This window comes from Salvelinus namaycush, chromosome 4, assembly GCF_016432855.1.
Source record: "Salvelinus namaycush isolate Seneca chromosome 4, SaNama_1.0, whole genome shotgun sequence".
In the NCBI taxonomy this organism is placed as follows: Eukaryota; Metazoa; Chordata; class Actinopteri; order Salmoniformes; family Salmonidae; genus Salvelinus; species Salvelinus namaycush.
The window spans coordinates 81469156-81541244 of NC_052310.1; the positions used below are offsets into that span (position 1 = coordinate 81469156).

Here is a 72089-nt window from a genome sequence, read left to right on the forward strand (position 1 = left end):
TGAGTTCACTAACCTGTTCTACTAACACACTGAAACCTCAGGACCCTCATCCAGCTGGTCCTGGGGCTGAGTTTACTAACCTGTTCTACTAACACACTGAAACCTCAGGACCCTCATCCAGCTGGTCCTGGGGCTGAGTTCACTAACCTGTTCTACTAACACACTGAAACCTCAGGACCCTCATCCAGCTGGTCCTGGGGCTGAGTTCACTAACCTGTTCTACTAACACACTGAAGCCTCAGGACCCTCATCCAGCTGGTCCTGGGGCTGAGTTCACTAACCTGTTCTACTAACACACTGAAACCTCAGGACCCTCATCCAGCTGGTCCTGAGTTCACTAACCTGTTCTACTAACACACTGAAACCTCAGGACCCTCATCCAGCTGGTCCTGGGGCTGAGTTCACTAACCTGTTCTACTAACACACTGAAGCCTCAGGACCCTCATCCAGCTGGTCCTGGGGCTGAGTTCACTAACCTGTTCTACTAACACACTGAAGCCTCAGGACCCTCATCCAGCTGGTCCTGGGGCTGAGTTCACTAACCTGTTCTACTAACACACTGAAACCTCAGGACCCTCATCCAGCTGGTCCTGGGGCTGAGTTCACTAACCTGTTCTACTAACACACTGAAGCCTCAGGACCCTCATCCAGCTGGTCCTGGGGCTGAGTTCACTAACCTGTTCTACTAACACACTGAAGCCTCAGGACCCTCATCCAGCTGGTCCTGGGGCTGAGTTCACTAACCTGTTCTACTAACACACTGAAGCCTCAGGACCCTCATCCAGCTGGTCCTGAGTTCACTAACCTGTTCTACTAACACACTGAAACCTCAGGACCCTCATCCAGCTGGTCCTGAGTTCACTAACCTGTTCTACTAACACACTGAAGCCTCAGGACCCTCATCCAGCTGGTCCTGGGGCTGAGTTCACTAACCTGTTCTACTAACACACTGAAGCCTCAGGACCCTCATCCAGCTGGTCCTGGGGCTGAGTTCACTAACCTGTTCTACTAACACACTGAAGCCTCAGGACCCTCATCCAGCTGGTCCTGGGGCTGAGTTCACTAACCTGTTCTACTAACACACTGAAGCCTCAGGACCCTCATCCAGCTGGTCCTGAGTTCACTAACCTGTTCTACTAACACACTGAAGCCTCAGGACCCTCATCCAGCTGGTCCTGAGTTCACTAACCTGTTCTACTAACACACTGAAGCCTCAGGACCCTCATCCAGCTGGTCCTGGGGCTGAGTTCACTAACCTGTTCTACTAACACACTGAAGCCTCAGGACCCTCATCCAGCTGGTGCTGGGGCTGAGTTCACTAACCTGTTCTACTAACACACTGAAGCCTCAGGACCCTCATCCAGCTGGTCCTGGGGCTGAGTTCACTAACCTGTTCTACTAACACACTGAAGCCTCAGGACCCTCATTCAGCTGGTCCTGAATTCACTAACCTGTTCTACTAACACACTGAAGCCTCAGCACCAGAACATCCAATCAATCAGAATAAACCAAATTGCAACACAATCAAAACTACATTGTTTATTGGGAAGCACAATGCAGTACTATCTGGCACTAAATCAACAGTACACCGTGGCTAACTATTTAACCATGGTTACTGATCCAAACCTTAGAAAAACCTTGACAAAGTACAGGCTCAGTGAGCACAGCCTTGCCATTGAGAAGGGTAGACACAGGAAAACCTGGCTCCCTGTAGAGGAAAGGCTGTGAAACCACTGTACCACAGCAGAACCTGAGACGGAGCTGCATTTCCTGATAAAATGTCAAAAATATAAAACAATGTGTCATTTCCCCAAATTTGAAACTTGTATTCAAGGTTTCAAAGACCTCTCTGATGAGGATAGACTGCCCGTCCTGTTGGGGGAGGACGCAGAAGGCTGTGGGCTGGCAGAGCACTACATTGCTGCCTGCCATAAGATGAGGGACCGTGTCTGAGAGACCAACCAACCTGCACATGTCCTCTTTGCTTATTGTTCAATGTATGGTTATTTTGACCCTTGGTTATTGATGTTACTGTTGTACCCGTTGACAATTTTGTATCTTATTATTTTAATATTGTAAATATCCAAAGTAAGCTTTGGCAATATGTGCATTGTTACATCATGCCAATAAAGCAAATTGAATTGAAAGGAGAGAACAGAGGAGAGAGAAAACAAAGGAGAGAGGAGAAAGAGAGAGGAGAGAAAGAGAGAGAAGAGAGAGGAGAGAGTGCAGAGAGAGAGGAGAAAGAGAGAAGAGAGAGGAGAGGAGAGAGAGTGCAGAGAGAGGAGAGAAGAGAGAAGAGAGGAGAGAGTGCAGAGAGAGAAAGGAGAGAGTGCAGAGAGAGAGGAGAAAGAGAGAAGAGAGGAGAAGAGAGAGAGTGCAGAGAGAGGAGAGAAGAGAGAAGAGAGGAGAAGAGAGAGAGTGCAGAGAGAGAAAGGAGAGAGTGCAGAGAGAGAGGAGAGAGTGCAGAGAGAGGAGAGAGTGCAGAGAGAGAGAGGAGAAAGAGAGAGAAGAGAGATAGAAAGCCCCACTGAAGCATCAGGATCAGCGTCTCATTTCCTGTGTATATAACTTGACCTCCTTTCATAGCCCCCCCCACCCCCACACGCACGTTTAAAGGGGCGGGACAGAGAGAGTGCAAGGAAATAGAGATAGATGGAGAAAGAGAGGGACTGAGAGGCCCTCCAATTCCATGTGGAAGTGCACAGACAGTCACACCGCCAGTCACACCGCCAGTCACACCGCCAGTCACACCGCCAGTCACACCGCCAGTCACACCGCCAGTCACACCGCCAGTCACACAGCCAGTCACACAGCCAGTCACACAGCCAGTCACACAGCCAGTCACACAGCCAGTCATAGCCACAGCGCCAAAACTAAATTCCAGGCCTTCGCAGTGTGCCAAGTTAAATGTGAATGTAAAAAAAGAGAACGACAAGGCTGTTAGAAAGGACAGTGGAATACGAGACAGTGATGTTATAACTCTGTGGGCCCTCCCATTCTCTACAGGGGCCAGCAGGCAGGTTGGAATCCTAGACAGTTGTGTGTGTGTGTGTGTGTGTGTGTGTGCACACAGGCTGTAGTCATAGTAGTGAAAACAAAGACATCGTTCTGGTGCGTTGGATTGAGTTCCAGCCACATCAACTTCCAAGAAAGGAAGGATGGAAAAAATGGTGCTCTGAGAAGAGGGATCGGTGGTTCTCTTGGATAATGAAGCCCAGATCAACAAGGACTAAGCAGCTTCTAAATGGTGCTCTGAGAAGAGGGATCGGTGGTTCTCTTGGATAATGAAGCCCAGATCAACAAGGACTAAGCAGCTTCTGTTTATCTTCTTTGTTTTTGCCTCTCCGACATACTTTATCCATGTTGCTTATTCACTTCTTATCTCCTCTTCTAACTGTTTAGACATTCCAGGGAGAGAAAGAGGAGAGAGCTCTGGGGCTCGTCCATCTGAACCAGGGTGAATTAGCAGTGTCCTCAGAGACGGTCGTCGTGGCAACCACCTCCCTCCTCCCAAAATGTGATGAGGGTGAGGCTGATGACGAGGTGTGTGTGTGTATTTTCTTAAACTACGGTGTATGAAGGACTTGTGTGTGTGTGAGAGTCATTGCCAGGGAAGGTAACTGCAGCTCTACTCTCATAGAACATCACCCTGCTGTTATGTGGTAATGTTACAAGCTGACATCATGGTGCCATCAAAGTGACATAACTAAATGGAACAGGATGAGATGGTATTGCTGTGGTTGTTAGGGACATAACTAGATGGTATTGCTGTGGTTGTTAGGGACATAACTAAATGGTATTGCTGTGGTTGTTAGGGACATAACTAAATGGTATTGCTGTGGTTGTTAGGGACATAACTAAATGGTATTGCTGTGGTTGTTAGGGACATAACTAAATGGTATTGCTGTGGATGTTAGGGACATAACTAAATGGTATTGCTGTGGATGTTAGGGACATAACTAAATGGTATTGCTGTGGTTGTTAGGGACATAACTAAATGGTATTGCTGTGGTTGTTAGGGACATAACTAAATGGTATTGCTGTGGTTGTTAGGGACATAACTAAATGGTATTGCTGTGGTTGTTAGGGACATAACTAAATGGTATTGCTGTGGTTGTTAGGGACATAACTAAATGGTATTGCTGTGGTTGTTAGGGACATAACTAAATGGTATTGCTGTGGTTGTTAGGGACATAACTAAATGGTATTGCTGTGGTTGTTAGGGACATAACTAAATGGTATTGCTGTGGTTGTTAGGGACATAACTAAATGGTATTGCTGTGGTTGTTAGGGACATAACTAAATGGTATTGCTGTGGTTGTTAGGGACATAACTAAATGGTATTGCTGTGGTTGTTAGGGACATAACTAAATGGTATTGCTGTGGTTGTTAGGGACATAACTAAATGGTATTGCTGTGGTTGTTAGGGACATAACTAAATGGTATTGCTGTGGTTGTTAGGGACATAACTAAATGGTATTGCTGTGGTTGTTAGGGACATAACTAAATGGTATTGCTGTGGTTGTTAGGGACATAACTAAATGGTATTGCTGTGGTTGTTAGGGACATAACTAAATGGTATTGCTGTGGTTGTTAGGGACATAACTAAATGGTATTGCTGTGGTTGTTAGGGACATAACTAAATGGTATTGCTGTGGTTGTTAGGGACATAACTAAATGGTATTGCTGTGGTTGTTAGGGACATAACTAAATGGTATTGCTGTGGTTGTTAGGGACATAACTAAATGGTATTGCTGTGGTTGTTAGGGACATAACTAAATGGTATTGCTGTGGTTGTTAGGGACATAACTAAATGGTATTGCTGTGGTTGTTAGGGACATAACTAAATGGTATTGCTGTGGTTGTTAGGGACATAACTAAATGGTATTGCTGTGGTTGTTAGGGACATAACTAAATGGTATTGCTGTGGTTGTTAGGGACATAACTAAATGGTATTGCTGTGGTTGTTAGGGACATAACTAAATGGTATTGCTGTGGTTGTTAGGGACATAACTAAATGGTATTGCTGTGGTTGTTAGGGACATAACTAAATGGTATTGCTGTGGTTGTTAGGGACATAACTAAATGGTATTGCTGTGGTTGTTAGGGACATAACTAAATGGTATTGCTGTGGTTGTTAGGGACATAACTAAATGGTATTGCTGTGGTTGTTAGGGACATAACTAAATGGTATTGCTGTGGTTGTTAGGGACATAACTAAATGGTATTGCTGTGGTTGTTAGGGACATAACTAAATGGTATTGCTGTGGTTGTTAGGGACATAACTAAATGGTATTGCTGTGGTTGTTAGGGACATAACTAAATGGTATTGCTGTGGTTGTTAGGGACATAACTAAATGGTATTGCTGTGGTTGTTAGGGACATAACTAAATGGTATTGCTGTGGTTGTTAGGGACATAACTAAATGGTATTGCTGTGGTTGTTAGGGACATAACTAAATGGTATTGCTGTGGTTGTTAGGGACATAACTAAATGGTATTGCTGTGGTTGTTAGGGACATAACTAAATGGTATTGCTGTGGTTGTTAGGGACATAACTAAATGGTATTGCTGTGGTTGTTAGGGACATAACTAAATGGTATTGCTGTGGTTGTTAGGGACATAACTAAATGGTATTGCTGTGGTTGTTAGGGACATAACTAAATGGTATTGCTGTGGTTGTTAGGGACATAACTAAATGGTATTGCTGTGGTTGTTAGGGACATAACTAAATGGTATTGCTGTGGTTGTTAGGGACATAACTAAATGGTATTGCTGTGGTTGTTAGGGACATAACTAAATGGTATTGCTGTGGTTGTTAGGGACATAACTAAATGGTATTGCTGTGGTTGTTAGGGACATAACTAAATGGTATTGCTGTGGTTGTTAGGGACATAACTAAATGGTATTGCTGTGGTTGTTAGGGACATAACTAAATGGTATTGCTGTGGTTGTTAGGGACATAACTAAATGGTATTGCTGTGGTTGTTAGGGACATAACTAAATGGTATTGCTGTGGTTGTTAGGGACATAACTAAATGGTATTGCTGTGGTTGTTAGGGACATAACTAAATGGTATTGCTGTGGTTGTTAGGGACATAACTAAATGGTATTGCTGTGGTTGTTAGGGACATAACTAAATGGTATTGCTGTGGTTGTTAGGGACATAACTAAATGGTATTGCTGTGGTTGTTAGGGACATAACTAAATGGTATTGCTGTGGTTGTTAGGGACATAACTAAATGGTATTGCTGTGGTTGTTAGGGACATAACTAAATGGTATTGCTGTGGTTGTTAGGGACATAACTAAATGGTATTGCTGTGGTTGTTAGGGACATAACTAAATGGTATTGCTGTGGTTGTTAGGGACATAACTAAATGGTATTGCTGTGGTTGTTAGGGACATAACTAAATGGTATTGCTGTGGTTGTTAGGGACATAACTAAATGGTATTGCTGTGGTTGTTAGGGACATAACTAAATGGTATTGCTGTGGTTGTTAGGGACATAACTAAATGGTATTGCTGTGGTTGTTAGGGACATAACTAAATGGTATTGCTGTGGTTGTTAGGGACATAACTAAATGGTATTGCTGTGGTTGTTAGGGACATAACTAAATGGAACAGGATGAGATGGTATTGCTGTGGTTGTTAGGGACATAACTAAATGGAACAGGATGAGATGGTATTGCTGTGGTTGTTAGGGACATAACTAAATGGAACAGGATGAGATGGTATTGCTGTGGTTGTTAGGGACATAACTAAATGGAACAGGATGAGATGGTATTGCTGTGGTTGTTAGGGACATAACTAAATGGAACAGGATGAGATGGTATTGCTGTGGATGTTAGGGACATAACTAAATGGTATTGCTGTGGTTGTTAGGGACATAACTAAATGGTATTGCTGTGGTTGTTAGGGACATAACTAAATGGTATTGCTGTGGTTGTTAGGGACATAACTAAATGGTATTGCTGTGGTTGTTAGGGACATAACTAAATGGTATTGCTGTGGTTGTTAGGGACATAACTAAATGGAACAGGATGAGGTGGTATTGCTGTGGTTGTTAGGGACATAACTAAATGGAACAGGATGAGATGGTATTGCTGTGGTTGTTAGGGACATAACTAAATGGAACAGGATGAGATGGTATTGCTGTGGTTGTTAGGGACATAACTAAATGGAACAGGATGAGATGGTATTGCTGTGGTTGTTAGGGACATAACTAAATGGAACAGGATGAGATGGTATTGCTGTGGTTGTTAGGGACATAACTAAATGGAACAGGATGAGATGGTATTGCTGTGGTTGTTAGGGACATAACTAAATGGAACAGGATGAGGTGGTATTGCTGTGGTTGTTAGGGACATAACTAAATGGAACAGGATGAGATGGTATTGCTGTGGTTGTTAGGGACATAACTAAATGGAACAGGATGTTAGGGACATAACTAAATGGAACAGGATGAGGTGGTATTGCTGTGGTTGTTAGGGACATAACTAAATGGAACAGGATGAGGTGGTATTGCTGTGGTTGTTAGGGACATAACTAAATGGAACAGGATGAGATGGTATTGCTGTGGATGTTAGGGACATAACTAAATGAAACAGGATGAGATGGTATTGCTGTGGTTGTTAGGGACATAACTAAATGGAACAGGATGAGATGGTATTGCTGTGGTTGTTAGGGACATAACTAAATGGTATTGCTGTGGTTGTTAGGGACATAACTAAATGGTATTGCTGTGGTTGTTAGGGACATAACTAAATGGTATTGCTGTGGTTGTTAGGGACATAACTAAATGTAACAGGATGTTAGGGACATAACTAAATGGAACAGGATGAGGTGGTATTGCTGTGGTTGTTAGGGACATAACTAAATGGAACAGGATGAGATGGTATTGCTGTGGATGTTAGGGACATAACTAAATGGTATTGCTGTGGTTGTTAGGGACATAACTAAATGGAACAGGATGAGATGGTATTGCTGTGGTTGTTAGGGACATAACTAAATGGAACAGGATGAGATGGTATTGCTGTGGTTGTTAGGGACATAACTAAATGGAACAGGATGAGGTGGTATTGCTGTGGTTGTTAGGGACATAACTAAATGGAACAGGATGAGATGGTATTGCTGTGGTTGTTAGGGACATAACTAAATGGAACAGGATGAGATGGTATTGCTGTGGTTGTTAGGGACATAACTAAATGGAACAGGATGAGATGGTATTGCTGTGGTTGTTAGGAACATATCAACTAGCCACCTGTTTTGGGAACATCTGAGAAATCCTTTGGTTGTTGTATGTTCCTCTGTAGTCTTGACGTGAATAACATCCACTTTCATATCACTTCTGCCCCCTGGTGGTGAGAACTGTCCAGTGGAAACAGTTTCCAATATCTTTTGTTTATTTATTTCGTTTTAAGTTGTTTAATATAAAACGCAACATGTAAAGTGTTGGTCCCATGTTTCTTGAGCTGAAATAAAGATTCCAGACAAAACTTATTCCTCAAATGTTGTGCACATCCCTGTTAGATTATCTAAAGAGAAACGCTCACTATCCATCCCTGTTAGATTATCTTGCCAAAAGAGAAATGCTCACTATCCACCTGACAGGTGTGGCATATCACGAAGCTGATTAAACAGCATGATCATTACACAGGTGCAACTTGTGCTGGGGACAGTAAGGCTACACAACCACATCTTTCCTACAGAGGTCACTAAATACACTACCACATCTTCCCTACAGAGGTCACTAAATACACTACCACGTCTTTCCTACAGAAGACTAGATCTACCAACAACCACTGAACCTCAAAATATTTTTACATAACCCTCCATCTCATAAATGAGACAGATGTGAAAAGAAAAAAAATAATGAAAATGTAGTTGATTTTTGTTCTACCTCGGGTAAGGTCATGTCAATGTGTGGGTCTTGCTACCAGCCTTAAAGTAGTTAAACATCACTCAGCTGCTTATCTTCTTCAGTGGTTGAATATAGAATTTAAATAACGAGAAGTAGCTTGACCACCAGCTGTGGTAGTTTAAAAACATTGCCCAGATTTTCTGTTTGTATTAGAAGTTTGTACAAATCTTTTAAAAACAGGGATAGCATTTCTTCTATAATAAACACCATTATCCAACACCATCTACAAAAACAGCAAAATATTCTTTATTGAAAAAAATAAATCTAGGTCATAGCAAAAGAACCACACATGGCATGGTTCTGAGAAATCACAGGTGAAAAACAAATCAAATGAAACAGACTCAAATGGGTAACAAGAAACAAAAGGCATGTATTGGTATATAATATATAGATATATCTACAGTGCAGAATACGTCCAAATCAAGTCTTATAGTGTTGCAGAAAAATAAAATAAACATTTTGGGTAACTTTCCCCATATTCCCGGGTTTTCCAGGAATCCTAGTTGGAGGATGCTAGATTTCTTCCTTGTTCCCTCCAACCTGGATTTCTAGAGAACATGGGGATTTGGGAAAAAGTTACTGAAATTTTACAACACTAAGTGATACACAATTCCACCAGATTACAGGAATGTTATGGTCAGGAGAGGACATGAACAATAATGTGGTTGATGATTTTGTCATGTTTCATAACCAAGGGAAACAAGGGTTTTCGACCATGGAAATAGACGACACTCTGGATATGTAGAGTGTACCAATATGTACACTGAACAGAAATATAAAAACGCAACATGTAAAGTATTGGTCCCATGAGCTGAAATAAAAGATCGCTGAAATGTTCCATACGCACAAAAAGCTTCTCATTTTGTGCACAAATTTGTTTACATCCCTGTTAGTGAGCATTTCCCCTTTGCCAAGATAATCCATCCACCTGACAGGTGTGGCATATCAAGAAGCTGATTAAACAGCATAATCATTACACATGTGCACCTTGTGCTGGGGACAATGAAAGGCCACTCTAAAATGTGCGGTTGTGTCACACTTGGCATGCCGACTGCAGGAATGTCCACCAGAGCTGTTAATGTTAATATCGCTACCATAATGTCATTTAGTGTTTACATGTTGCGTTTATATTTTTGTTCAGTTGTGTCGCAATAGAGGAATATTGCACATTCAAACAGAAATTAGGAGAACGAATTAATGTTAGTCTTTCATCAAGGCCATGGAGAAACAGGACAAGTGATCCAATAGAGAGGCGAGAGGAGAAACAGAAAGGTGGGGTAGAAAAAGAAGCGATATTAACAGGAAGTCACCAATTGCCTGATTTTAAGGCTCAGTCAGATAAATAACAACGTGATCTACTGAAAGCCTTGTCTGTAATGCAGTAGCTGGAATCATACCGGCATAGCAGACTTTAAAATCAGGATTATAAATAACAACGTGATCTACTGACAACCTCGTCTGTAATGCAGTAGCTCGAATCATACCGGCATAGCAGACTTTAAAATCAGGATTATAAATAACAACGTGATCTACTGAAAGCCTCGTCTGTAATGCAGTAGCTGGAATCATACCGGCATAGCAGACTTTAAAATCAGGATTATACATAACATACATTACATGTAAACGTTCTCCACCCTACTCTAACCACCTGACAGGCCACATTTTGGTTTGATACAGCATGCGTGGACGACATCCTGTTACTGGTTTTGGTTCGACTTGTGCTGAGAGCTACAGTAAGTCCCAAGGAACGCCAGGGAAACAGGAATTCACATGACCTCACAGGAAGTAAGTAGTGAGAGCTACAGTAAGTCCCAAGGAACGCCAGGGAAACAGGAATTCACATGACCTCACAGGAAGTAAGTAGTGAGAGCTGCAGTAAGTCCCAAGGAACGCCAGGGAAACAGGAATTCACATGACCTCACAGGAAGTAAGTAGTGAGAGCTACAGTAAGTCCCAATGAACGCCAGGGAAACAGGAATTCACATGACCTCACAGGAAGTAAGTAGTGAGAGCTGCAGTAAGTCCCAATGAACGCCAGGGAAACAGGAATTCACATGACCTCACAGGAAGTAAGTAGTGAGAGCTGCTTGCATATTTGTTTTTCCTGGGAGATTTTTACCGCAGTAACAAAGTCAATTATCTATATCGTAAAAATTCATCAAAACATTTTTTTTATTTTTGGTGTTAATTTAAGGTTAGGCATAAGGTCAGCAGTGTGGTTAAGGTCAGCAGTGGGGTTAAGGTTAGGCATAAGGTCAGAAGTGTGGTTAAGGTCAGCAGTGGGGTTAAGGTTAGGCATAAGGTCAGAAGTGTGGTTAAGGTCAGCAGTGTGGTTAAGGTCAGCAGTGTGGTTAAGGTTAGGCATAAGGTCAGCAGTGTGGTTAAGGTTAGGCATAAGGTCAGCAGTGTGGTTAAGGTTAGGCATAAGGTCAGCAGTGTGGTTAAGGTTAGGCATAAGGTCAACAGTGTGGTTAAGGTTAGGCATAAGGTCAGCAGTGTGGTTAAGGTTAGGATTAAAATAACATTTTACGAAATTGAATTGAAGAAATGGGCAGGGTTTACGACTTCATGGCTGGGGTAACTAGTATCTCGCCCCAAAATCTCATAGGAAAAACTCATTTGCGAGCTTCTTAGCTTACACTTCTGGGGCGTGTTCATTAGGGTACACCATTGAAAATAGCTTTGAAAACTTTTGTAACCTAAATGGTTTGTTATTGGACTAGTACAGATCAGAGAACACTCAGCACCATTAGGCTGTACCAGGTCTTCACGCCTGTTATATTTTCTACAAATGCCTCTATACCCTTCCTTCCTTCCTTCCTTCCTTCCTTCCTTCCTTCCTTCCTTCCTTCCTTGATAATTGTTCTGATTTGACATGGTCTGGTGACAGAGATGTGATGAGAGAAAACAACCACATATAAATCACCAAGAAAGGACTGAAAGAAGAATTCAACAGGATCTCTGTCTTCAGGGTGACTAGAGGAATACGGCCCTGTACACCAACCCAGGCAAACAGGGGAGTCATTTCATTGGTTCCATTTCGCCAGCAGAATCATGAGGCGTGTCTCTACGAGGTTGCAATAAATCAGGGATTGGTTTTGCTGCACGCTGTGCACATAAAACAGCTTAACAGATTCAGTGTTTTCAATAAAACAGCACCAACTCTTTTACTGTACACATTGGACAGTCTAACAGAGGGGTTTTTTGGAGACTGACTTCCGCCCTCTTTGAAGCAGAGGCCCTGCCCTCACTGTTTCCTGCCCACTTCCTGGTTACGTCAATAGAACCCCAGGGACACGTTCAGCAGCCAAAATGTTGCAGATAGAAACACCAGAAATAGAGCCAACATGATTCCTTATCCTACAGGTCAGAGAGGCATGTTTGTTCTACATAGCATATTTCTATCTGAACGTTCCCAAACATTGTGTCTTGCTGAACGCGCACCCCCAGGGGGAATGGATCATTATCACTGTGGCAGATGACTTGTAAACAACAAGGCTGTGTTCAGCAGCGCACACTGTTGTGGAATGTTCAGATATATTTTGTTGTAGAACTAACATGCCTCTCTGACCTGCAGGATAAGGAATCATATAGCTCTCTTCATGATATTTATGTCTGCAACGCTCCACAACGTTTGGTTTGCATACTGAATGAGGCTCAGATGTGTATTTGCATGTTACAAATATTACTATTAAGACGGAGCCAATGACCTGTCTTCCTGGCACGCTACGTACAGCCTGTCTTCCTGGCACGCTGCCACTACGTACAGCCTGTCTTCCTGGCACGCTGCCACTACGTACAGCCTGTCTTCTTGGCACGCAGCCACTACGTACAGCCCGTCTTCCCGGCACGCTGCCACTACGTACAGCCCGTCTTCCCGGCACGCTGCCACTACGTACAGCCCGTCTTCCCGGCACGCTGCCACTACGTACAGCCCGTCTTCCCGGCACGCTGCCACTACGTACAGCCCGTCTTCCCGGCACGCTGCCACTACGTACAGCCCGTCTTCCCGGCACGCTGCCACTACGTACAGCCCGTCTTCCCGGCACGCTGCCACTACGTACAGCCCGTCTTCCCGGCCCGCTGCCACTACGTACACAACGTCTTCCCGGCACGCTGCCACTACGTACAGCCCGTCTTCCCGGCACGCTGCCACTACGTACAGCCCGTCTTCCCGGCACGCTGCCACTACGTACAGCCCGTCTTCCCGGCACGCTGCCACTACGTACAGCCCGTCTTCCCGGCACGCTGCCACTACGTACAGCCCGTCTTCCCGGCACGCTGCCACTACGTACAGCCCGTCTTCCCGGCACGCTGCCACTACGTACAGCCCGTCTTCCCGGCACGCTGCCACTACGTACAGCCCGTCTTCCCGGCACGCTGCCACTACGTACAGCCCGTCTTCCCGGCACGCTGCCACTACGTACAGCCCGTCTTCCCGGCACGCTGCCACTACGTACAGCCCGTCTTCCCGGCACGCTGCCACTACGTACAGCCTGTCTTCCCGGCACGCTGCCACTACGTACAGCCTGTCTTCCCGGCACGCTGCCACTACGTACAGCCTGTCTTCCTGGCACGCTGCCACTACGTACAGCCCGTCTTCCTGGTACAACACCCCTCTACGTACAGCCCGTCTTCCTGGCACGCTGCCTCTACGTACAGCCTGTCTTCCCGGCACAACACCCCTCTACGTACAGCCTGTCTTCCCGGCACAACACCCCTCTACGTACAGCCCGTCTTCCCGGCACGCTGCCACTACGTACAGCCTGTCTTCCTGGCACGCTGCCACTACGTACAGCCTGTCTTCCCGGCACGCTGCCACTACGTAAAGCCTGTCTTCCCGGCACGCTGCCACTACGTACAGCCTGTCTTCCCGGCACGCTGCCACTACGTACAGCCTGTCTTCCCGGCACAACACCCCTCTACGTACAGCCCGTCTTCCCGGCACGCTGCCACTACGTACAGCCTGTCTTCCTGGCACGCTGCCACTACGTACAGCCTGTCTTCCCGGCACGCTGCCACTACGTACAGCCTGTCTTCCTGGCACGCTGCCACTACGTACAGCCTGTCTTCCCGGCACGCTGCCACTACGTACAGCCTGTCTTCCCGGCACAACACCCCTCTACGTACAGCCCGTCTTCCCGGCACGCTGCCACTACGTACAGCCTGTCTTCCTGGCACGCTGCCACTACGTACAGCCTGTCTTCCCGGCACGCTGCCACTACGTACAGCCCGTCTTCCCGGCACAACACCCCTCTATGTACAGCCTGTCTTCCCGGCACAACACCCCTCTACGTACAGCCCGTCTTCCCGGCACAACACCCCTCTACGTACAGCCCGTCTTTCCGGCACAACACCCCTCTACGTACAGCCCGTCTTCCCGGCACAACACCCCTCTACGTACAGCCTGTCTTCCCTGCACAACACCCCTCTACGTACAGCCTGTCTTCCCGGCATAACACCCCTCTACGTACAGCCTGTCTTCCCGGCATAACACCCCTCTACGTACAGCCCGTCTTCCCGGCACAACACCCCTCTACGTACAGCCAGTCTTCCCGGCACAACACCCCTCTACGTACAGCCTGTCTTCCCGGCACAACACCCCTCTACGTACAGCCTGTCTTCCCGGCATAACACCCCTCTACGTACAGCCTGTCTTCCCGGCACAACACCCCTCTACGTACAGCCTGTCTTCCCGGCACAACACCCCTCTACGTACAGCCCGTCTTCCCGGCACAACACCCCTCTACGTACAGCCCGTCTTCCCGGCACAACACCCCTCTACGTACAGCATATAGATATATTAATTGACCAAGTCATTCCTGACCTGGGCAGTGTATATATGGAACTTATTCAACATCCATTTCTTTCAACAGTAAAATACACAAAAACAAAATGTACTATAATTGCCACCCAATAAGAAATTGGGCAGACAGTTGATTAATACATTAGTTGATAAATAAACACTTTATAAAACATACAGCTCTTTAGGTTAGATCGTCCTAGATGCAGATTACTGCGAGGAGATCAAATGTTAGTTACATCAACATTCCCATTTCAATAATGGAAATTCTCTGACATAAATGGAAGGAACTCTGACACCCGTCTTCCTAGAAACCGTTAAGGCAGCGGTGGAATAGAACATTCTGGATTTGACCTTTGACATGTTTTTTTTTTTACCATCTGACAAGAACAGTAATTATTGTGGATAAATAAAACAGTATTTCTCTCCGATCTACTCGCAAACAGGCAGTGAACACAGTTGCAAAACAAAAGCTTAAAAACATGAATGACCCACTAGCCAATCACCTTGGTCACGGTTCAAGCTTTATCTTGGTTATAGGTTGTGGGGGGGGGGGTTGATATGAAGATAAACCTGGTCTTTGTGAAAATATGCTATAACCAGCCATTTCAGCGTGACAGTTTCTTTGTTAATGAAGATGGCTGGTTTATAAGGAGGACCTGAAGCAACGCTGAACAGGGTTGTTAATGAAGATGGCTGGTTTATAAGGAGGACCTGAAGCAACGCTGAACAGAGTTGTTCCACAAACGTTTATTTTGCATCCCTTTGATATTTAAGTAACAACTGTGCACCAATACTGTATTTTAACAGCCTTCTATATTAAATGAAGTGCCCTTTAATATAGACCACAAAATCTGACTTAATATGAAAAGACTTGCTACGGTGCCATAGTCAGTATTTTGGCATTTCCCTTTGACTTCTAGGAAGATTTTTAACCCACTTAAAGCTGCAATCAGCAGTAGAAACAATAAATTACTGAAGAAATGTAACCACTCAAATTCAATAGACAGGGCTATGGATGCAAGGACTGATGTGCTGTGACAGTGGAACTAAGCTCATGGAAGGTATTTATCAGTTATATTCTTCAAGAATCAAAAACGGACGTAGCAACTGCTGACTGCCCCTTTAAACCCCAAAAGTTGTCACCACCATTGTAAAGCCCTAGTCATTCTGTTGCTTTTACAAAGTCATTTCTAGAGATTCATTCATTTAAATGTGATTCGTGATTTATTTTAAGGTAAAATAAAACACACCTGTCCCTGATTTTAAGGTCACCCCGGGTTACATGAACTGAACTCTCGCTTTAATATGGTGAAACTATTCCTTCTTAAATATTATTTTTTCCCCAAAGAAACATTGAACATCGAATAGTGAAATCAGTGTAAAAGCGGGTGAGCCGGTTCTGCTCTTTTTGGACGTGTTCTGATGGGAAACTGAGTGGGTTGAGCAGAACACGTTACATGTTACCCAGAAATATATATTTTTTAAATAAGTTTGCATTTAAATGCCCCTCCCTGTTGCACACAACAAGCTTCCATTCCCCCCGTCACAAAGAGATTCATCTTAAATCAGCCATGAACTCTACAACCCCTGTTTACGGTCAACCCCCGGTCGCGGTCAACCCCCGGTCGCGGTCAACCCCCGGTCGCGGTCAACCCCCGGTCGCGGTCAACCCCCGGTCGCGGTCAACCCCTGTTACTTTATTTGGCACTTACTATAGTCAGTGTTTTACAGCATTTTAAAAGCTCTCTGTGCTGTCAGACACACAGTGTTAAAGTATTATCATAAAGGTCCATCAGATCTCTTCAGACTGGAAGAAGTGTTGTGTTTTTTTATTGGATTTATTTTCCCAAGTGACATCATCCAAGAGGGACTCGTTTTGTGGAACGACCAAACATCTTTGTGGACATTTCTATCTAGTACGACCCAGACCAGCTGAGCACTCATCCATTAGCCTGGTTCCAGATCAGTTTGTGCCAGTCTTGCCAACTCTTTAAGGTCATTTTCACACCAAACAGATCTGGGATCAAGCTGCTCATTCACACAACCTCTGTCTCCAACTCCTCATAATACGGCATGGTACAGGCTCTTTGTGCCGTCAGACACACAGTGGGGAATCATGAAAGGTCCATCAGACTTCACCATCACAACCCCGTCTTGACCCTTCAGAAAGCTCAGAGACACGTTGGTCTGCCGTTGTGCTGCCATCACAATCACGCCCTCTTTATCTCGGGATTCAAAACCTGAACTGTTTATCCAAGATTCAACTTTGAAGATGGTTAACATCAACAACCATGATAATAACAACATTAAAGCTGCCAATGTTCGACTGACCCTCCTAGAGTAATAATCCTACCCTCAAAAAATATATAAATAGAAAAAGTCTCAAATTGTGGCTGACCTTTAGAATGTAACAACCCTACCAAGTGTCACAAGACAGTGGCCACTGACCTCTCACAGAGTTACTATAACAACCAACATAACAAAATGGCCGCCTGTCGTGGTGTCTGGTCCAGGCAGTTTAAGTCACCTGTCTTCCCTGGTTACTGACAGCTCAAATCAAAAATGGCCACAGACACCTGTTGTCCCCGGTTTCTGGTAGCTCAAGTCAAAATGGACACTGGCTATGTAGTTACTGACAGGTCAAGTTGGGGTCATTGAGCCAGGCCCAGATCTGAATCATCTCCTGCGGTGTCCGGCTATGTACCAGCATCAGACCTTTATAGGCACACGGGTTCCTCCTGTACTTCTCCTCAATGTCAAACGTCTTAAAGCCTTTATGTTTCTCCGGCCCCAGCCCCAGTTTCCTCAGACACATCCCTGTGTAGACGTCATCGATGGGGTAGAGCGGTACGTGCTGCGAGGCCCCGTGGAGCCGCTTGGCCAGGTCCCCAGAGTAGAGATACCCTCCTCCACCCGCGTAGGGCGGGTACTTGCCAACCAACAGACTCTCTGGGATGAAGTACTTGACCTTTTTATCCCTGTTTGGCCCCGCGTTGGTGATCACATCCCCTACAAACAGGTCCCTTGCCCGGGGCCCCGAGAGGCCCTTGAGGAAGGCCAGGATCCTCAACGTATTGACAAAGACGTCATCGTCCCCTTTAAAGATGAACTGAGCTCCAGGGCAGCGCGTGGTCATCCAGTCCAGGAAGAGCACCTCCTTGACGGTCAGGTTGAAGAACGAGTCCCGGAAGTCCCACTGGAGGTAGAGTTAAAACATTTTTTTTTACTAAAACACTATATACAGATTTGAGTATTTTGTTCATTACTCCACTTGTTTATCCCATTTTATATGTCATCACACTTAGAGTCTGAGTATCCCTGTGTCCCAGAGTGTCACTCACCAATACTGAAACATTTAACAAGACATACAGTTGAAGTTTACATACACTTAGGTTGGAGTCATTAAAACTCGTTTTTCAACCACTCCACAAATTTCTTGTTAACAAACTATAGTTTTGGCAAGTCGATTAGAACATCTACTTTGTGCATGACACAAGTCATTTTTCCAACAATTGTTTACAGACAGATTATTTCACTTATAATTCACTATCACAATTCCAGTGGGTCAGCAGTTTACATACACTAAGTTGACTGTGCCTTTAAACAGCTTGGAAAATTCCAGAAAATTATGCCATGGCTTTAGAAGCTTCTGATAGGCTAATTGACATCATTTGAGTCAATTGGAGGTGTACCTGTGGATGTATTTCAAGGCCTACTTTCAAACTCAGCGCCTCTTTGCTTGACGTCATGGGAAAATCAAAAGAAATCAGCCAAGACCTCAGAAAAAATTGTAGACCTCCACAAGTCTGGTTCATCCTTGGGAGCAATTTACAAATGCCTGAAGGTACCTCGTTCATCTGTACAAACAATAGTACGCAAGTATAAACACCATGGGACCACGCAGCCGTCATACCGCTCAGGAAAGAGACGCGTTCTGTCTCCTAGAGATGAACGTACTTTGGTGCGAAAAGTGCAAATCAATCCCAGAACAACAGCAAAGGACCTTGTGAAGATGCTGGAGGAAACAGGTACAAAAGTATATATATATCCACAGTAAAACGAGTCCTATATCGACATAACCTGAAAGGCCGCTCAGCAAGGAAGAAGCCACTGCTCCAAAACCGCCATAAAAAAGCCAGACTACGGTTTGCAACTGCACATGGGGACAAAGTTCGTATTTTTTGGAGAAATGTCCTCTGGTCTGTTGAAACAAAAATAGAACTGTTTGTGGGCAGAACTGAAAAAGCGTGTTTGAGCAAGGAGGCCTAGAAATGTGACTCAGTTACACCAGCTCTGTCAGGAGGAATGGGCCAAAATTCACCCAACTTATTGTGGGAAGCTTATGGAAGGCTTCCCGAAGCGTCTGACCCAAGTTAAACCATTTAAAGGCAATTCTACCAAATACTAATTGAGTGTATGTAAACTTCTGACCCACTGGGAATGGGAAGAAATAAAAGCTGAAATAAATCATGGTCTACTATTATTCTGACATTTCACATTCTTAAAATAAAGTGGTGATCCTAACTGACCTAAGACAGGGAATTGTTACTAGGATTAAATGTCAGGAATTGTGGAAAAACAGTTTAAATGTATTTGGCTAAGATGTATGTAAACTTCCGACTTCCAACTGTATTACAGATCAAAACCAACATTGTGGACCACTCAGTGAGTTCAAAAGACAATACATTACCACACAAATCAAATATCTGACATTTCCGGAGCTTTCTTATATGTCCTTGATATAGGACAGACCCTTCAAAACCTTGTTCGTTATGATTTGTCTTTTCTGGCATTTATGAATGTGTTATTCAATGCGTTTCTATGGGATTTGGTAGTAAAAGGACAAATTCAATAGTTTATCAAATCTTTTTATTTTTTATATATACCTAAAGGGGTCCTAATTTTTTAAAATAAAAATAGCGAAATGATCCATGGTATGACCATCTTCTATTTCAGCTTACAACCCCCACCCCCCTCCCTACCTTTTAGGGGGTTTTCGCATAAAGTCCTCTTTAAAGTAACCAATCTCAGTCCTGTTTAAAGTTAAACATATATAAAAAAAAAAAGGGGTTTAGAACAGCGAAAGCCTCCGTTGTCTTATTACTCACACTGCCCTTGTATGAGGATTCCACTGGGAAAGAAAATGCACAAATTACAATTTAACAAGGCACAGCTGTTAATTGAAATGCATTCCAGGTGACTACCTCATGAAACTGGTTGAGAGAATCCCAAGAGTGTGCAAAGCTGTCAAGGCAAAGGGTGGCTACTTTGAAGAATCTCAAATATAAAATATATTTTGAGATGTTTAATACTTTTTGGGTTACTACATGATTCCATATGTTATTTCATAGTTGTGATGTCTTCACTATTATTCTACAATGTAGAAAATAGTAAAAATAAAAACCCTGGAATGAGTAGCTGTATTATTGACACCCGGAGGAGGTTAACGTGTATATTATTGACACCCGGAGGAGGTTAACGTGTATATTATTGACACCCGGAGGAGGTTAACGTGTATATTATTGACACCCGGAGGAGGTTAACGTGTATATTATTGACACCCGGAGGAGGTTAACGTGTATATTATTGACACCCGGAGGAGGTTAACGTGTATATTATTGACACCCGGAGGAGGTTAACGTGTATATTATTGACACCCGGAGGAGGTTAACGTGTATATTATTGACACCCGGAGGAGGTTAACGTGTATATTATTGACACCCGGAGGAGGTTAACGTGTATATTATTGACACCCGGAGGAGGTTAACGTGTATATTATTGACACCCGGAGGAGGTTAACGTGTATATTATTGACACCCGGAGGAGGTTAACGTGTATATTATTGACACCCGGAGGAGGTTAACGTGTATATTATTGACACCCGGAGGAGGTTAACGTGTATATTATTGACACCCGGAGGAGGTTAACGTGTATATTATTGACACCCGGAGGAGGTTAACGTGTATATTATTGACACCCGGAGGAGGTTAACGTGTATATTATTGACACCCGGAGGAGGTTAACGTGTATATTATTGACACCCGGAGGAGGTTAACGTGTATATTATTGACACCCGGAGGAGGTTAACGTGTATATTATTGATACCCGGAGGACGTTAACGTGTATATTATTGACACCCGGAGGACGTTAACGTGTATATTATTGACACCCGGAGGAGGTTAACGTGTATATTATTGACACCCGGAGGACGTTAACGTGTATATTATTGACACCCGGAGGACGTTAACGTGTATATTATTGACACCCGGAGGACGTTAACGTGTATATTATTGACACCTGGAGGACGTTAACGTGTATATTATTGACACCCGGAGGAGGTTAACATGTATATTATTGATACCTGGAGGACGTTAACGTGTACAGTGGGGCAAAAAAGTATTTAGTCAGCCACCAATTGTGCAGGTTCTCCCACTTAAGATGAGAGAGGCCTGTAATTTTCATCATAGGTACACTTCAACTATGACAGACAAAATGAGAAAAAGAAATCCAGAAAATCACATTGTAGGATTTTTTATGAATTTATTTGCAAATTATGGTGGAAAATAAGTATTTGGTCAATAACAAAAGTTTCTCAATACTTTGTTATATACCCTTTGTTGGCAATGACAGAGGTCAAACGTTTTCTGTAAGTCTTCACAAGGTTCACACACTGTTGCTGGTATTTTGGCCCATTCCTCCATGCAGATCTCCTCTAGAGCAGTGATGTTTTGGGGCTGTTGCTGGACAACACGGACTTTCAACTCCCTCCAAAGATTTTTTTATGGGGTTGAGATCTGGAGACTGGCTAGGCCACTCCAGGACCTTGAAATGCTTCTTACGAAGCCACTCCTTCGTTGCCCAGGCGGTGTGTTTGGGATCATTGTCATGCTGAAAGACCCAGCCACGTTTCATCTTCAATGCCCTTGCTGATGGAAGGAGGTTTTCACTCAAAATCTCACGATACATGGCCCCATTCATTCTTTCCTTTACACGGATCAGTCGTCCTGGTCCCTTTGCAGAGAAACAGCCCCAAAGCATGATGTTTCCACCCCCATGCTTCACAGTAGGTATGGTGTTCTTTGGATGCAACTCAGCATTCTTTGTCCTCCAAACACGACGAGTTGAGTTTTTACCAAAAAGTTATATTTTGGTTTCATCTGACCATATGACATTCTCCCAATCTTCTTCTGTATCATCCAAATGCTCTCTAGCAAACTTCAGACGGGCCTGGACATGTACTGGCTTAAGCAGGGGGACACGTCTTGCACTGCAGGATTTGAGTCCCTGGCGGCGTAGTGTGTTACTGATGGTAGGCTTTGTTACTTTGGTCCCAGCTCTCTGCAGGTCATTCACTAGGTCCCCCCGTGTGGTTCTGGGATTTTTGCTCACCGTTCTTGTGATCATTTTGACCCCACGGGGTGAGATCTTGCGTGGAGCCCCAGATCGAGGGAGATTATCAGTGGTCTTGTATGTCTTCCATTTCCTAATAATTGCTCCCACAGTTGATTTCTTCAAACCAAGCTGCTTACCTATTGCAGATTCAGTCTTCCCAGCCTGGTGCAGGTCTACAATTTTGTTTCTGGTGTCCTTTGACAGCTCTTTGGTCTTGGCCATAGTGGAGTTTGGAGTGTGACTGTTTGAGGTTGTGGACAGGTGTCTTTTATACTGATAACAAGTTCAAACAGGTGCCATTAATACAGGTAACGAGTGGAGGACAGAGGAGCCTCTTAAAGAAGAAGTTACAGGTCTGTGAGAGCCAGAAATCTTGCTTGTTTGTAGGTGACCAAATACTTATTTTCCACCATAATTTGCAAATAAATTCATTAAAAATCCTACAATGTGATTTTCTGGATTTTTTTCTCTCATTTTGTCTGTCATAGTTGAAGTGTACCTATGATGAAAATTACAGGCCTCTCTCATCTTTTTAAGTGGGAGAACTTGCACAATTGGTGGCTGACTAAATACTTTTTTGCCCCACTGTATATTATTGACACCTGGAGGACGTTAACATGTATATTATTGACACCTGGAGGACGTTAACGTGTATATTATTGACACCCGGAGGACGTTAACGTGTATATTATTGACACCCGGAGGACGTTAACGTGTATATTATTGATACCCGGAGGACGTTAACGTGTATATTATTGACACCCGGAGGACGTTAACGTGTATATTATTGACACCTGGAGGACGTTAACGTGTATATTATTGATACCTGGAGGACGTTAACGTGTATATTATTGATACCTGGAGGACGTTAACATGTATATTATTGACACCTGGAGGACGTTAACATGTATATTATTGACACCTGGAGGACGTTAACATGTATATTATTGACACCTGGAGGACGTTAACGTGTGTATTATTGACACCTGGAGGAGGTTATCGTGTGTATTATTGACACCTGGAGGAGGTTATCGTGTATATTATTGACACCTGGAGGTTAACGTGTATATTATTGACACCTGGAGGAGGTTAACGTGTATATTATTGACACCTGGAGGAGGTTAACATGTATATTATTGACACCTGGAGGAGGTTAACATGTATATTATTGACACCTGGAGGAGGTTAACATGTATATTATTGACACCTGGAGGACGTTAACGTGTATATTATTGACACCTGGAGGACGTTAACGTGTATATTATTGACACCTGGAGGACGTTAACGTGTATATTATTGATACCTGGAGGACGTTAACATGTATATTATTGATACCTGGAGGACGTTAACATGTATATTATTGACACCTGGAGGACGTTAACATGTATATTATTGACACCTGGAGGACGTTAACGTGTATATTATTGACACCTGGAGGACGTTAACGTGTATATTATTGACACCTGGAGGAGGTTAACGTGTATATTATTGACACCTGGAGGAGGTTATCGTGTATATTATTGACACCTGGAGGACGTTAACATGTATATTATTGACACCTGGAAGACGTTAACATGTATATTATTGATACCCGGAGGACGTTAACGTGTATATTATTGATACCTGGAGGACGTCACTGTGGTGAGCGTTCTCATAGCGCAGCATCGCCGACAGATCTGGGTGGTGGTCCACGGCCGTGGTGTTGCCGAGCAGGAACACCGTGACAACCGTCCGGTTGGCGAGGACGCCGGCTTGACCCCACGACTGGCGGATGGCCTGGCGGCGGTCAAAGTGCGGAGTAAGGGATTTGACGGCCAGTAGGAGGAAGGGCGGCTCCCCTCTCCGGGTCTTTTGGCAGATGTGAGGCTGGTCCACCACTAGAGGGTACGACCGACAGCGCATGTAGAGCAGGAAGTCTTTAAAACGGGGAGGTAGGGAATTGTAGTCTTTAACGTCAGTGGTGACTCTGTAGTCCGGTTGGCAGGGGTCAGGGTTCAGTCCCGTGTCGTTGAGCCAATCAGGGACAGGTCTGACAAACTCATCGCTAGTGTTGTTACTGTTGGAGGAGGCGAGGATGGGGTTGTGTTGGAGGTCCAGTCTCTGTTGCTGGCGGTTCCAGTAGGCCTGACTAGGAGCCAGTTTGGACCAGAAGCGCTTGGAGGGGACAAGGACCTTGAATGGAGGAAGGAAGGACGAAATTAATAAATAAATTAAGTGTCCTAAACCGAGAACAACAATATATACATTAAAAAGAGGATTAAAAAAGACAATTCAACACTGATGATTTAACACAATTCAACAACTAAAGCCCTGTGCAGTCTTATTAATTTCATATATAAAATCACAGTATGTTTAATAAATCACTGTTCATTTCATGAACTCCAAATGTTTTATTATTTATTTCCCCCGAGCCTCCTCTTGCTATGGAAACGCTGAGTCTGATCGTGTGGGCATGTTGACTGTAGAGATCCTACCCCTCTTACCCCTTCAAAGGAGGAGGATACATATGCAAATAAGAGATGACTGGTCATTGGTCAGAATAATCAGATCAGATTGTGATGTCATGCTGAGGGCCAAAAACTCCATCCCACCTGAACATGCAAAAAAAATCCAAGCGTTAATTATTATTATTTTTTAAAGCTTTTACACTAAAAAAGGGCATCATCATCATTTTCAGTCTTATTTCATCCTCCAAGTGAAACATGGTTCGTGTGGAAATATTATTCAAAACACAAAAAAGTCAACAGGCCCCGTCGTATTTGCAAAGCAGCCTCCACTGCATTCCATGTACGCTTGTGTCTAGACTTGATACTTACATGCGACTTCTGCTATCAGAATACAAGGATCACATTGAAAAGACGGGTCTAAACGCACAAGTGGCTTTGTGGTCTGACTGCGTTTCCCATCTGGCTGACCACTTCAGGAGGTTTTGGACGTTGTTACCTACGTTGGAGGAGGGAACGCGACACCCTGCTACATCTCAGCTCCCCGTGGAGTGAAACAGTATGGTGATCGGTGGTGCAGGGAAGGACGACGGAGACAGAGAAAAACACTGTTGACAGGGAATTTATTCTTCCTTCACACGGTGAGGTGGGGAAAAGGGGCTGGACGCAACCAAAGCAAAGAAAGTTAAAGTTAGAGTCCCCACTTCTTACCCGCCTCCCCACTTCTTACCCGCCTCCCCACTTCTTACCCGCCTCCCCACTTCTTACCCGCCTCCCCACTTCTTACCCGCCTCCCCACTTCTTACCTAACCTTAAGCACCACCTGGTGCGCTAACCAAAATACAGGTGGTGATCCACCCAGGTCTTACCTAGTGTGCATAGACAGATTCAACACTACGGGTCATGTATACCCGCGGGCCTCTTGCCTAAACGTTCCCAAGGTGAGTCCCCCCCCGGGAACAAATTAAACAGAAAAATGACTAATACTTTAAGTGAACAATTTCAATAACCAAAAACACTAAGTCCTATTGGGATACACATACCCCGGAAGGAGCGGCTACAAAATAATATCCACAAAACTTTTACTGCCCGTCACAACAATCAACACAGGACATAAAAATAAGCTATTTTCCCCTGACAAAGGAACACTGGCTTTTATCAAGCTGGAGAAGGAGTTGGTAATGAAGAGACAGCTGTATCCCCTGACGAGAGGGAGGGGTCAGAGCTCAATCCACAATGGGGCTGACCAATCAGCTGCTTAGAATCCAGGAAGCCATTTCCTGAAATGAACATACAAACCCACAACAACACAGAAACTGGGGAACGTAACTGACGTAAATCAGGCTACCGAAAGCGCGTACAGTGGGCACTGTTGGTAGAATGCATAGTTGAAATGGAATATAGAGCAGGAAAAGGGGATTGGGACACACTGTGACCCGGTAGACACATTTACACATAGATACATGATGTGTCCAGAACTCTCTGATCAGAATACTAAAGCTGCATGAACTGTCAAATCAGACACCTTCAATCATCAGTTAATCATCAAGCCCTTGATTAGTGTGAATCAGGGGAGATTGTTTTTGTATCACTGAACTTTGTGAAACTTCTGGGGATCACAGAAGAGAGGTTTGAGAAGCAGTTTTACATCACAATGAATATTGTTGTGTCCGCTCTTGTCCTGTCACCACCCCCCCACCCTTTGTTCTCACCTTGTGGTGCCCACGCTGCTCACCTTGTGGTGCCCACGCTGCTCACCTTGTGGTGCCCACGCTGCTCACCTTGTGGTGCCCACGCTGCTCACCTTGTGGTGCCCACACTGCTCACCTTGTGGTGCCCACACTGCTCACCTTGTGGTGCCCACACTGCTCACCTTGTGGTGCCCACACTGCTCACCTTGTGGTGCCCACACTGCTCACCTTGTGGTGCCCACACTGCTCACCTTGTGGTGCCCACACTGCTCACCTTGTGGTGCCCACACTGCTCACCTTGTGGTGCCCACACTCCTCACCTTGTGGTGCCCACACTCCTCACCTTGTGGTGCCCCCTCCTCACCTTGTGGTGCCCCCTCCTCACCTTGTGGTGCCCCCTCCTCACCTTGTGGTGCCCCCTCCTCACCTTGTGGTGCCCCCTCCTCACCTTGTTGTGTCCCTTGTCCTGTCCTCCTCCTCCTCTGTGGAACACTAGGATGAAGATGAAGAGATTGACCGTCATCAACGTCACCAGAAATTTCAGCTTCCTCCTCAGGCCCGCCATGACCTCTAGCTACGACCTCTGATCTCTAGCCACCTAGAGGGAGGGAGAGGGGAGAGAGCGAGAGCGAGATGAGGGACACATTCAAGTTTGTTTATTTGTCATACACAATGCAACAAAATGCTTAAATGCTTTACACACACGAATTAGTGGTCAACTCTTCATTAAAACATTTAATAGGATGGAAATCTCCTCAGTTAATATGGCCAGTTAGTGTAAAAACACATGACTACAAATAGCCCACATTTCATTCTACTTTAAGGCCTCGGGGGAGGATGTAATGTCTTCACTTCAAGAGAACACGGGTTTCTAAGAATCAATGCTCCAGAATAATGCCTTTAAATATTTCCACAGAATGCATGAGCAATTTGAGCCGAATGGTAATCACACTGCAAATCTACTATTTATTCAAAACTACAATTTATTCAAACTCTGCTTGACTCTAAGATGGAGATGTTTGAACATTTGAAATATTTACTTTGAAATGGCCAAAAAGTCATTCAGGACAGTTGGAAAGGTTATTTAGGGAAATTCAATGTTTCTAGGCAGCGAATCACTGATCATGTGCTTTATATTCCAGAGAGTCCTCATGATCCTAATCTGTGGTCCTGGTCTGACTGATGACAACTGCACAACCTAGGAGACATACTGGCTGTGCAGGTTTGGCTTCCAACCCTGCAAGAGCACAGCTGATACAGCCAACCAAGGTGGGATCATAACCACAAGGATGTGGTTGTGGGGGTACACACATACACCCCTCCCCCTAAACACACCCACCTCCCTCCCTAAAACCTCCCCCTCTCCCCTAAACACCCCCTCACTAATCTGGACCTGATCTCAGAGTGACTCAACAGGTTGAATAAGAAAGGATGGGATCCTGTAAATGTTGGCTTTTCAAAACAGAGTCTATAAAACCTTTAGACTCACTTCCTTTTAACTGGTTTACTTCATTTACTAGTTATTATCTCTGTCACCATCACTGGGTTACTTCATTTACTAGTTATTATCTCTACTGACACCATCACTGGGTGACTTCATTTACTAGTTATTATCTCTACTGACACCATCACTGGGTTACTTCATTTACTAGTTATTATCTGACACCATCACTGGGTTACTTCATTTACTAGTTATTATCTCTATTGACACCATCACTGGGTTACTTAATTTACTAGTTATTATCTCTACTGACACCATCACTGGGTGACTTAATTTACTAGTTATTATCTCTACTGACACCATCACTGGGTTACTTCATTTACTAGTTATTATCTCTGACACCATCACTGGGTTACTTCATTTACTAGTTATTATCTCTACTGACACCATCACTGGGTTACTTCATTTACTAGTGATTATCTCTACTGACACCATCACTGGGTTACTTCATTTACTAGTGATTATCTCTACTGACACCATCACTGGGTGACTTCATTTACTAGTGATTATCTCTACTGACACCATCACTGGGTTACTTCATTTACTAGTGATTATCTCTACTGACACCATCACTGGGTGACTTCATTTACTAGTTATTATCTCTACTGACACCATCACTGGGTTACTTCATTTACTAGTTATTATCTCTACTGACACCATCACTGGGTTACTTCATTTACTAGTGATTATCTCTACTGACACCATCACTGGGTTACTTCATTTACTAGTGATTATCTCTACTGACACCATCACTGGGTGACTTCATTTACTAGTTATTATCTGATACCATCACTGGGTGACTTCATTTACTAGTTATTATCTCTGACACCATCACTGGGTTACTTCATTTACTAGTTATTATCTGACACCATCACTGGGTTACTTCATTTACTAGTTATTATCTGACACCATCACTGGGTTACTTCATTTACTAGTTATTATCTGACACCATCACTGGGTGACTTCATTTACTAGTTATTATCTGACACCATCACTGGGTGACTTCATTTACTAGTTATTATCTGACACCATCACTGGGTGACTTCATTTACTAGTGATTATCTCTACTGACACCATCACTGGGTGACTTCATTTACTAGTGATTATCTCTACTGACACCATCACTGGGTGACTTCATTTACTAGTGATTATCTCTACTGACACCATCACTGGGTGACTTCATTTACTAGTTATTATCTCTACTGACACCATCACTGGGTTACTTCATTTACTAGTTATTATCTGACACCATCACTGGGTTACTTCATTTACTAGTTATTATCTCTATTGACACCATCACTGGGTTACTTAATTTACTAGTTATTATCTCTACTGACACCATCACTGGGTGACTTAATTTACTAGTTATTATCTCTACTGACACCATCACTGGGTTACTTCATTTACTAGTTATTATCTCTGACACCATCACTGGGTTACTTCATTTACTAGTTATTATCTCTACTGACACCATCACTGGGTTACTTCATTTACTAGTTATTATCTCTGACACCATCACTGGGTTACTTCATTTACTAGTTATTATCTCTGACACCATCACTGGGTTACTTCATTTACTAGTTATTATCTCTGACACCATCACTGGGTGACTTCATTTACTAGTTATTATCTCTATTGACACCATCACTGGGTTACTTCATTTACTAGTTATTGTCTGCAATGACACCGGGTGAAATGCAAAAATGGGCAAATCATTTGCATTTAAACTGAGGCTAAACGTTTGCTTTGATTTTGTTGACAAGAACATATTGTGTTGTATTGAACTGCTGCTAAGACCTGGTCACCACCTGGTCGGCATCACACAAAAAAGACAGGATTCCTGTTCTGACAAAATCAAATATTTACATTCTTCTCTTGCTATTCGAGTTGGAATGAGCAGAACAACCCACCTGAGCAAGGCTGAAAGCAGGCTCTCTCCCTCCCCCACTAACACTTCTCAGAGTACTTCTCTCATTGAAACACAATGACCTCCTCTTACCCACCATAATCCTCCCCCCTCTATTTGTGATTTCTTCCTCTCACTACTTCCAGGTGTCCTTTATCTTGCTTCCTCATCTCTCCCTCATTCTTCCCTTTTGCTGTCTTGTGTTTCAGTTCCGCTGCCTCCTAGCAACAACTCTGCCCCAGTGCTTTCAGGCCCCCTGTGTCCTCTCATCCTCCCTCTTCATTCTCTCCCCCTCAGCATACCTCCCCTCACATCTATAGTACACAAGCAATCTTTATTGCATTGACTACCTACTGTTCTTTTACCTGTGTAGGTGGAGTGTGTTTCAGGCAGTGTGTGAGTGAGCATAACAGTTGGTTTTACCTGTGCGGTGGGTGGAGTCTGTGTGTGTGTGTGTGTGTGTGTGTGTGTGTGTGTGTGTGTGTGTGTGTTTGTAACGGGAGTTGGTCTTACCTGTGCGGCGGGTGGAGTGTGTTTCAGGCTTCACTGTCCTCACAGCTCTTAACCCATACTGAGTCCCACCACCTGGGCAACAGCAGCCAATGGTACAAAGAGGGGGGAGGGGTCTGGCACTAACCTGTAGGCAAGAAAGACCAACTGTGTCAACACCTCACGATAGAGATGACCAAGAACAGTATGAGACACTGTGTTCAGAACTAAGCTGTTCTCAAACACACAGAGAACGAGAGAGGCAAATATTATTCCCACCCAAGGCCTCAAGACGAGTCTAAATTCTTGCCTTGTGGATTTGTTGCGTCATTTCTTTCATTCTACCACTGCTGAGGGCTTCTGTTATTTACAATCAATCAGACATTCTGTGGACTCTCTCATTTCAGTGCCACCTAGACATGTTGTTGCATGATGGTCCTGGTCTCATGCTCTACAGCAGGGTACAGAGAACTGTGATAATCATTAACTTATTGGCTTTCTGAGCAAACAAGAGGGGTCAGCAACAAGAAAAAGCAGGCAGCCACTCACACACTGTGGGACATGTGAAAAGTGATCCCAGGACCGTCCCGGGATCCTGGTTACCCATGTTAATCCCTACTAGGCTTGGGAGGTATCCAGACTGTCATACCAACCTTGTGCCATAATGGGATATCCGGGAATACCGGCACTGAACACTAGGGGGTGCTACTGTAATCCAAAGGTTAGCAATGCTAACAAGTACATGTAAAATCCAATAGAGAATGCTAACTAAATGCTAAAGAGCGCATTGATTAGCAGAACAGACATTCCAGCTCATAGTTATACAAGGATCTCAAAAATGCTACCTCACAGATTGCTGCACACACACAAAACAAATAGACAGGAAGGATCTTGATCCAGGAGGGAATTATCTGCTGTTACCAAGCGAAACTTGATTTTGGAAGAAGCTAACCACTTAGCTAACTAGCTACTAAATTAGCAATCCAAACTGCACAACTGCAGAGTATTTAGCACATTTTAGACAGTTATCAACTAAGTTACCTAGCTGGCAAACATTTAGTTGTGAATTGCGTAATGTAACTACATCACCTGACTCACAAGGCTCCGGTCTCTCGTTGTGTGCTTGTAAACAAACACCAAATGACGGGGGACTAGCGCTATGCTTCATAATGAAAAATTGTGATCGGTGAAATGAAGGACACAATCTTCTTTATCTCCTAACGTATTTCACAAGCTGACTTCAGGTATTTACTTAAAAAGCATTCACATTTATAAAAATGTAATAAAACTTTAAAATAAATACTTAACATTGTTGACGGTCCAAATAGCCCGTTATACCGCCCAGGCCTAAACCCTACTACATTTTACATTTACATTTTAGTCATTTAGCAGACGCTCTTATCCAGAGCGACTTACAGTAGAGTGCATACATTTTATTACATTTTTACATACTGAGACAAGGATATCCCTACCGGCCAAACCCTCCCTAACCCGGACGACGCTATGCCAATTGTGCGTCGCCCCACGGACCTCCCGGTTGCGGCCGGCTGCGACAGAGCCTGGGCGCGAACCCAGCCCAGCCTGGGCGCGAACCCAGAGACTCTGGTGGCGCAGCTAGCACTGCGATGCAGTGCCCTAGACCACTGCGCCACCCGGGAGGCTACTACTACTATACATGTATATATGTGTAACCCTACATGTGTATCCCTACTATACGTGTGTAACCACAAATGACGAAGGGTGATAGAGAGACGTAGGCCGAGGTCTAGGTTTGTGTCAGCACACCAAAAATGTGTAGAGTGGACCACACTATTCACACACTGTCAGACTGATGGCAGTGAGTCAGACACACTCTCACACCCCGAGACATTTTGTGAATTTAGGCCAAGACCTATTTCCATTCTAGTCCCCACCTAGTTTCCCCCACCCAGATGCCCCCACCTGGTTGTCCCCACCTAGTTGTCCCCACCTAGTTGTCCCCACCTAGTTGCCCCCACCTAGTTGCCCCCACCTAGTTGCCCCCACCTAGGTTAGTTGCCCCCACCTAGGTTAGTTGCCCCCACCTAGTTGCCCCCACCCAGTTGCCCCCACCCAGTTGCCCCCACCCAGTTGCCCCCATCATGTCCATTGATTGTTAGCTAAAGTAAGCTGAAGTTTGTAACGGCTGTTTAAAGAGAACTGAACAATGGATGACAGTTTCTCCTGGTTCATCTACTACCTTCAGGATGAGGAACCATCTAACGTCAAGTTGTAGAATAGTCAACTAGTCCTTTCAGGAGATTCCAGAGACATGACTGTAACGTGAACTTGATCATTTCCTCCGTCTCGACCACTACCTCCGGGGGTTATGGGTGAGCCTTCCTCCAGTCACTCCCCTCAGAGCAGCGGAAACACAGTCTCATGGAGCACAACACTCCCACAGTAAAAATCTAAATAGCAGAGTAAATGTTTTTGAAACAGCTGAAAATGTATAGATATGAGACTTGTTTTTAATCGAGATTTTAACTGAAATTGCAGTAACAGCCTGTTACATTGACATTTTTGCAGTAGCATAAATTTATTTTTTATAAAAATATATATATATATTTTTTAAAGAGTCCTCGGTGCTTTGTCTGGCTGCAGTGAGCCATGTAAAACAGCTGATGTCAACTCACACCGAATTACCCACGTTTTCAGTCGGAGTTTACTTTACCATATGTAATGACTTGCATGATATTGATAAAAATGGAGCCTGGTTTGTTCTAATGTTGTACGGTAGGCCTACTGTACTTTATATTTGTATGAGAGGGGGAGCTAATCACTCATTTTTGATCGGCTAACGTTACTCGAAGACGTTGTTCGCTGTAGTAACTGTGCTCTCGTCTCGAAGCTAAAAAGTAATGAGTGTAACGTTAGCGACAGGAACATAAACCCTTTAATTGTTTGCACATGCTTGTGAATTGTTGCGTTATTCAAGAGTGTAATATGGCTGAGATGAAAAGTTGCTTGCATAGTGGAATAGTTTGTTGTAAGCGTGCTTAGCTACTGGCTAGTTGTCTACGTTACTGGGATATTTACAGTACATTTTAAAACTACAGCGCAAGAACGTCCGTTGCCAAGCCCCCAAACTCTCTCTCGGCAGGCACAGGACAGTCCGTTGCTAATGTAAATTGAAAAGTTTTATGTTAATATTATGTACATTTGAATCTCATCACGGTGCCTCTGCTAGAAATCTCTTCAATTTGAATAAGTCCTAAATCAGTCTCTGAAGATTGGAGTCGCAGCCAAAGACCTCATTAAACAATTATACGAGATAACAGCAGGAAGGAAGTCTAACTCAAACACACACCCTCATTACCTCTGACCATAATACAGCTCTGACTGTTGGCTGATGAAGAATACAAATAAAATGGAGTAGTTTGAAATGCAAAATACCATTTTTCGTAGTGTGCAATGCAAGTGGAGTCTAAGCAGAATGATGTCATGCTGAATGAAGCTTGTTAGGAGAGTTGTCCAGCCAGACAATGGGAGAATCTCAATTAGATACTCCTCGCGTCCTCTCTCCTCCTCAAAAACCCATTGGATGAGAAAGCCAGATGTCTCTCCCCTCTGACCTTCTCCTCCAATGGGTTTTGAGAAGGAAGCGAGGAGGGAGAGTACGAGAGGACGTGAGGAGTATGCAATTGAGATGCTCCCATTGTGCATCAGTCTAAAGTGGCTTCATCTCTTCTCCATCTGGACTTATTGGAAATCATGTGACGGTCTAAGCAATATGGTGGACGTATCCTGGAAGTTAATCATGTGACGGTTAAGCAATATGGTGGACGTATCCTGGAAGTGAATCATGTGACGGTCTAAGCAATATGGTGGACGTATCCTGGAAGTTAATCATGTGACAGTTAAGCAATATGGTGGACGTATCCTGGAAGTTAATCATGTGACAGTTAAGCAATATGGTGGACGTATCCTGGAAGTTAATCATGTGACAGTTAAGCAATATGGTGGACGTATCCTGGAAATTAATCATGTGACGGTCTCAGCAATATGGTGGACGTATCCTGGAAGTTAATCATGTGACAGTTAAGCAATATGGTGGACGTATCCTGGAAGTGAATCATGTGACGGTCTAAGCAATATGGTGGACGTATCCTGGAAGTGAATCATGTGACGGTCTCAGCAATATGGTGGACGTATCCTGGAAGTTAATCATGTGACGTCTAAGCAATATGGTGGACGTATCCTGGAAGTGAATCATGTGACAGTTAAGCAATATGGTGGACGTATCCTGGAAGTGAATCATGTGACGGTCTAAGCAATATGGTGGACGTATCCTGGAAGTGAATCATGTGACATTTAAGCAATATGGTGGACGTATCCTGGAAGTTAATCATGTGACGTCTAAGCAATATGGTGGACGTATCCTGGAAGTTAATCATGTGACAGTTAAGCAATATGGTGGACGTATCCTGGAAGTGAATCATGTGACGGTCTCAGCAATATGGTGGACGTATCCTGGAAGTGAATCATGTGACGGTCTCAGCAATATGGTGGACGTATCCTGGAAGTGAATCATGTGACGGTCTCAGCAATATGGTGGACGTATCCTGGAAGTGAATCATGTGACGGTCCCAGCAATATGGTGGACGTATCCTGGAAGTGAATCATGTGACAGTTAAGCCATATGGTGGACGTATCCTGGAAGTGAATCATGTGACATCTAAGCAATATGGTGGACGTATCCTGGAAGTTATTTTTTTCCCATAAATGTATTATGAAATAATGACGTTAATGATTTTAGCTTTTTAATGGAAATTCCAAAGCCAAAATTTGTGAACATTTAATTGCCAAAACATTGAAAATATTCCATTGTCTGTCAGGTCCAAATAGAAAAATAGGAAATTACTATGAAATAGTATATGAAATAATTCTGACAAAATCCTTTCACTAGTTCTTCAAAGTAGATGAGGTATACTTTCAAAAACGGTCATCTCAGTCCCTCTCTCGTCGTTGTGTTCATTCCTCTCTCGAAGTCTGTGTGTAAATAACCTAACGTAGCAGGCATAAATAAAGTGTAGGCCTATCCATCCAGAGAAGTGTATACCATGAGGAGATGCTTATGTCTCTGCCCTAACAATGGGAGTCGTTGTCCCAAAGGCAGGAAGGCGACAACTTTATGTTCAATATAAGCCTATAGAAAGGCATTGGGCTTATTTAGGCCAGAGTGAAACATCTCGGGTCGCCTCTTCGTCCCTGAGCTGGGAAAAACTGCCGCAATGGATTATGGTCATTGTAATTAATTAAAGTTTCTACACTGAACTAGGGTGAATATTTGCTTAATGAAAACTACTCCCTTCAGCCCAGCGTCCCACATCCTTCTTGACTTGATTTCTCTGGTGAATGAAATCTAGCGCTGGGCTCACACAAAAAACTAAATGGAATCCAAGTAACTGAACCGATGTCTGTCAATGAGTTGTTTAATAACCCCTCCCCTCCAAAAAAGAGAGGTTGGTTAATCACTCAGCACTACGAGACTAACTTACAAATCAACAAGAGAAACGTGTCAGCTGACATGACTGACTGACTGCTGATGGACAAACACATTTTAAAATGGCACTTGGTCTAGTCTACTATTCTAACTGCGTTCCAAAAGGTCGGGGGCCCCGTTTCTGGAAATTGATCCGTGGGCCTATAAAAGTTGACCTCCCTGATTTAGAGGCTATTAAAAAATAAATACATACACAAATCAAGCGTTTTATGTTTTCAGAACTTGAAAGTGGTCTGTCAACAAATGTCCTCATCCTAGACCATCTATTCTGTCGATCCAGCTGTATGTCAACAATCCTAAATGATTAGAAAAGATAAGCACCAAGTCATTTCCTGATTTGTGGCGCTCATCTTATCCCTCATTGGGTGTTAAGTCATATAGCACAATGTTGTAATTGTTGACCTGCGAAGTGGACTCATCTTGACATGACACTAAAGACTCAATCATGGACACTGACTGACAGTTGTGGCTGCTTTGCGTGATGTATTGTCTTTACCTTCTTGCCTTTTTGTGCCGTTGTCTGGGCCCAATAATGTTTGTACCCTGTTTTGTGCTGCTACCATGTTGTGTTGTCATGTGTTGTCGCCATGGTGCTGTGTCGTCATGCGTTGCTGCCATGGTGCTGTGTCGTCATGTGTTTCTCTTCATGTTGTCTCGTCGTGATGCGTATTTTGTCCTATATTTTTAGCAGGCCTTTTGCCTTTTAATAAGCTGTCATTGTCAATAAGTATTTGTTCTTAACTGACTTGCCTAGTTAAAGTTTAAATAAACACTACTGTTGAGGTGGGAAAACATCTGACAAAACGTTGATATAAACGGTATTAACGGGGACACCGACATTCACAGATGAATAGAAGAGGATGCTGAGACATTGGTGATTTACCCACAAATGACTGGCAGCTTATACAGTCGACTCTGTTGGGGTCCGCCCATACAGTCGACTCTGTTGGGGTCCGCCCATACAGTCGACTCTGTTGGGGTCCGCCCATACAGTCGACTCTGTTGGGGTCCGTCCCTACAGTCGACTCTGTTGGGGTCCGTCCCTACAGTCGACTCTGTTGGGGTCCGTCCCTACAGTCGACTCTGTTGGGGTCCGTCCCTACAGTCGACTCTGTTGGGGTCCGCCCATACAGTCGACTCTGTTGGGGTCCGCCCATACAGTCGACTCTGTTGGGGTCCGCCCATACAGTCGACTCTGTTGGGGTCCGCCCATACAGTCGACTCTGTTGGGGTCCGCCCATACAGTCGACTCTGTTGGGGTCCGCCCATACAGTCGACTCTGTTGGGGTCCGCCCATACAGTCGACTCTGTTGGGGTCCGCCCATACAGTCGACTCTGTTGGGGTCCGCCCATACAGTCGACTCTGTTGGGGTCCGCCCATACAGTCGACTCTGTTGGGGTCCGCCCATACAGTCGACTCTGTTGGGGTCTATTTTAATAGCCTACAGTAGACTCTGTTGGGGTCTATTTTAATAGCCTACAGTAGACTCTGTTGGGGTCTATTGTAATAGCCTACAGTAGACTCTGTTGGGGTCTATTTTAATAGCCTACAGTAGACTCTGTTGGGGTCTATTTTAATAGCCTACAGTAGACTCTGTTGGGGTCTATTTTAATAGCCTACAGTAGACTCTGTTGGGGTCTATTGTAATAGCCTACAGTAGACTCTGTTGGGGTCTATTTTAATAGCCTACAGTAGACTCTGTTGGGGTCTATTGTAATAGCCTACAGTAGACTCTGTTGGGGTCTATTGTAATAGCCTACAGTAGACTCTGTTGGGGTCTATTGTAATAGCCTACAGTAGACTTTGTTGGGGTCTGTTTTAATAGCCTACAGTAGACTCTGTTGGGGTCTATTTTAATAGCCTACAGTAGACTCTGTTGGGGTCTATTTTAATAGCCTACAGTAGACTCTGTTGGGGTCTATTTTAATAGCCTACAGTAGACTCTGTTGGGGTCTATTGTAATAGCCTACAGTAGACTCTGTTGGGGGTCTGTTTTAATAGCCTACAGTAGACTCTGTTGGGGTCTATTTTAATAGCCTACAGTAGACTCTGTTGGGGTCTGTTTTAATAGCCTACAGTAGACTCTGTTGGGGGTCTGTTTTAATAGCCTACAGTAGACTCTGTTGGGGGTCTGTTTTAATAGCCTACAGTAGACTCTGTTGGGGTCTATTTTAATAGCCTACAGTAGACTCTGTTGGGGTCTATTTTAATAGCCTACAGTAGACTCTGTTGGGGTCTATTGTAATAGCCTACAGTAGACTCTGTTGGGGTCTATTGTAATAGCCTACAGTAGACTCTGTTGGGGTCTATTGTAATAGCCTACAGTAGACTCTGTTGGGGTCTGTTTTAATAGCCTACAGTAGACTCTGTTGGGGTCTATTTTAATAGCCTACAGTAGACTCTGTTGGGGTCTATTTTAATAGCCTACAGTAGACTCTGTTGGGGTCTATTTTAATAGCCTACAGTAGACTCTGTTGGGGTCTATTGTAATAGCCTACAGTAGACTCTGTTGGGGTCTATTGTAATAGCCTACAGTAGACTCTGTTGGGGTCTATTGTAATAGCCTACAGTAGACTCTGTTGGGGTCTATTGTAATAGCCTACAGTAGACTCTGTTGGGGTCTATTTTAATAGCCTACAGTAGACTCTGTTGGGGTCTATTTTAATAGCCTACAGTAGACTCTGTTGGGGTCTATTTTAATAGCCTACAGTAGACTCTGTTGGGGTCTATTTTAATAGCCTACAGTAGACTCTGTTGGGGTCTATTTTAATAGCCTACAGTAGACTCTGTTGGGGTCTATTTTAATAGCCTACAGTAGACTCTGTTGGGGTCTATTTTAATAGCCTACAGTAGACTCTGTTGGGGTCTATTGTAATAGCCTACAGTAGACTCTGTTGGGGTCTATTTTAATAGCCTACAGTAGACTCTGTTGGGGTCTATTTTAATAGCCTACAGTAGACTCTGTTGGGGTCTATTTTAATAGCCTACAGTAGACTCTGTTGGGGTCTATTGTAATAGCCTACAGTAGACTCTGTTGGGGTCTATTTTAATAGCCTACAGTAGACTCTGTTGGGGTCTATTTTAATAGCCTACAGTAGACTCTGTTGGGGTCTGTTTTAATAGCCTACAGTAGACTCTGTTGGGGTCTATTTTAATAGCCTACAGTAGACTGTTAGTCAGCACCTCTCACTGTTTGGGTCACACAAAGGACATATTGGTTTACAGAGATCCATGCTTAGGTGTCGTTTACCTGGTCACTGTCTCCAGCTGTGTTGCATTTACAGCACAAAACCAAGTAAATATCCATGATAATGGCATTTCAGGATAAAATCATCTTAAAGTAACTTTACTGAGCTAGAAAATACATTTAACCCTTTGGGATAATTCCGACATGGAAGGTAAAAATATTTACAGTACCAGTCAAACGTTTGGACACCTACTCATTCCTGGGTTTTTCTTAATTTTTACTATTTTCTACAGTGTAAAATAGTGAAGACATCAAAGCTATAACCAAAAAGGTGTTAAACAAATCAAAATATATTTTATATTTGAGATTCTTCAAAAAGTAGCCACCCGTTGCACACTCACACACCCTTGGCATTCTCTCAACCAGGTTCATGAGGTAGTCACCTGGAATGCATTTCCATTGACAGGTGTGCCTTGTTAAAAGTTAATTTGTGAATTGAATTCCTTCTTAATGCGTTTGAGCCAATCAGTTGTGTTGTGATGGTTAGGGGTGTTATTCAGAGGATAGTCTTTTACCAAATAGGGCTACGTCCATATTATGTCAAGAACAGCTCAAATTAGAAAAGAGAAACGACAGTCCATTACTTTAAGACATGAAGGTCAGTCAATCCGGATGAGTTCATTCACAGGACAAATTTCTTTATATGAATAATAGTTTATAACATAAATAATGAAAAAATTAAATCCAGGTTATGAACATGTTACAGTAATGAGAACTCGTTATGCTAAAAATGTTCATGGTCTTGGAAAATGTTTTTTTTTTTTTTTTTTTTTTTAAACATTACACCTGAACAGTTACGATTAATATGGACAATAATTTGATGGTATTTTATCCATTACAAAATAAAAGGTTTGTCTTTTAAAAAAATGTACAAAGAGTAACACACACGAAGCCATAATACTGTACGGACATGGCCCAATGGTATTCCTAGAAACACAGACCACAACAAGCAGTCAGACACTCCTGGAATGTGCTAGAAAACCTCTGGGATTCTGCCCAACAGCTCTGGGAAAGAGATCAGGTGATATCCCAGAAATTATTTAACGTTAAATACTTAAATCAAATCGTAATTTGTCACATCTGCCGTATACAACAGGTGTAGACCTTACAGTGAAATGCATACTTACAAGCCCTTAACACAGTTTAACTGCATTGTTGGTTAAAGTAAAAAATATTTTTAAAATATTTATAATTCTTAACAAATAAATCAAACAATTACATGGGCTCATAACTTATGTTAGTAAAGACGTAGAATACAATATAAAATTACATAAGGCTGAAGTTTCCTGAGTAAGAAACCCGAGCAGGAAACCCGAGCAGGAAACCCAAAAAACTCTATATTAGGAAGGCGTTAAAGTGTTGTACACTCAGTGCACGTGTTCTAGGGAACTGGGCCCTAGAGCCCTAGTCAAAAGTAGTGCACTATTTAGGGAAACGGATGCCATCTGGGACGAAGCCTGGGATACACACAATACATCTATCACACTTCAGATATAGCTGACACTGTCTCCGCTCCAAACGTATGTGTGGCCTGTTCTGCCAAGTGTTTGTGCCACGGTTTGTGCAACTTCTGTGCAGCATGTCTGGGCATTTTTAAAGGGTGTGTGGACTGCACTTGCTCATGTGTTTGCCCAAAACACACTCCCTCCCCAAAGCCCAATATCCTGCTGCCTCAACCCAGCCCCAGAAGTAGTCAGAGCGAGTGGAAGGCCGGTCAAACAAGACACTGAACAGCCACTGGATAAAACCTGTTAGTAGAAGGTGGTGGGACTAATGCAACAATCACCTTTCAAATGAACATTTACAAGACATGTTAGTGGTTACTCTCCCACACCCTCTCTACCAGAACACACGGAAGCAGGATTTCCTACCATCATCTCTCTCCTCACAGGTGTCTGTGTTTCATGACTCTAGACGAGACAGCTCATAGAAGTCCTCTCTAAGAACACTAAGGATGGTTGGCTCTAGACGAGACAGCTCATAGAAGTCATCTCTAAGAACACTAAGGATGGTTGGCTCTAGACGAGACAGCTCATAGAAGTCCTCTCTAAGAACACTAAGGATGGTTGGCTCTAGACGAGACAGCTCATAGAAGTCATCTCTAAGAACACTAAGGATGGTTGGCTCTAGACGAGACAGCTCATAGAAGTCATCTCTAAGAACACTAAGGATGGTTGGCTCTAGACGAGACAGCTCATAGAAGTCATCTCTAAGAACACTAAGGATGGTTGGCTCTAGACGAGACAGCTCATAGAAGTCATCTCTAAGAACACTAAGGATGGTTGGCTCTAGACGAGACAGCTCATAGAAGTCATCTCTAAGAACACTAAGGATGGTTGGCTCTAGTAGAACGGCCACCAAACATCCTGTTCTAACTGTTCCTGCTTCCTGTGTGTGTATAAAAGAGGAACGACATGAGGCTATAACGATATTGACCAGGCGTTTTAACACTTCCCTGTCTGATATAATGTAACTAAAACAGGTCACACTATGTTCCTCAAAAGGTCTTCATTAGGATACTCTGCCTGTCTGATGCAGAAATCCAGTTTGATCCAGTTAGCATCCCTCTCAATCTAGCGCAGTATAGCCAAAGCCTTGTATGGATGGCAGTCAGATAGGAGCACACAGCACATACTGGTGGTTGGATCTTGGCGATATATTAAAATGTAATAAAACTTGTATTTGTCACGTGGTGAATCTAAAGGGTGTAGACATCACTGAGAAATGCTTTCCGTACGAGTCCTTCCCAAAATAATAACAGGAGGATTCATTACACATGAATGAAGCCACATACAAGGAGGACCATATATCATGAATCCCAGTATACAGGTATGGATCTACAGACTGGTACAATACCCTCTAGAACAAAAATACCTTTTTATACAGTGTTAAATAACTGAAAAGTTTAACTAAATTGGACTACTTAGTTGTCAGTTCTGTCCTAGCTTGGCTGAGTGGAAAACCCATCAGCATGGAGAAAGACCATTTAAAAGCACTTATAATTCATTTGTTGCCGGTCTAGGGTCCATGCACTAGTCATAAAACTAATTCAGAAACATAGAACAGAGTAACATACCGCCATACAATCAAAATAAAGACAAATATAGAAATATGATATATGGGCCATATCGCCCAGGCCTATTGGTGGTACTCATGTGGTTCTGAGTGGCGCTAGCAGGCAAAGGTCAAGGGTTCAATTCCCTCAGGTGACCACATACACATAATAAAAATGGACACACTCACTAGTGTATTTGAAGTATGTTTGGATTAAAAACATCTGACCAAAGTTCTACTGTGGTGTTTTACACAGATACCTGCATAGAGCAACCTCTACTAGACAACCTGGCAGACACTAGGTCAGCCGTCTCTGTAAAAGGAGAGTGTGTGTGTGTGTGTGTGTGTGTGTGTGTGTGAGAACCCTGACAATATTCTCTCTGTCAGGTGTTAATTGCCTTTGCGTCATCATGTTAAATTCCTGACTTTGAGAGTCAGTTGATCATGGAAGTGCAGCCAGCTGCCCCGCCCTAAAAGGCACAACTCCAGCTGCCTGAGGCCACGAGGGCTGTTGGAACTACCTGTCCCCGGCTGCGGTCAGCCCGTCACTGACAAATGACTTGGAAACACCAGTTGAACAAACTAAGGACGAACTGAATATGAATAATACCAGGTCATTTACATAAAACACTGAGTCAGGTAGGGTGCGTCTCCTCAGCCCTAAACACACCAGACTAGTACATCACTGCTACATATCGCTGGGTCTGCCTTTGTAACAGAGATAACAACATGCTGCAAGACCACTTCACAGCTGACTTGAAATGTTGCTAACGGAACTAGCAAATTGGGTCCTTTTCTATATAGCATAACAGGTTGGATAGGCTGTGAAGGAGGGCAGTCAGAGGACTCCTGGTTTGATCCCACTAAGGGGGACAGTGGAGGAGGGCAGTCAGAGGACTCCTGGTTTGATCCCACTAAGGGGGACAGTGGAGGAGGGCAGTCAGAGGACTCCTGGTTTGATCCCACTAAGGGGGACAGTGGAGGAGGGCAGTCAGAGGACTCCTGGTTTGATCCCACTAAGGGGGACAGTGGAGGAGGGCAGTCAGAGGACTCCTGGTTTGATCCCACTAAGGGGGACAGTGGAGGAGGGCAGTCAGAGGACTCCTGGTTTGATCCCACTAAGGGGGACAGTGGAGGAGGGCAGTCAGAGGACTCCTGGTTTGATCCCACTAAGGGGGACAGTGGAGGAGGGCAGTCAGAGGACTCCTGGTTTGATCCCACTAAGGGGGACAGTGGAGGAGGGCAGTCAGAGGACTCCTGGTTTGATCCCACTAAGGGGGACAGTGGAGGAAGCTGTTAGCGGCACACCGGCGTGGCGTTCCCCATCAGCGTATTTGGGTCTTCCCAGGTTCTCCTTGTTTGGGAACCCTGGTTCACAGTGTATCTGTGTTAGCTTCAGACTCCTCCCTCTACCTCTGTATCAGATCAGTCTTCCTCTGTCTGTATCCGTCTAATTGTCTCGCTCTACCAGTATACACAGCTCCCTTCACGCAGCACAGTCACTCTAGTGGACATCTCCACTCTGGGTTTGGAACTAGGTACATGTGTGCCAAGTCTATTCCAACCTGGATACTTATGCAAGACACTCCCCCAAACGGCCAGGCATTTCCAGTTGTAATGGTTGACTCAAAAGTTACAAAATGACCTTGGTGGTAAAAATGTCACCAAAAGACAATGCTAGCAGGGTTTATTTAACTATGTTATCTCAAAAAGGGATATTCCCCCATTGAAACTTGTTACAGCCCATGAAAAACAGACAATTTGGGTCTTAAACTGTGGCAATGGGGTGCACATTTTAGGAGATGGTATGTATACAACTGTGCCTGTTTATACAACAAAAATATCTGAGAGTTGTGTACTCACTGCACCAGAGACGCTCCGTCTACTACAGCGACGTCATTTCACGGTACTGAACTCTCCAGACTACTACTGCTTATTCTGTGTGGGATGCGACATTCTGACGATAGAAATGTAGCCTATAGAGCTGTCTGTCTCGTCTCTCCTGTTGTTTATGTGTAGAGCAGGTTCTCAGCTGTTCTGTACGTTGGTTTTCTATCTGAGCGTTCTGTATCCTACTCGTTGCCCTCTGAACTGTCCATCTGTTGAGTGACTGTTGATAATCCACTCACTCTACAGCCGGTTTGGACAGTATTTTAGAAGCATAGACTACTTATTGTAGGGAAGGAATTCCCACTACGGGTTTCATTATGCTCCTCCTCTTTATCGTACTTAGTCAAATAAAAACTTGCAATATGCCCATGAAGACAACGAGACGTCTGCGTATTAACTTAGGGAAATATTTGACCATATGACTGATTTCCAGAGAGCATATGTTTGTGTTGCGACCACTACGCACAAGCGAACTCCGAAACCAAGAGAAATGGATGGAGTGAGCAAAGACGTGCGTCAAGCGATCAGAAATACGTTTGACAAAAACGAAATATTCAGACTGGATATTGGAGAAACTAGATTAGTAACCGCTCAATCTGGCTGATAAATCACATTAATAATCGTAAACAATCATAGCTACCTTGTCTTTGAATCCTAAACCCAGGTTCGTTCTCTCATCATGAAGTCAATTGTCTCCAAGTCGCCTCCCCAAAAAACGAAAACTCTCCTTCAGAAAACTGCATTCGCGCATGGAGATGGCGCATCTGACATCGGTGCTGTAAAAGGTAGGGTTCAAACTTTCCGTAGACGTATCGTCCAATGACTAATAGGCAACAAGCCCGCCGTTGATTACTTCACTTTTTAAGCGAAATGTTCACTAATACCTCGAGGACAAACGAGGTTTATTCCAATTTCGAGTTTAGATTCTGTCATCGAGAGTTCCTTAGCCTTCCTCCTCGCACCGGTGACACAGCTTTGATGATTGACGGCTGGAAAACCAGACTCCTCCTAAAAAATAAGGTATGACGTTGCCTTTGTTAGGCCCCTTAGGAATATAATTTTTGTTTTTGTTTTTAATTCATAAGGCAGGTAAACAAAAATGATGGAGTGAGTTTTAGTAAAAATACCTTGATGTAATAATTTGTTATAGGGACATATGTGGTAGGCTAATGCTGCATGCACACAGGTTATCGTCATAAACTACATTTTACAAACACCTTGATCACACCGACAGTGTTTCTCGCGCAAAGGGGTATGCAGCGTCATCTGGATATGTGGGCAACAAAAGTTCAACATTCACCTTCTGCTACCGTTTCTGTCAAGCTGTCTACACACACAGTTTGATGCATACGTTAGATACATCCTTTGTATGTACCACACAGAACGCACTGCAACTGCCTCTGCAATGCAACGCTGCAGGGCTAACACAGCGTTCCATTGGAAATTAATGTACTTCTGGTGTGCCAAAACGCAAAGCACTGTAGGTGTGATCGAGGCGTTAGTATTCACACTCCATGGCCGGCATCACAATAAAAAGAATGAAACTACACATTAGCGACTTCTTCTGTGGTTTTACTACATGTAGCTCACCGCAAAGTAATGCCCAAGTAGAACAAATCCAGAGCAGGCAACACACTGCACACAGTGATTTTAGAACAGCAACAAATAAAGTTGTAGGCCCCTTTCTCCCCCCTCCCCCCTCTCTCTCTCCCCCCTCCCCCCTCTCTCTCCCCCCCTTCCCCCCCCTCCCCCCTCTCTCTCCCCCCCCTCCCCCCCTCCCCCCTCTCTCTCCCCCCCTCCCCCCTCTCTCTCTCTCTCTCTCTCTCTCTCTCTCCCTCTCCTCCCCTCCCTCTCCCCCTCCCCTCTTTCTCCTCCATCTCTCCCCCTCTCTCTCTCCCTCCTCACTCTCTCTCCCCCCTCCTCCCTCTCTCCCCCCCTCCTCCCTCTCTCCCCTCTCCTCCCTCTCTCCCCCTCCTCCCTCTCTCTCCCCCCCCTCCTCCCTCTCTCTCCTCCCCTCCTCCCCTCTCTCTCTCCCCCCCTCCTCCCTCTCTCTCTCCCCCCCTCCTCCCTCTCTCTCTCCCCCCCTCCTCCCTCTCTCTCTCCCCCCCTCCTCCCTCTCTCTCTCCCCCCCTCCTCCCTCTCTCTCTCCCTCCTCCCTCTCTCTCTCCCTCCTCTTTCTCCCCCTCCTCCCTCTCTCTCTCTCTCCCTCCTCTCTCTCTCCCCCTCCTCCCTCTCTCCCCCTCGCTCTCTCTCTCTTCTCTCGCTCTTTTCACCCCTCCACCTTTTCTCTCTGTCTCTCTCTCCCCCCTCTCTCTCTCTGAACAGGGACATGTTGAAATTCACGTAGCTGTGCTCACTATGCTCAGTGTGCTACGATGACTATCTCTGCCATGCTAATGTAGTGGAGGGGGAACACGTGGGTCGTGGCTCCCTATATAGTGCACTACCTTTGACCAGGTCACATAGGGCTCTGGTCAAAAGTAGTGCACTAATTAGGGAATAGGGTGCCATTGGGCTCTGGTCAAAAGTAGTGCACTAATTAGGGAATAGGGTGCCATTGGGCTCTAGTCAAAAGTAGTGCACTAATTAGGGAATAGGGTGCCATAGGGCTCTAGTCAAAAGTAGTGCACTAATTAGGGAATAGGGTGCCATTTGAGAAACAGATCTAACCCGCTGGTGTACTGCTGTATGAAAAGTAAGTAGGTGTTATTTTCAGTTCGACAACGCCTCCGTAAAAACCACACTGACTGACTGGAAGATCACATCTCTCTACTAGACACTTTCTCTTCAATCTATTTGTTGGCCTTTTGAATGTGTCTATAAAAAAATACAATGCCTTAATTATCCCTGTGGGGAAATGTTGGTTGTGGCTCTGTGCAAACATAAATACACATCATCAAACATATACGAGGACATACAGACGAGAACTACAGGTAGAACACATCCTGTGTGGTTTATTCCAGGACCGGTAGGTATATTGTACATTGACAATAGCCTAATGATTTACAGTGATACCAGCTCAATGACATGCTCATCCATCATGCAAATGTCCCTGATTAGTTCGGCGCCTCATTAACATCGAAATGACAGTTTCAAGTCATTAAAAAAAAAAAGACAAATGTAAAATGTATCTATTGTAATGGATTTTTTTGAATGCTTCCTATAGAACGGGTTAGCTGAGAACGTCACAAAAAGGACGCGCACACTACCATGGGTCAGAAGGTCGTGTGGTGTTGTAATTCTAAATGGCCAGATAGCAACAATGACAAGAAAGTGGCATGTGGGGAATCGTAAGTGGCTCGATTCAGCTACTTTTATCTTGTTCTTCATTTTTTATTTAACGAGACAAGTCAGTTAAGAACAAATTCTTATTTACAATGACGGCCTACTGGGGAACAGTGGGTTACCTGCCTTGTTCAGGGGCAGAACAACAGATTTTTACCTTGTCAGCTCAGGGATTCGATCTAGCAACTTTTCGGTTACTGGCCTAACCACAAGGCTCCCTGCCACCCCATCTTGTTTTGAGGTGTTTTGGTTTCTGGCTAAAATTAGCTCGCTAGCTAACCAACAACTGTAACGATGTATCTGAGAGACAACAAGTGCTCATTGTGCAACTTGATTTATGTTTTCAATAAACATAGGAGACTAAATATAGTTGACATGTTGTCAGCAGTCTAAGCCAACCCCTTCTGTTTTGCCCCAAAGTTACATAGGCGTCGGTTTTGTTGCTAAACAACCACCCCCTCTGTGTGTGTGTTTGTATTAGTTGTGTATTTACAGTAGGCCTATTCTCAGCACTCTTTTCTGTGTGTGGGTGTGTGAGTGCGCATGCATGTCTGTGTTTGTGTGTTTTGAGGGAGTTTCTCCTTGAGGCAGATGGGTTTTTCCTTGAGGCAGATGGGTTTCTCCTTGAGGCAGATGGGTCTCTCTCTCATTCATCATGGGTAGTAGGCAGCTCCACGGCAGGGGGGAGGGGAACCCCCGCTCTGCTTCCCCAACCAGAGAGCACCTTGTGGGGGAAGAAGTCTGTGCTGAGGGCATACTCCCCTCTGGGTCTCTGAGCCACAGCTGCACAACACGAGGGCAACAACAGACCTTTCTTGTGAATTTTAATTCACAACTACTGTCTTTCATTTCAGAGACAAATCTCTCTCCAAGGATTTCACGCTTTTCAGTTGACGTTTTTAAGCACCGTTTTTTTTCAAGATATCCTTTTCAATTTCTCAAGTCCTTATATTAAACAATATATTTCGACAATATGCACAAACTCTGTCTATTTAGTTATTTATTTACGGCAAGACTGTTGAACTATCATCTCATCCTGTGTTATTTTCACAACAAAAACAATATCAGTTGCAAAATAGAAAGCAAATACTTTGGAAAAGTCAAGACCCCTCAAGGTAAGGTCTGCCCCCGGCCCTCACGGTAAGGTCTGCCCCCGGCCCTCACGGTAAGGTCTGCCCCCGGCCCTCACGGTAAGGTCTGCCCCCGGCACTCACGGTAAGGTCTGCCCCCGGTCCTCACGGTAAGGTCTGCCACTGGCCCTGTAGCTTACTGTCAGCCAATCCACAGTTTCAGTCATGAATATGAACAATGCTCTGAATATGAATCATGCATATGGTAGCTTATATAGACCACACTCTGTGGTGCATTCATTATAGAGCCCAACAGTGGAGGTGTCATAATACCCATAACACCTAGCAGTCAAACAAGGAAATGGTTCCAATTGTTTTTCCACCATTCATTTATCTCCCATAGGTAATTTTTTAGAAACACTTAAAATAAGGGCTGTGTTTGGTATAGGCTTACTCTGGCGTGACGTTTTGATAACTATGCCAATCTCTCTCGGACAAGATTACTTTATATTCGGCTGTATTTACGCACAGATTTGCTACGTGAGGCTTATTTGATCGAATATAAAGCTGTTACAAATGCACTGATATAAGTGGGATAAACAGGGGATAAACTTAACTTAGGCTGGAACCTAACTTAAAGACTAAATAGCTGGGCTGATATCCAACCGATTGTCCTTTCCGGCTTTTCTGCAGTCAGAAGTCCATGCCCGTGGACTTCCACCAAATGTCAGGCAAGCTCAGCATTCGGCCAAGAGCTTCTCCTGTGCTGAACTGAAACATCCCCTTATAAGCCCCAGGTGTGTTGCAGCCTAACAAGGCTGAGTGGCGTCAGGTGCGGGACGTGGCACTGCAGCCTAACAAGGCTGAGTGGCTTCAGGTGCGGGACGTGGCACTGCAGCCTAACAAGGCTGAGTGGCTTCAGGTACGGGGCGTGGCACCGCAGCCTAACAAGGCTGAGTGGCTTCAGGTACGGTGCGTGGCACTGCAGCCTAACAAGGCTGAGTGGCTTCAGGTGCGAGGTGTGGCACTGCAGCCTAACAAGGCTGAGTGGCTTCAGGTACGGTGCGTGGCACTGCAGCCTAACAAGGCTGAGTGGCTTCAGGTGCGAGGTGTGGCACTGCAGCCTAACAAGGCTGAGTGGCTTCAGGTGCGAGGTGTGGCACTGCAGCCTAACAAGGCTGAGTGGCTTCAGGTACGGGGCGTGGCACCGCAGCCTAACAAGGCTGAGTGGCTTCAGGTACGGGGCGTGGCACCGCAGCCTAACAAGGCTGAGTGGCTTCAGGTGCGAGGTGTGGCACTGCAGCTTAACAAGGCTGAGTGGCTTCAGGTGCGAGGTGTGGCACTGCAGCCTAACTGCATTCCCCGGCCACACCACAGGGGGGCACAACACTAGGTGTTCCTCTAGTCCAGGTGGGAGAGGGAAGTGTGCAGTGAGATTGCGTAGTCCGTAGATCTATTGGGGCGGTATGCAAATTGTAGTGGGTCTAGAGTGTCGGGTAGGGTGGAGATGATATGGTCCTTAACTAGCCTCTCAAAGCACTTCATGATGACAGTGGGGCGATTCCTGCCAAGGCAGCAGCTACTCTTCCTGGGGTTTATTGTGGATCCCCATTAGTTCCTGCCAAGGCAGCAGCTACTCTTCCTGGGGTTTATTATGGATCCTCAGTAGGTCCCGACAAGGCAGCAGCTACTCTTCCTGGGGTTTATAATGGATCCCCAGTAGTTCCTGGCAAGGCAGCAGCTACTCTTCCTGTGGTTTATTATGGATCCTCATTCGTTCCTGCCAAGGCAGCAGCTACTCTTCCTGGAGTTGATTATGGACCCCCATTAGTTCCTGCCAAGGCTGCAGCTACTCTTCCTGGGGTTTATTATGGATCCCCAGTAGTTCCTGCCAAGGCAGCAGCTACTCTTCCTGGGGTTTATTATGGTTCCCCAGTAGTTCCTGCCAAGGCAGCAGCTACTCTTCCTGGGGTTTATTATGGATCCCCAGTAGTTCCTGCCAAGGCAGCAGCTACTCTTCCTGGGGTTTATTATGGATCCCTATTAGTTCCTGCCAAGGCAGCAGCTACTCTTCCTGGGGTTTATTATGGATCCCCAGTAGTTCCTGCCAAGGCAACAGCTACTCTTCCTGGGGTTTATTATGGATCCCCAGTAGTTCCTGCCAAGGCAGCAGCTACTCTTCCTGGGGTTTATTATGGATCCCCAGTAGTTCCTGCCAAGGCAACAGCTACTCTTCCTGGGGTTTATTATGGATCCCCAGTAGTTCCTGCCAAGGCAGCAGCTACTCTTCCTGGGGTTTATTATGGATCCCCAGTAGTTCCTGCCAAGGCAGCAGCTACTCTTCCTGGGGTTTATTATGGATCCCCAGTAGTTCCTGCCAAGGCAGCAGCTACTCTTCCTGGGGTTTATTATGGATCCCCTGTAGTACCTGCCAAGGCAGCAGCTACTCTTCCTGGGGTTTATTATGGATCCCCTGTAGTTCCTGCCAAGGCAGCAGCTACTCTTCCTGGGGTTTATTATGGATCCCCAGTAGTTCCTGCCAAGGCAGCAGCTCCTCTTCCTGGGGTTTATTATGGATCCCCAGTAGTTCCTGCCAAGGCAGCAGCTACTCTTCCTGGGGTTTATTATGGATCCCCATTAGTTCCTGCCAAGGCAGCAGCTCCTCTTCCTGGGGTTTATTATGGATCCCCAGTAGTTCCTGCCAAGGCAGCAGCTACTCTTCCTGGGGTTTATTATGGATTCTAATTAGTCCAGGTGCGACAAAACTATGGCCTGTAGGATATGCCTTGTTGATAGTGTTGTTAAGAAGGCAGAGCTGCGCTTTATTATGGACAGACTTCTCCCTATCGTTGCTACTGTTGTATCAACATGTTTTGACTATGACAGTTTACAATCCAGGGTTACTCCAAGCAGTTTAGTCACCTCAACTTGCTCAATTTCCACATGATTTATTACAAGATTTAGTTGAGGTTTAGGGTTTAGTGAATGATTTGTCCCATATACAATGCTTTTAGTTTTTGGAATATTTAGGACGAATTTATTCCTTGCCACCCATTCTGAAACTAACTGCAGCTCTTTGTTAAGTAATGCGGTGATTTCACCCGCTGTAGTAGCTGACGTGTATAGTGTTGAGTCATCCGCATACATAGACACACTGACTTTACTTAAAGCCAGTGGCTTGTCATTAGTAAAGATTGAAAAAAGTAAGGGGCCTAGACAGCTGCCCTGGGGAATAGGTCCCGTGTGGCTCAGTTGGTAGAGCATGGCGCTTGCAACGCCAGGGTTGTGGGTTCATTCCCCACGGGGGGACCAGGATGAATATGTATGAACTTTCCAATTTGTAAGTCGCTCTGGATAAGAGCGTCTGCTAAATGACTTAAATGTAAATGAATTCCTGATTCTACCTGGATTATGTTGGAGAGACTTCCATTAAGAACACCCTCTGTGTTCTGTTAGACAGGTAACTCTTTATTCACTGAAAGTCTGTTGTCAATTTGTTTACAGTAAAATAGCATTGTATCTGGTCAAACACAATTCTTTCCCAAAGTTTACTAAGGGTTGGTAACAAGCTAATTGGTCGGCTATTTGAGCTAGTAAAGGGGCCTTTACTATTCTTTGGTAGCGGTTTTACTTTTGCTTCCCTCCAGGCCTGAGGGCACACATTTTCTAGTAGGCTTAGATTTGAATATACGGAAAATAGGAGTGGCAATATTGTCCACTATTATCCTCAGTAATTTTCCATCCAAGTTGTCAGACCCCTCTTCCACACTTACTTTACGGAATTCAAAAATGCAATGCTTGTCTTTCATTATTTGATCAGTTATACTTGGATGTGTAGTGTCAGCGTTTGTTGCTGCCATGTCATGACTAAATATTCTAATCTTGCCAATAAAAAATAATTAAAGTAATTGGCAATATCAGTGGGTTTTGTGATGAATATTCTTTACATCAACAACATAGGAATCACTACAAAACTTATTGTATGACCTCTTCTACACTATATTTGTAAGGAACAACGCGGAAGACAAGAAGGTACAGGGAGTGAACATTTAATGAAATACGGACATGAAACAGAACAGGAACAGCATCTGGACAGGGGAAAAATAACGACATCAATGCTGACACAGGGAACAACCTGAGGAGCAGACAGGTATAGAGGGGGTAATCAACAAAGTAATGGAGTCCAAGTGAGTCCAATATTGCACCGCTGCACGTAATGATGACAGGTGTGCGTAATGAAGGGCAGCCTGGCGCCCTCGAGCACCAGAGAGGGAGAGCGGGGGTAGGCGTGACAATATTAGGCCCAGCCTTTGGAACTGGTTTTCCAAGATATGGCTACTATATTGTGATCACTACATCCGATGGATTTGGATACTGCTTTAAAGCAAATTTTTGCAGCGTTAGTAAAGATGTGATCAATAGATGTTGATGATTTCATTCCTGTGCTGTTTGTAACTACCCTGGTAGGTTGACTGATAACCTGATCCAGGTTGCAGGCACTGGTTACAGTTTGAAGCTTTTTTTTGAGGGTGCAGCTTGATGAAAGCCAGTCAATATTTAAATCACCCACAAAATATACCTCTCTGTTGATATCACATACATTTTCAAGCATTTCAGACATGTTATCCAGATATTGACTGTTAGCACTTGGTGGTCTATAGCATCTTCCCACAAGAATGAGCTTTAGGTGAGGCAGATGAACCTGTAGCCATATTACTTCAACAGTATTTAATAACATGAGATCCTCTCTAAACGTTACAGGAATGTGGTCCTGAATAAAAACAGCAACACCTCCGCCATTGGTATTTCTGTATTTTCTGTAGATGTTATAACCAGGTATTGCTACCACTGTATCAAAGGTATTCATCTAACTGAGTTTGAGATTGTCAGAATACAAATGTCATCTGTTTCTAGCAAGTTATTGATTGTGGGCTATTTTTTTTTCACTTTTCTGGGATGCTTGATTGTTTTCATTGCTTTACTGGGAAGCATAGCAGAAGTAGACATGCTCATGTTATTTATGTTAGTGCAGGGTGAGCTGCACACAGAGGACTTCCTACTTGGGCACACCGCCTCAGTGATAACAGTATAACGCCGGATCATAGGCACATGATACTGTATACAATAGCTGTGGGATCAGCAGAGGCATTCAGGGCAGTAAGAGGGACATAAGTTAGGTTACTTACATTGTGTCTACCAACGTCCCTGGGATAATGTACATTTGCTGAAGCATTATGACAACTCTGCGTCACAATGGTAGGGATTAACTGAGCTGGGCTTGGGTCATTGATAAGTCATTGTCTCAACGCACCCTTATAATGTTGTGAAAGGATCCAGGAACCCAAATTATTCGGGTGGATCCCATCCTCCTTATAAAATGTGTTTTGTTACCAAAAGGTATCGAAATTGTCAACAAAAGTTACACCAATTAAGCTGAGATAATCATGTAGCCGTTGTGAAGAGAATCATCCTGCTAAAGCGTTCAATGCCACGATTCAGAGATGGCACAGGGCCTGATATGATTCAGAGATGGCACAGGGCCAGATATGATTCAGAGAGGGCACAGGGCCAGATATGATTCAGAGCGGGCCCAGGGCCAGATATGATGGGTCTTTTATTAGTTTCTAGCAGAGAATCAATCACCTCTTTTAAAATCCTTCATAATGTCATTAAAACCCACATAGACTACGATAGAATCGATTTACATGGGGCTGTAACGATCGTTGTTGGAAGGATGGTCGGACCAAGATGCAGCGTGGGGTAGGTTAATCATTTTTATTTATGATAACCGGCACAAAACAAGAAAGAGTAACAAACTAAACGTACAGCTTTGTAGGGCTAAAAGCAACAATACAAAATCAAGATCCCACACACACACAGGTGGAAAAAAGGCTGCCTAAATATGATCCCCAATCAGAGACAACGATAGACAGCTGCCTCTGATTGGGAACCATACCAGGCCAACATAGAAAATAAAAAACTAGACTACCCACCCTAGTCACACCCTGACCTAACCAAAATAGAGAAATAAAAGGTTCTCTAAGGTCAGGGCGTGACAGGGGTGTAGAACATTTGGGAGCAGCTTAGCAATGTAATTTACTCGAGCTCCGGGATAGGACAGTGTTTTTGCACCAGGAACAGTGACATTTCTTACCATGGAGCTGCCCAAAATCACGGCTGGTGAGAAGGACAAGAAAATCCGCCCACTCCCACGCTTCACAGGATTCGAAGAATTCTTTAAGGACGGGCGAGCGACAGGATAACTTGAGCCCGTAGCTCCCAGCGCCTGGTGCAGGCGTTCGACAGATGGAGAAGCCCCGCTCAATCCAGAGCAGGGACGGAAGATTGCCGACGTTGACTTTGAAATCATAGGGGAAGGAGTAGGCACAGCAACCGCAGACACAGGTACCCACATCGATGAAGATGCAGGACGATCAGGCTCCAGGGCAGCGAAACTATTCATTGTTTGTATCTGCTCCAGGCCTCTCGTTGGGAGTGTAGCCTGCTTTGTGGGAGGCCGCTGTCTTCGGCTTCCACTGCTCGTGACATGCGCCCATCATTGATTAGCATGCTCTTCTTGCTGTGCTCCTTTGACTCTGCTATCAGATGGGGGAGGAGAGGCAGGAGATGGCTCCCCTGGCGAACGAACTCTGGGCAACACCGGTGTCACGTCCTGACCATAGTTCTTATGTGTTTTGCTTGTTTTAGTGTTGGTCAGGACGTGAGCTGGGTGGGCATTCTATGTTGTGTGTCTAGTTTGTCTGTTTCTGTGTTCGGCCTAATATGGTTCTCAATCAGAGGCAGCTGTCAATCGTTGTCCCTGATTGAGAATCATATATAGGTGGCTTGTTTTGTGTTGGGGATTTGTGGGTGGTTGTTTCCTGTGTCAGTGTTTGTGCCACACGGGACTGTGACGGTTAGTTTGTTTGTTATTTTGTATAGTGTCTTGTTTTCGTGTATATTAAATAATGGAAACTTACCATGCTGCACATTGGTCCTCCGATCCTTCTCGCCTCTCCTCGTCCGAGGAGGAGGAAGAGCTAGACTGCTGTTACAACCGGCCAGTTGGACAATGACAAACGGCAAGGCGGAGATGCATCCAACAAGCGCGAACGCTGTCCAGCCACCGGCGTAGAAAATGTAAAACATTCCACTCTGCGTTTTCCAGTTTCTTACGTAGACTGGCGACCTGCTTGATCAAGGAAACCACTTAAATCCTATAATCCTTGGCGCGTTGGAACTCAGTGATCCAGCTTGTCCCGAAACAAAGCACCGTAGATACCGCTCCTACAGCGCTGGACCCGTTCATTTACTTCTCCAGACAAATAGGGCTCCATTGCAAAACTCATCTGGGACTAACTTCGTTAGCTTGATGGCTAGCAGCTTAACTAGCGGGGACTCTGTCAAGCAAGCATCTATTAAGTGGGATCCCGGGACAAGAAATAGCGTTCCTAGCTGTTAAAAGCTAACCGTGTTGCGGAATCCATGCAAAAACAAGTTCAGTATTTATATCTTACGAAGATTTATTTTTTTATTTTTTCCAAAAACAAGAAAAACAACAAACCTAGTGTTTCCAACATACCGTGTTCAGCTGTGAACTCTGATGACGTGATCTCTGAGGTGATCTGTACGTTTGTTTGGTTGAATGAATCTAACAAGACGGGTCAGCGAGACAATGGTCCTTGTCCTGGGTGGACAAGGGTAGACGGAGTGAATCATAATATGTGAGCAGGGGCTGCTGATTGGCTAATTATGAGGTGTGTGTGTGTGTGTGTGACACTGCATGTTGTTGGTGATTAGTTGACAGACAGAGAAAGACCCAGACACAGAGAGCAGCTGTGTGTGAACCTACCAGCTGCAGCCCACCTCACACACAAACACACACACACACCACACCCGTTGTTTGTGTCTGTTTACCCCACGAAAGCCTCTTCGCCACGATATGGCTTCATAGGAAACCTTGATCCTGGGACATTAAACAGAACCCCAGGGCCTGTATCAGCCTGACAGAGATTAGGTTTATACAGTCAATAACTTTGGATCAGGTACTTTCCACATCTCTTAGTGAATGCTTTTAAGTCATCTGATATACGCACACAATTGTACATCGCTTGCAACGCCAGCATTGTGGGTTCGATTCCAGCAGGGACCACCCATATCGAAAATATATGCAGGAAAGTCGCTTTGTATAAAAGTGTCAGCTAAATGGTATATATTACACAATTAAACATGCTTTAAAAAAGCTTTTAAAAGGGTTGTTTCCACCCAAAATCATGTGTGATTAAATGGTGTGTATTTTGTGTGTGTTTGCAGATGGGGATTGCTAGGAGAACACACTGGTGTAAAAAGTAAGTCACTATTGTGGCAACGTGATAACTTTCTTGTTATGGAGTTTTTAGCTTCTGGGAAAACGTTCTAACTTTCAGTTTCAGAGAGGCAGCCCTGACTACAAGGAAGTGACTCAGACATTCAGAATGCTGATGATCCTCTCTTCAGTGGTAAACAGTAAGATCTTATGTTAACATTATAAATCACCTGATTGACTTTGTTTGAAGAAGTGAGATAGAGTTTCTATTTGTCTCATATTGTTTAGTAAATGAAACTTGTATTAGGGCTGTTGCAGTGATGGTATTACCACCACACCAGCAGTCATGAGTCAAGACAGCAGTAAAATTCCACGTCACTGTAATCTCCTGTTATGCACTCTGGACATGCTTTGGTAGATTCCAAATAGCTAACTACCATCAGGTCCTAATGGCCTGGTACTCAGGGCTCTAGTGTCCCTCCATCAGGTCCTAATGGCCTGGTACTCAGGGCTCTAGTGCTCCTCCATCAGGTCCTAATGGTCTGGTACTCAGGGATCTATTGTCCCTCCATCAGGTCCTAATGGCCTGGTACTCAGGGCTCTACTGTCCCTCCATCAGGTCCTAATGGCCTGGTACTCAGGGCTCTACTGTCCCTCCATCAGGTCCTAATGGCCTGGTACTCAGGGCTCTATTGTTCCTCTAATCACTGTGACATCATTGCAAATGCATTCTAAAATCACATCAAACACTGATCATCAAAATCATTCTTTTAAAACTCACCTCACTGTGATGATCAATTTGAAGAAAGAAGTTCAACCGCAGGTTGCAAACTGAGTGTAAAACATGTCCGTTGTGGATGTTGTTTTAAAGCCTAACACAACCAAACGGACAGCGCTTACTAAGATTATGATTCATTCAGAACACCCATGAACATATTAGAGCTCATGCATATGTTACTATCGATGTTCACACTTGGTTTCCCAAATGAAGCGCTTGGTACAGTAGCTGCAGGAAAAGGGTCTGAGAGCCCATGGTACACAGAGTTTGGGCTGCAGGAAAAGGGTCTGAGAGCCCATGGTACACAGAGTTTTTTTGCAGAATATCACACACAGCAAGAACATGCTCCTCAAACAATGGTCGATGCGTGGAGTGTGTTCTTATATTGCGTGGAAAGTGTTCCTATATTTATTTCTTAGCAGATGCTCCGCTATAAGACCGAAGTAACCGTCCCATCATCGAAACACCAACCAGTGGGAAAGCGTGTGGTCTCTGTTTATATATTTTTATTCTACCAGGCAAGTCAGTTAAGAACAAGTTCTTATTTTCAATGACGGCCTCGGAACAGTGGGTTAATGACAGATTTTTACCTTGTCAGCTCAGGGATTCGATCTTGCAACCTTTCAGTAACTGGCCCAACTCTCTAACCACTAGGCTACCTGCTGGTTACTGACCCAACGCTCTAACCACTAGGCTACCTGCTCTAACCACTAGGCTACCTGCTGGTTACTGGGCCAACGCTCTAACCACTAGGCTACCTGCTGGTTACTGACCCAACGCTCTAACCACTAGGCTACCTGCTCTAACCACTAGGCTACCTGCTGGTTACTGGGCCAACGCTCTAACCACTAGGCTACCTGCTGGTTACTAGTCCAACACTCTAACCACTAGGCTACCTGCTGGTTACTGGCCCAACGCTCTAACCACTAGGCTACCTGCTGGTTACTAGTCCAACGCTCTCACCACTAGGCTACCTGCTGGTTACTAGTCCAACGCTCTAACCACTAGGCTACCTGCTGGTTACTGGTCCAACGCTCTAACCACTAGGCTACCTGCTGGTTACTAGTCCAACGCTCTAACCACTAGGCTACCTGCTGGTTACTGGTCCAACGCTCTAACCACTAGGCTACCTGCTGGTTACTAGTCCAACACTCTAACCACTAGGCTACCTGCTGGTTACTGGTCCAACGCTCTAACCACTAGGCTACCTGCTGGTTACTAGTCCAACACTCTAACCACTAGGCTACCTGCTGGTTACTGGGCCAACGCTCTAACCACTAGGCTACCTGCTGGTTGCTAGTCCAACACTCTAGCCACTAGGCTACTTGCTGGTTACTAGTCCAACACTCTAACCACTAGGCTACCTGCCGCTTTTGCTAATCGAGGGGATACAGAGGACATGTAATTTCCCCCTGCCCTTGTTCCTCCCCATTTAATAATGGACAATTCTAAATCAAAACTAATTTTACACATTAGTAAAGACAAGATACAATTGAGAATAGTCTGAAGGGTTAAAATAAGATCATTTGATGAGTGAACAGCTGTTGCAGCCTGAGGCAAGGAACAGAACACAATCTTTTTGTGCTACTTTCTCAAATCATCAATAGACTATATTCACATCATCCAGCCCATATATGTTTTGATTTCTAAGACATTCTAAGGTTTGTATCAGTCACAACTAAAGTTGCCAAATAACTCTATATCTAGCATATAGGACCAGTTTCAAATGATCACTTTTACACTAAACATAGACACTTCATAAGCACACCCGCTCAAGAATGGAAAAATACAATTTCTATTTTATTCAGCTAAGTTCAATTATGTTCTTCTTACTATAAAATCATATAAAATAAAATAATGTCATGGGACTTGTCAGCTAAACAAGCCTACAGCCTATGAGATGGAGCATTGCCAGGTAACATACAGTAGGCCAAGTCATATTCTGTTCTTGGTGTGGGCCCTCAGATTCTCTAAAAGTTCTACAGCTGCACCACTGAGAGCATTTTGACTGGCTGCATCACCGCTTGGTACGGCAACTGCAAGGCAACCGACCCGGAAGGCGCTACAGAAGGTGGTGAGATCGGGCACAAGTACATCAAACTCTTAACAGCTATTACCCCTTTTGAGATGTTGGTCAGATGGCGAGAAGCCGAACTGGTGAAACACGTCTCTCTCTCTCTGAAGTGGTTGAATTTGTGTCTCATATGGAACTCAGAGTTCCTGCAGATCCTTTGTTGCCACTGGTAACATCACAAGGTCACTGAATTCAGCATGAATACTCTGTCACCACGTGTGTGTTTACGTGGTGTGTTTAAAATAGGAATATCCCCTCTGCCAGAAGAACAATAAAACTGCTGACCAGATAGACTCCTTGAGAATATCCTCCCATAAAATTGGACATCCTTGACAGCCCTTTTTTTTTTTATATTTCTGTCTGTCTTTGTTTATAGACCATTATTGTTCTGTGTGTGTGAAGGAGGCGTACCTCTACCAAGGCGTCAAATCGGGTTATGACCCCAAAGGTCCAGCCATCTACATATCCTCTGTGGTGTGAGCAGGCAGGGTCATTCCTCCCATGATCTCACTGTTACCAGTTTATTGGGGTCTCCTTTGACTAACCGCAGGGGCCACTGAAGTGTTTCGGGTTCCAGCTGAGGGTGGAAATTCTATCTTGTAATTTGCTTTGTCAAACCATAAAACTGTATAAACACTGTATTCCTTTAATGAGTTGCTCTAGCAGAAATCAACCCCCTCATCCTGATGTTGTAAGCACCATGCTTTACCAACCGAGCCACACAGTCGGTGTCACACACTGAAAAACGCATGACTTCTGAGTTAAGAAATAACTGTCATTTAAAACGAATGATTCAAATGTTGTTTCTCCACAGTTTCTCTTACCGCACCAGAGTCCAGCCAGACACGATGACCACCAGACCAAGGCACACGTTTTTAGACGTTACGTTTTTTTTTTAAATACATATATATATTTTTATTTAACTTTTATTTAGACAGGAGGGTCACCATTGAGAGCAGGGTGTCTAAATCTCAAGGGAGCCCTTTGAACATGAACACACAGCTTAATACAACCTAGTAGCACCCTCAACACATTACAACACAACCTAGTAGCATCCTCAACACATTACAACACAACCTAGTAGCATCCTCAACACATTACAACACAACCTAGTAGCATCCTCAACACATTACAACACAACCTAGTAGCATCCTCAACACATTACAACACAACCTAGTAGCATCCTCAACACATTACAACACAACCTAGTAGCATCCTCAACACATTACAACACAACCTAGTAGCACCCTCAACACATTACAACACAACCTAGTAGCACCCTCAACACATTACAACACAACCTAGTAGCACCCTCAACACATTACAACACAACCTAGTAGCATCCTCAACACATTACAACACAACCTAGTAGCATCCTCAACACATTACAACACAACCTAGTAGCACCCTCAACACATTACAACACAACCTAGTAGCACCCTCAACACATTACAACACAACCTAGTAGCATCCTCAACACATTACAACACAACCTAGTAGCATCCTCAACACATTACAACACAACCTAGTAGCATCCTCAACACATTACAACACAACCTAGTAGCATCCTCAACACATTACAACACAACCTAGTAGCATCCTCAACACATTACAACACAACCTAGTAGCATCCTCAACACATTACAACACAACCTAGTAGCATCCTCAACACATTACAACAAACACAACCTAGTAGCATCCTCAACACATTACAACACAACCTAGTAGCATCCTCAACACATTACAACACAACCTAGTAGCATCCTCAACACATTACAACAAACACAACCTAGTAGCATCCTCAACACATTACAACACAACCTAGTAGCACCCTCAACACATTACAACACAACCTAGTAGCATCCTCAACACATTACAACACAACCTAGTAGCATCCTCAACACATTACAACACAACCTAGTAGCACCCTCAACACATTACAACACAACCTAGTAGCACCCTCAACACATTACAACACAACCTAGTAGCATCCTCAACACATTACAACACAACCTAGTAGCATCCTCAACACATTACAACACAACCTAGTAGCATCCTCAACACATTACAACACAACCTAGTAGCATCCTCAACACATTACAACACAACCTAGTAGCATCCTCAACACATTACAACACAACCTAGTAGCATCCTCAACACATTACAACACAACCTAGTAGCATCCTCAACACATTACAACACAACCTAGTAGTATCCTCAACACATTACAACACAACCTAGTAGCATCCTCAACACATTACAACAAACACAACCTAGTAGCATCCTCAACACATTACAACACAACCTAGTAGCATCATCAACACATTACAACACAACCTAGTAGCATCCTCAACACATTACAACACAACCTAGTAGCATCCTCAACACATTGCAACAAACACAACCTAGTAGCATCCTCAACACATTACAACACAACCTAGTAGCATCCTCAACACATTACAACACAACCTAGTAGCACCCTCAACACATTACAACACAACCTAGTAGCATCCTCAACACATTACAACAAACACAACCTAGTAGCACCCTCAACACATTACAACAAACACAACCTAGTAGCACCCTCAACACATTACAACACAACCTAGTAGCATCCTCAACACATTACAACAAACACAACCTAGTAGCACCCTCAACACATTACAACACAACCTAGTAGCATCCTCAACACATTACAACACAACCTAGTAGCACCCTCAACACATTACAACACAACCTAGTAGCATCCTCAACACATTACAACACAACCTAGTAGCATCCTCAACACATTACAACACAACCTAGTAGCATCCTCAACACATTACAACACAACCTAGTAGCATCCTCAACACATTACAACACACAACCTAGTAGCATCCTCAACACATTACAACACAACCTAGTAGCATCCTCAACACATTACAACACAACCTAGTAGCATCCCTCAACACATTACAACACAACCTAGTAGCATCCTCAACACATTACAACACAACCTAGTAGCATCCTCAACACATTACAACACAACCTAGTAGCATCCTCAACACATTACAACACAACCTAGTAGCACCCTCAACACATTACAACACAACCTAGTAGCATCCTCAACACATTACAACACAACCTAGTAGCATCCTCAACACATTACAACACAACCTAGTAGCATCCTCAACACATTACAACACAACCTAGTAGCATCCTCAACACATTACAACAAACACAACCTAGTAGCATCCTCAACACATTACAACACAACCTAGTAGCACCCTCAACACATTACAACACAACCTAGTAGCATCCTCAACACATTACAACACAACCTAGTAGCACCCTCAACACATTACAACACAACCTAGTAGCACCCTCAACACATTACAACACAACCTAGTAGCACCCTCAACACATTACAACACAACCTAGTAGCATCCTCAACACATTACAACACAACCTAGTAGCACCCTCAACACATTACAACACAACCTAGTAGCATCCTCAACACATTACAACACAACCTAGTAGCATCCTCAACACATTACAACACAACCTAGTAGCATCCTCAACACATTACAACACAACCTAGTAGCATCCTCAACACATTACAACACAACCTAGTAGCATCCTCAACACATTACAACAAACACAACCTAGTAGCATCCTCAACACATTACAACAAACACAACCTAGTAGCATCCTCAACACATTACAACACAACCTAGTAGCATCCTCAACACATTACAACACAACCTAGTAGCATCATCAACACATTACAACACAACCTAGTAGCATCCTCAACACATTACAACACAACCTAGTAGCATCCTCAACACATTGCAACAAACACAACCTAGTAGCATCCTCAACACATTACAACACAACCTAGTAGCATCCTCAACACATTACAACACAACCTAGTAGCACCCTCAACACATTACAACACAACCTAGTAGCATCCTCAACACATTACAACAAACACAACCTAGTAGCACCCTCAACACATTACAACAAACACAACCTAGTAGCACCCTCAACACATTACAACACAACCTAGTAGCATCCTCAACACATTACAACACAACCTAGTAGCATCCTCAACACATTACAACACAACCTAGTAGCATCCTCAACACATTACAACACAACCTAGTAGCATCCTCAACACATTACAACACAACCTAGTAGCATCCTCAACACATTACAACACAACCTAGTAGCATCCTCAACACATTACAACACAACCTAGTAGCATCCTCAACACATTACAACACAACCTAGTAGCATCCTCAACACATTACAACACAACCTAGTAGCATCCTCAACACATTACAACACAACCTAGTAGCATCCTCAACACATTACAACACAACCTAGTAGCATCCTCAACACATTACAACACAACCTAGTAGCATCCTCAACACATTACAACACAACCTAGTAGCATCCTCAACACATTACAACACAACCTAGTAGCATCCTCAACACATTACAACACAACCTAGTAGCATCCTCAACGCATTACAACACAACCTAGTAGCATCCTCAACGCATTACAACACAACCTAGTAGCATCCTCAACGCATTACAACACAACCTAGTAGCATCCTCAACGCATTACAACACAACCTAGTAGCATCCTCAACGCATTACAACACAACCTAGTAGCATCCTCAACACATTACAACACAACCTAGTAGCATCCTCAACACATTACAACACAACCTAGTAGCATCCTCAACACATTACAACACAACCTAGTAGCACCCTCAACACATTACAACACAACCTAGTAGCATCCTCAACACATTACAACACAACCTAGTAGCATCCTCAACACATTACAACACAACCTAGTAGCATCCTCAACACATTACAACACAACCTAGTAGCACCCTCAACACATTACAACACAACCTAGTAGCATCCTCAACACATTACAACACAACCTAGTAGCATCCTCAACACATTACAACAAACACAACCTAGTAGCATCCTCAACACATTACAACAAACACAACCTAGTAGCATCCTCAACACATTACAACAAACACAACCTAGTAGCACCCTCAACACATTACAACACAACCTAGTAGCATCCTCAACACATTACAACACAACCTAGTAGCATCCTCAACACATTACAACACAACCTAGTAGCATCCTCAACACATTACAACACAACCTAGTAGCATCCTCAACACATTACAACACAACCTAGTAGCATCCTCAACACATTACAACACAACCTAGTAGCATCCTCAACACATTACAACACAACCTAGTAGCATCCTCAACACATTACAACACAACCTAGTAGCATCCTCAACACATTACAACAAACACAACCTAGTAGCACCCTCAACACATTACAACACAACCTAGTAGCATCCTCAACACATTACAACACAACCTAGTAGCACCCTCAACACATTACAACACAACCTAGTAGCATCCTCAACACATTACAACACAACCTAGTAGCATCCTCAACACATTACAACAAACACAACCTAGTAGCATCCTCAACACATTACAACAAACACAACCTAGTAGCATCCTCAACACATTACAACAAACACAACCTAGTAGCATCCTCAACACATTACAACACAACCTAGTAGCATCCTCAACACATTACAACACAACCTAGTAGCATCCTCAACACATTACAACACAACCTAGTAGCATCCTCAACACATTACAACACAACCTAGTAGCATCCTCAACACATTACAACACAACCTAGTAGCATCCTCAACACATTACAACACAACCTAGTAGCATCCTCAACACATTACAACACAACCTAGTAGCATCCTCAACACATTACAACACAACCTAGTAGCATCCTCAACACATTACAACACAACCTAGTAGCATCCTCAACACATTACAACAAACACAACCTAGTAGCACCCTCAACACATTACAACACAACCTAGTAGCATCCTCAACACATTACAACACAACCTAGTAGCATCCTCAACACATTACAACACAACCTAGTAGCACCCTCAACACATTACAACACAACCTAGTAGCACCCTCAACACATTACAACACAACCTAGTAGCATCCTCAACACATTACAACACAACCTAGTAGCACCCTCAACACATTACAACACAACCTAGTAGCATCCTCAACACATTACAACACAACCTAGTAGCATCCTCAACACATTACAACACAACCTAGTAGCATCCTCAACACATTACAACACAACCTAGTTGCATCCTCAACACATTACAACACAACCTAGTAGCATCCTCAACACATTACAACAAACACAACCTAGTAGCATCCTCAACACATTACAACAAACACAACCTAGTAGCATCCTCAACACATTACAACACAACCTAGTAGCATCCTCAACACATTACAACACAACCTAGTAGCATCCTCAACACATTACAACACAACCTAGTAGCATCCTCAACACATTACAACACAACCTAGTAGCATCCTCAACACATTACAACACAACCTAGTAGCATCCTCAACACATTACAACACAACCTAGTAGCATCCTCAACACATTACAACACAACCTAGTAGCATCCTCAACACATTACAACAAACACAACCTAGTAGCATCCTCAACACATTACAACACAACCTAGTAGCATCATCAACACATTACAACACAACCTAGTAGCATCCTCAACACATTACAACACAACCTAGTAGCATCCTCAACACATTGCAACAAACACAACCTAGTAGCATCCTCAACACATTACAACACAACCTAGTAGCATCCTCAACACATTACAACACAACCTAGTAGCATCCTCAACACATTACAACACAACCTAGTAGCATCCTCAACACATTACAACAAACACAACCTAGTAGCATCCTCAACACATTACAACAAACACAACCTAGTAGCATCCTCAACACATTACAACACAACCTAGTAGCATCCTCAACACATTACAACACAACCTAGTAGCACCCTCAACACATTACAACACAACCTAGTAGCATCCTCAACACATTACAACACAACCTAGTAGCATCCTCAACACATTACAACACAACCTAGTAGCATCCTCAACACATTACAACACAACCTAGTAGCATCCTCAACACATTACAACAAACACAACCTAGTAGCATCCTCAACACATTACAACAAACACAACCTAGTAGCATCCTCAACACATTACAACACAACCTAGTAGCATCCTCAACACATTACAACACAACCTAGTAGCATTCTCAACACATTACAACACAACCTAGTAGCATCCTCAACACATTACAACACAACCTAGTAGCATCCTCAACACATTACAACACAACCTAGTAGTATCCTCAACACATTACAACACAACCTAGTAGTATCCTCAACACATTACAACACAACCTAGTAGCATCCTCAACACATTACAACAAACACAACCTAGTAGCATCCTCAACACATTACAACACAACCTAGTAGCATCATCAACACATTACAACACAACCTAGTAGCATCCTCAACACATTACAACACAACCTAGTAGCATCCTCAACACATTGCAACAAACACAACCTAGTAGCATCCTCAACACATTACAACACAACCTAGTAGCATCCTCAACACATTACAACACAACCTAGTAGCACCCTCAACACATTACAACACAACCTAGTAGCATCCTCAACACATTACAACAAACACAACCTAGTAGCACCCTCAACACATTACAACAAACACAACCTAGTAGCATCCTCAACACATTACAACACAACCTAGTAGCATCCTCAACACATTACAACACAACCTAGTAGCATCCTCAACACATTACAACACAACCTAGTAGCATCCTCAACACATTACAACACAACCTAGTAGCATCCTCAACACATTACAACACAACCTAGTAGCATCCTCAACACATTACAACACAACCTAGTAGCATCCTCAACACATTACAACACAACCTAGTAGCATCCTCAACACATTACAACACAACCTAGTAGCATCCTCAACACATTACAACACAACCTAGTAGCATCCTCAACACATTACACACAACCTAGTAGCATCCTCAACGCATTACAACACAACCTAGTAGCATCCTCAACGCATTACAACACAACCTAGTAGCATCCTCAACGCATTACAACACAACCTAGTAGCATCCTCAACGCATTACAACACAACCTAGTAGCATCCTCAACGCATTACAACACAACCTAGTAGCATCCTCAACGCATTACAACACAACCTAGTAGCATCCTCAACGCATTACAACACAACCTAGTAGCATCCTCAACGCATTACAACACAACCTAGTAGCATCCTCAACGCATTACAACACAACCTAGTAGCATCCTCAACACATTACAACACAACCTAGTAGCATCCTCAACACATTACAACACAACCTAGTAGCATCCTCAACACATTACAACACAACCTAGTAGCATCCTCAACACATTACAACACAACCTAGTAGCATCCTCAACACATTACAACACAACCTAGTAGCATCCTCAACACATTACAACACAACCTAGTAGCATCCTCAACACATTACAACAAACACAACCTAGTAGCATCCTCAACACATTACAACAAACACAACCTAGTAGCATCCTCAACACATTACAACAAACACAACCTAGTAGCACCCTCAACACATTACAACAAACACAACCTAGTAGCATCCTCAACACATTACAACACAACCTAGTAGCATCCTCAACACATTACAACAAACACAACCTAGTAGCATCCTCAACACATTACAACACAACCTAGTAGCACCCTCAACACATTACAACACAACCTAGTAGCATCCTCAACACATTACAACACAACCTAGTAGCACCCTCAACACATTACAACACAACCTAGTAGCATCCTCAACACATTACAACACAACCTAGTAGCATCCTCAACACATTACAACACAACCTAGTAGCATCCTCAACACATTACAACACAACCTAGTAGCATCCTCAACACATTACAACACAACCTAGTAGCATCCTCAACACATTACAACACAACCTAGTAGCATCCTCAACACATTACAACACAACCTAGTAGCATCCTCAACACATTACAACACAACCTAGTAGCATCCTCAACACATTACAACACAACCTAGTAGCATCCTCAACACATTACAACACAACCTAGTAGCATCCTCAACACATTACAACACAACCTAGTAGCATCCTCAACACATTACAACACAACCTAGTAGCATCCTCAACACATTACAACACAACCTAGTAGCACCCTCAACACATTACAACACAACCTAGTAGCACCCTCAACACATTACAACACAACCTAGTAGCACCCTCAACACATTACAACAAACACAACCTAGTAGCATCCTCAACACATTACAACAAACACAACCTAGTAGCATCCTCAACACATTACAACACAACCTAGTAGCATCCTCAACACATTACAACACAACCTAGTAGCATCCTCAACACATTACAACACAACCTAGTAGCATCCTCAACACATTACAACACAACCTAGTAGCATCCTCAACACATTACAACACAACCCAGTAGCATCCTCAACACATTACAACAAACACAACCTAGTAGCATCCTCAACACATTACAACACAACCTAGTAGCATCCTCAACACATTACAACACAACCTAGTAGCATCCTCAACACATTACAACACAACACAACCTAGTAGCATCCTCAACACATTACAACACAACCTAGTAGCATCCTCAACACATTACAACACAACCTAGTAGCATCCTCAACACATTACAACACAACCTAGTAGCATCCTCAACACATTACAACACAACCTAGTAGCATCCTCAACACATTACAACACAACCTAGTAGCATCCTCAACACATTACAACACAACCTAGTAGCATCCTCAACACATTACAACAAACACAACCTAGTAGCATCCTCAACACATTACAACACAACCTAGTAGCATCCTCAACACATTACAACACAACACAACCTAGTAGCATCCTCAACACATTACAACACAACCTAGTAGCATCCTCAACACATTACAACACAACCTAGTAGCATCCTCAACACATTACAACACAACCTAGTAGCATCCTCAACACATTACAACACAACCTAGTAGCATCCTCAACACATTACAACACAACCTAGTAGCATCCTCAACACATTACAACACAACCTAGTAGCATCCTCAACACATTACAACACAACCTAGTAGCATCCTCAACACATTACAACACAACCTAGTAGCATCCTCAACACATTACAACACAACCTAGTAGCATCCTCAACACATTACAACACAACCTAGTAGCATCCTCAACACATTACAACACAACCTAGTAGCATCCTCAACACATTACAACACAACCTAGTAGCATCCTCAACACATTACAACACAACCTAGTAGCATCCTCAACACATTACAACACAACCTAGTAGCATCCTCAACACATTACAACACAACCTAGTAGCATCCTCAACACATTACAACACAACCTAGTAGCATCCTCAACACATTACAACACAACCTAGTAGCATCCTCAACACATTACAACACAACCTAGTAGCATCCTCAACACATTACAACACAACCTAGTAGCACCCTCAACACATTACAACACAACCTAGTAGCATCCTCAACACATTACAACACAACCTAGTAGCATCCTCAACACATTACAACACAACCTAGTAGCATCCTCAACACATTACAACACAACCTAGTAGCATCCTCAACACATTACAACACAACCTAGTAGCATCCTCAACACATTACAACACAACCTAGTAGCATCCTCAACACATTACAACACAACCTAGTAGCACCCTCAACACATTACAACACAACCTAGTAGCACCCTCAACACATTACAACACAACCTAGTAGCATCCTCAACACATTACAACACAACCTAGTAGCATCCTCAACACATTACAACACAACCTAGTAGCATCCTCAACACATTACAACACAACCTAGTAGCACCCTCAACACATTACAACACAACCTAGTAGCATCCTCAACACATTACAACACAACCTAGTAGCATCCTCAACACATTACAACACAACCTAGTAGCATCCTCAACACATTACAACACAACCTAGTAGCATCCTCAACACATTACAACACAACCTAGTAGCATCCTCAACACATTACAACACACACAACCTAGTAGCATCCTCTACACATTACAACACAACCTAGTAGCATCCTCAACACATTACAACACAACCTAGTAGCATCCTCAACACATTACAACACAACCTAGTAGCATCCTCAACACATTACAACAAACACAACCTAGTAGCATCCTCAACACATTACAACACAACCTAGTAGCATCCTCAACACATTACAACACAACCTAGTAGCATCCTCAACACATTACAACACAACCTAGTAGCATCCTCAACACATTACAACACAACCTAGTAGCATCCTCAACACATTACAACACAACCTAGTAGCATCCTCAACACATTACAACACAACCTAGTAGCATCCTCAACACATTACAACACAACCTAGTAGCACCCTCAACACATTACAACACAACCTAGTAGCATCCTCAACACATTACAACACAACCTAGTAGCATCCTCAACACATTACAACACAACCTAGTAGCATCCTCAACACATTACAACACAACCTAGTAGCATCCTCAACACATTACAACACACCTAGTAGCATCCTCAACACATTACAACACAACCTAGTAGCACCCTCAACACATTACAACACAACCTAGTAGCACCCTCAACACATTACAACACAACCTAGTAGCATCCTCAACACATTACAACAAACACAACCTAGTAGCATCCTCAACACATTACAACACAACCTAGTAGCACCCTCAACACATTACAACACAACCTAGTAGCATCCTCAACACATTACAACACAACCTAGTAGCACCCTCAACACATTACAACACAACCTAGTAGTATCCTCAACACATTACAACACAACCTAGTAGCATCCTCAACACATTACAACAAACACAACCTAGTAGCATCCTCAACACATTACAACACAACCTAGTAGCATCATCAACACATTACAACACAACCTAGTAGCATCCTCAACACATTACAACACAACCTAGTAGCATCCTCAACACATTGCAACAAACACAACCTAGTAGCATCCTCAACACATTACAACACAACCTAGTAGCATCCTCAACACATTACAACACAACCTAGTAGCACCCTCAACACATTACAACACAACCTAGTAGCATCCTCAACACATTACAACAAACACAACCTAGTAGCACCCTCAACACATTACAACAAACACAACCTAGTAGCACCCTCAACACATTACAACACAACCTAGTAGCATCCTCAACACATTACAACACAACCTAGTAGCATCCTCAACACATTACAACACAACCTAGTAGCATCCTCAACACATTACAACACAACCTAGTAGCATCCTCAACACATTACAACACAACCTAGTAGCATCCTCAACACATTACAACACAACCTAGTAGCATCCTCAACACATTACAACACAACCTAGTAGCATCCTCAACACATTACAACACAACCTAGTAGCATCCTCAACACATTACAACACAACCTAGTAGCATCCTCAACACATTACAACACAACCTAGTAGCATCCTCAACACATTACAACACAACCTAGTAGCATCCTCAACGCATTACAACACAACCTAGTAGCATCCTCAACGCATTACAACACAACC

The 72089-nt window shown here is 43.8% G+C and overlaps 1 protein-coding gene across 4 annotated transcripts; it reads right to left on the reverse strand.

Moving 5' to 3' along the window:
- Positions 1 to 15282: 15282 nt before the first annotated feature.
- On the reverse strand, positions 15283 to 44847 carry LOC120046852 (N-acetyllactosaminide beta-1,3-N-acetylglucosaminyltransferase 2-like). Of its 4 annotated transcripts, none has more exons than XM_038992408.1 (5): positions 44509 to 44847; positions 30177 to 30300; positions 26705 to 26854; positions 23745 to 24293; positions 15283 to 17925 (listed from the first exon to the last, which is right to left on the reverse strand). In XM_038992408.1, the coding sequence occupies exons 3-5, from the start codon at positions 26819 to 26821 to the stop codon at positions 17359 to 17361; spliced, it is 1233 nt and encodes a 410-aa protein (XP_038848336.1). In that variant the 5' UTR covers positions 26822 to 26854; positions 30177 to 30300; positions 44509 to 44847; the 3' UTR covers positions 15283 to 17358. The 4 variants fall into 4 exon arrangements, with proteins under 4 accessions (XP_038848336.1, XP_038848337.1, XP_038848339.1 ...); XM_038992409.1 differs by lacking the exon at positions 44509 to 44847 and adding an exon at positions 43842 to 44090; XM_038992411.1 differs by lacking the exons at positions 30177 to 30300; positions 44509 to 44847 and adding exons at positions 24605 to 24712; positions 25069 to 25225 and having other exon boundaries at positions 26705 to 26800.
- Positions 44848 to 72089: the final 27242 nt, after the last annotated feature.

Excerpts from the sequence above, each read along its gene's own strand:
- LOC120046852 (XM_038992408.1), bottom strand. The coding sequence starts at position 26,821 with ATGGCGGGCCTGAGGAGGAAGCTGAAATTTCTGGTGACGTTGATGACG. Across the intron at positions 24,294-26,704 it reads AGGACAAGGGACACAACAAG|GTCCTTGTCCCCTCCAAGCG; the intron begins GTGAGGAGGGGG and ends CCTCCATTCAAG. Across the intron at positions 17,926-23,744 it reads ACCACAGTGACGTCCTCCAG|TGGGACTTCCGGGACTCGTT; the intron begins GTATCAATAATA and ends CTCTACCTCCAG.